Here is a 72089-nt window from a genome sequence, read left to right as displayed (position 1 = left end):
TATATACATACAGATATAATTCCCTTAGTCTATGAGTCATCCCTCTAAAATGTCTGTTTAGTTCATTTAATCCACGACTTTGGGCTCCATCTGTTAGAACAGTCTCTCAGGGCAGGTGAGATGCTGTGTGGTGCTGGCCTGTTGCATGCCGTATTTGGAGCTTGCAGCTGGTGTATCTGGTGTAGTCCATGCCCACGATCCGCAGGTTGAAGATGTCGATCTCAAGGAAGTTGCTGGGTGCCAGCTGCTGAGGTCAGTTCCGATCCCATCACCATTGCACTTTACTCGGTTTTCATCAAAGTCCATCTGTCCTTAATTTGGGTGATTATTACTGTTGTACAATTGATAACAAATATAGTAATGATGACATACAGTGACAGGGCTATTTAGTAATTAACATCATAAAATTTGATTCATTGGCTATTCTCACCCAAAATCAGGTCCCCATGAGGTACACATCGGACCTCCCCATCCTTCCACATCACCCACCAAGTGCACCCAGGTCCTTGGGCAAAAGCAATCCCACGGATGGGTCTGCCTTTGCCTGAGGCAGGACTAACCCAGACTGTCTTCCCTAACATATTCTTCATGTGCACTACGGGGACTTTATCCCCTTCTATAGTACGTGGAAGTTTTGATTGGGCAGGGCCAGCCCGATTGTTAGATCCCCTGGTGTTAACTAGCCAGGTAGCCTTTGCTAAATGTGCATCCCAATGTTTTAAAGTCCCACCACCCATTGCTCTCAGTGTAGTTTTTAACAATCCGTTGTATCGTTCTGTCTTCCCAGAGGCTGGTGCGTGATAGGGGATGTGATACACCCACTCAATGCCATGCTCTTTGGCCCAGGTGTCTATGAGGCTGTTTCGGAAATGAGTCCCGTTGTCCGACTCAATTCTCTCTGGGGTACCATGTCACCACAGGACTTGCTTTTCAAGGCCCAGGATAGTGTTCCGGGCAGTGGCATGGGGCACAGGGTATGTTTCCAGCCATCCAGTGGTTGCTTCCACCATTGTGAGCACATGGCGCTTGCCTTGATGGGTTTGTGGCAGTGTGATATAATCAATCTGCCAGGCCTCCCCATATTTATATTTCAGCCATCGTCCTCTATACCAAAGAGGCTTCAAATGCTTGGCTTGTTTGATTGCAGCATATGGCTCACATTCATGGATGACCTGTGCAATAGTGTCCATGGTCAAGTCCACCCCTCGGTCACGAGCCCATCTATATGTCGCATCTCTCCCTTGATGGCCTGAGGTGTCATGGGCCCACCGAGCTATGAAGAGTTCACCCTTATGTTGCCAGTCCAGATCCACCTGAGCCGCTGCAATCCTAGCAGCCCAATCCACCTGCTGGTTGTTCTGATGTTCCTCAGTGGTCCAACTCTTTGGTACGTGGGCATCTATGTGACTGATTTCACAACCAGATTCTCTATCCGAGCAGCAATATCTTGCCACAGTTCAGCAGCCCAGATGGGTTTGCCCCTGCGCTGCCAGTTGCCCTGCTTCCACTGCTGTAACCACCCCCACAGAGCATTTGCCACCATCCATGAGTCAGTGTAGAGATAAAGTACTGGCCATTTTTCTTGCTCGGCAATGTCCAAAGCCAGCTGAATGGCTTTCACCTCTGCAAACTGGCTCGATTCACCTTGTCCTTCACTGGCTTCTGCAACTTGTCGTGTAGGACTCCACACAGCAGCCTTCCACTTTCGATGCTTTCCCACAATCCGGCAGGACCCATCAGTGAACAGGGCATATTTCTTCTCATTTTCTGGCAGTTTATTGTATGGTGGGGACTCTTCTGCACGTGTCACCTCCTCCTCTGGTGACATTCCAAAATCCTTGCCTTCTGGCCAGTCCATGATCGCTTCCAGAATTCCTGGCCGACTGGGGTTTCCCATTCGAGTTCGCTGTGTGATCAGTGCAATCCACTTACTCCATGTAGCATCGGTTGCATGATGTGTGGTGGGGACCCTTTCTTTGAACATCCAGCCCAGCACCGGCAGTCGAGCTGCCAAGAGGAGCTGTGTTTCCATACCAACCACTTCCGAAGCAGCTCGAACCCCTTCATACACTGCCAATATCTCTTTTTCTGTTGGAGTATAGCAGGCTTCGGATCCCGGACTCCTAGGGGGTCAACATCAAGTCTCCCCTGGAGCTTTCTGCCAGAGGCTCCAGGTAGGGCCGTTCTCCCCGGCTGCAGTGAAGAGCATGTTTTTAACATCTTGTCCTGCCCGGACTGGCCCCAGGGCCACTGCATGGACTATTTCCTGTTTGATTTGTTCAAAAGCTTGTCGTTGCTCAGGACCCCATTTAAAATCATCCTTCTTCTGGGTTACTTGATACAGAGGGCTTACAATTAGACTGTAATCTGGGATATGCATCCTTCAAAACCCCACAATGCCTAAGAAAGCTTGCGTTTCCTTTTTACTAGTTGGTGGAGACATAGCTGCTATTTTGTTGATCACATCCATTGGGATCTGACGGCGTCCATCTTGCCATTTTATTCCTAAAAACTGGATCTCGTGTGCAGGTCCCTTGACCTTACTTCTTTTTATGGCAAAACCAGCTTTCAGAAGGATTTGGACTATTTTACTCCCTTTCTCAAAAAATTCTGCTGTGTTTCCCCATACAATGATGTCATCAATGTATTGCAGGTATTCTGGAGCTTCACCCTGTTCCAGTGCAGTCTGGACCAGTCCATGGCAAATGGTGGGGCTGTGTTTCCACCCCTGGGGCAGTCGATTCCAGGTGTATTGGACGCCCCTCCAAGTGAAAGCAAACTGTGGCCTGCACTCTGCTGCTAAAGGGACTGAGAAAAAGGCATTAGCAATATCAATAACTGCTTTTGACTCCAGTTCGTACTGGAGTTCTGTAGGAATGTATCTGAGAGAAAATGGCCATGTGAGCCAGCCTCCCTACTATGAGAGATTAGATTAAGGGCAAAACAGGTGGTAGAAGATGGAATTAGTACATGGGAAAAACAGGAACTGAGAAGGTAGAAAACATGTTGTGCTAATGACTAAGCAATTTACTATGTGAATTCTTGTAACCAATCTGATCTGTGAATGAACTGCATGGACAGCACGTGGACAGTGTAACTAGCTAATCAGAAATAAGCGAGTCGCGTGTACGGCTACAACACAGGGTATAAAAGATGATGATCTGTGCTTAATAAACGGCTTCTGTTGATTCACATTGGATCGTCTGGAGTCCAGTTATTTCTCCTCAGAGTTCTAGCATGGCCGGCATGGCAGCAGACTTCATTCAGGACACGATAGTCTACAGTTAGCCTCCACCCTCCATTAGATTTTCGCACTGGCCATATGGGACTATTAAAGGGTGAGATCACTCCTTGAACCTCTAGTTGACAAATCAGCTTATGGATGGGAATCAGAGAGTCTCGGTTAGTGCGATATTGCCACTGATGCACCATTGTGGTAGCAATCGTCACCTGTTGTTCTTCGACCTTCAACAACCCCACAACAGAAGAGTCCTCTGAGAGACCAGGCAAGGCAGACAACTGTTTAACTTCCTCCGTCTCCAAGGCAGCTATGCCAAAGGCCCACCAGTACCCTTTTGGGTCCTTAAAATACCCTCTCCTGAGGTAATCTATACCAAGGATGCATGGAGCCCCTGGGCCAGACACAATGGGATGCTTTTGCCACTCATTCCCAGTTAGGCTCACTTCCGCCTCCAGTACAGTCAACTCTTGGGATCCCCCTGTCACCCCAGAAATACAAATGGGTTCTGCCCCTCTATAGCTTGATGGTATTAGAGTGCACTGTGCACCTGGTTGTCCCTTTCCCCCACCTGGCCAGAGGCAGGGCCCCTCTAATCCTGGTCACAGTATCCGGTACTCCTTGCAGAAATGACTTGGAAGTTCCCTCAAGAGGATCAGAAGCAAGATCAGGCCTTCTGCTCTGTCTGGGGAACTGCCTGCTGGAAACTGGGGCAGCACTTTTCCTGGAGGGATCCCCTTTTGTGGTTGTCCTTCCTTGCAACTCCTGTACCCGTGTCCGCAGGATCCAAGTAGGTTGTCCATCCCACTTCCTCATGTCCTCTCCGTGGTCACGCAGGTAGAACCACAGGGTGCCTCGTGGTGTGTGCCCTCTGTACTCTCTTTCTTGAGTGGGAAAATGCCTGCTTCTAATAGCTGAGACGCTGGCCCGTACAGGTGGGGAGTAGGACATATTCTCTTCAAGTTGCTGGACCTTCCAGGACAGTTTTTCCACAGCTGAGATGAGGGTGTTGCGTGAAAGGGGCAAAGTGGTTTTGGCAGAAAATAAACCCCCTTGTGTTCTAACACTCCTCACCGAGGTGGGAGGCTAGGTGTGGCTAGGTTTAAATTCTGAGTGATGCCCAATTCACCACTATCAGTCCAGTCGCGTTTAATATGTATTAAACCATTACGATTTGGATACATTAATAGTGGACTGCACCTTCAGTCTAGTCGTGCTCATGAACTAGCACGGCCACTCTCGAATCTTTGGTCGCGTTCAATGAGGAACCGAAATGACTAGCTACTTAAAGAGTGCAGTTTATTGAAACAACAGATATATAGGTTCTTAGGATTGCCGGTGATGACTACACTGTCTGCAAAGCACGTGCAAATAAAAGTCTTGTTAATTATACAAATCGCATGACAAAGTTATAAACAATACGGTCTGGCTATAAATGTAGGAAAGAGATTCTCTAGAGAGATTTCTAAGTTTATACAATTTTTTACCTTCAAGGTGGAGTTTGAGTAACTCTAGTCATAAATACCTTTATTATGATTGGTGTAAAATTCTCTCGCTTCACATTTAAAGGTATAGTTTACGAAAAATTCAGGAAACAGACTCAAGGAGGAGTGGTCGCACCTTGGAGGCAGATAGCCTTTGGGATGGAGGTGTGTTTTGGTATTATAATGACATTATAATGAGCAGAGTTCGCACAAAGGACAGCATTTCATCAAAATTGGACAGACTGCTGGCTCAGGGTAGTAAGTATGCAGCTTATCAGTTCCATAGTACCATCTCATTCCCATATCTGCTGCATTTATCACAGGGAGAGAGCATGGACTCTCCATTACACTTCGTCCCCCGTGTTGCTTTGCAAGCAATATTGTACAGGGAATCGCAGATGTAGTGAATTCTTTGCATACCAGCTGTGGCTGTATTCTACCCTAGAAGCTTTTTGATTTTATACCTTTCCTTAATGTATGAACAATGCTGTGGTTTTTATCATTTTAGTAATTATTCCACATATTCCATCCCGTGACTACAGTCACTCAAGCTCCACGATACTCAATACTGATAGGGAATATCACATGTGTTCTTGTGGTGAGGGATATCAAGTGCAAATACATCTCATGGAGTGATCAAACGAGTTAAACTTTTCATCATAATCCAAAGTCTAACATACAAAACAATTGTCACAGCAAAGTACAATACAATGAGTATTAGTAAAACAACAACAGGATGGAGCATCTTGTTAAAGATTCCTGTAGCTGTCGGCGACCATCCAAAAAGAGTGTCTCCCCGTTCATGTCCTCCGTCTCTCTTGACTCTTTCTAGCACTTGGTGTATTTCTTCAACATCGTGATGGACAGTAATCAGAGTTCTTTGTCCATTTTCTTGGGCCTCTTTCAACAGTCGCTTCAAGTCATCATGTAGCAGCTTCTTCACCAGTGAGAGATTCATTCCGATAGGGGTAGGCAGCAAATCTCGAATCAATGTATAATTAGATTGTAGCAATCGATAAGACGTAACAGGAGCTGAATAATTGAAATCACATCCAATAATGTTAGTAAAGTTAGAAACAAAAAGATTTGAGTGATTATTTATATCTACCACTATGTCATCTACAAATACAAGACTACAAGGAGACCTCATGCAAACACACCCTTTCCCAATGTATACAAGCACAGTCTCTGGGGTTTCATCGGGATGTATCTCAAAGTGACAAACATTCTGGTTGGTGTCAAGACAAATGTCTTGCGCTTTGAGAGTATCACTCTCACAAATGAATCCTTGTTGATCTCGTGAAACGCATGCGTCAACGTCAACAGTTTGCCATTTATTCTCATTTTGTTGTGCCCACACTCTGTGCTCCATTGGATAGAGTATGGCTCCATGGTGATTCAACCCCAGCGCAATGATTGGGTATATGGTGTATACCAAAGCATTGCGTATTGTTAAGACAAAAGCTGTGGCTTTGCTCTCAATGGGATCATAGGTGAAATTAACCAGACGCCACCAGGACTGAAATTTTTTCTCAAACTCAATTGTGTTATCCCGTATTACTTTTTGAATTTCGGTGGGCAAGGTGCCTTCTTCACCTTCCCTTATGATTGCGGCTGTCATTGATTGCATCCACAATTGGGCTTGGATACAACTAAGAGCCAAGGAAACATTGTTTTGGGTTGTACCAAGTGCATCTGTGATCAGCTGATGGTCTTTTTCACCCATTTCTTCCAACTGAGGCAATATATTTGATAAAAGCCATTGGTGGTTTCCCAATGCTGATAGAGAGGACTGTAGAGGACATTTCAATTTGTCCAGATCAGTAGTGGTTGTGACTAGTTTGTTGGCAAGTACTTCAGCATCTATACTATTTAAGACTCCCAGGCCTGTTCCTAAGATACCAGTCACATCTCTCTTCAATTGTTGTGAGGAGTCCATGTAACCATGCTGACCATCCTGCGTCAGATGTACCTAGGAATGGTGAGCAGGTGGGTTTGATCACAGAGATATTAATCTACATTGATAATTCCACTCATTTGAGGGAATATGTTGGGTTAAACAGTATCTGTTGTTGAGCTGTGTGTTTAATAACATAAGGGCCAATGTTGAAAGTGTAAGGAGTTAGACTAATGGAGGGCTGAGTAGGCACACCTTTAAAAGTTTGTTGGGGTACAGGTTCTCTGTCCTTTTCAAAAGGTTCAGATGTAATTGTGTCAATCATAAATTCAAATAACAATTCTGTGCCCTTGTAGCCCCAAAGACAATACACTACTATAGGTTTGGTAAAAGTAAAATTGTACCAGCAATCTGAATTTGGCTCCATAATGTTGTAACATTCAATGTTATATTTTTCTGGTGTGGTAGAGTCCACATAGATTGTTTTAATTACAGTTGGCCTGTGGTGAGTAGACCCATTGATTACTCGGCAACCAATTTGTATTTCCCTTCCTGGGACGGCTTCGAGTTTAGCCATTTGGAGTGAGTCTTTCCAACTCCATTTATCTCTGGAGTATACTTCACTTCCTTGTATAACCAGAGTAGAGAGATTTAAATCCTTTTTGTTTTCTGGTGTTCCAGTGCTTGCAGTATACCTTGACGATGCATTATTCTAAAGGTCATCATCAAGGGGCAGATTCTTAAGTCCACTTAATAAGGTGTCAGTGTGGTTACTGTCAGGGGTTTCAAATAGTGGGAGTGGAACTAGACTAGGCTGTGTAGTTGGGTCAGGTTCGACTATATCTATTTTGAATTCGAATAACAGCACTATTTCATGCTGTTGCCAATGACAAGTTACAAAAGTGGGTTCCACAAGAGTAAAATTATACCAGCAATCCCACTTGTCGGTAATACAGTGCTTTGTTGTCATTGAGCGTGGATTCTTAGGGAGAAATATTTCTATTCTTGTGGCCTTCTCATGATTTGAACCGTTGATCATTCTACATCCTACCTGAATTTCCTCTCCTGCCTTACCTTGCAGGGTTGGATATCAACTATTCCAGGTCCACTCATGTTTTGAGAACATCTCGTTTTCATGGAGAACTACAGTGGCCAAACTCAATTTTCCCTTTCTTGTACCTGCCATCGCATTGTGTTTAATAAAAGCTTGAGGCCATGGCCACTCTGGGTCTTTTTGACTACAAATAACAGGGAATAAAAAGGTAAAACTGAATAGCATCAATTCCATCTGCCAATTTGTCATTTTAGAACTTGGGCTTCCAAACAGCCATACATTTATTACTGCCAGGATCAGTGTCAGGACTCCCTGGAGGCACTCAAGGTTAGCATAGGCCAATCCGTCTGTCCACGTACAGTTCATCCAAGGTTCCTGTAAGACACAAAAGAAAAGAAAATCTGCTTGGTCTTATTCGACTGACGGGGTTAAAAAGAGGGCGAGATCCACCGGGTACTAATCTTTCCTGAACAATCTTTGGCTTCCCATGCATGGGGATTTTGAGGAGTAACTAGTACCATTGGTACCATTCCAATTTGAGGCATTTTCACCAGCACAGGTAGTCCAGGGTGAAATCTTCCTGAGTATTTTCCCGGTTCATTGGGAACTTTTGGAGAGATGATATTAGCAGATACACAGAAAGCTTTCATTTTAGGACAGCCATCTCCACTCCATCTGTTATTTAATTGATAGATGGCATCGTCCAATTGCAAATGCCAATCAGGTTCATGAGTTTTTGCAAAACGCTTAACCAATCCATTGGTGCGTTCAACAATGCCATTATCCTGGTGATAATAGGGAGTATGAAATACCCACCGAATCCCTTCCTCCTTGGCCCAACCTTGTACCACTGTAGCGGTAAAGTGTGAACCGTCATCACTTTGGATTTCCTCGGGAAGGGGAAGTGTGCTGAACCATCCTTTTAGGCCTTTTACTGCGTTGTCCCCTGTAGCTGATTTGAAGCTAGTGGCCATACTGAGGCCGGAGATAATCTCCACTCCTGCCAGGACAAGATAATCTCCACTCCTACCTGGGTGTCACCCGCGGAACCACCCGGGAGCACCACGACGAGGGTATACTTCCTGGGCTGGAGAAGAGGGCAGCCAAACAGGGTGTGACGCACCAGTCCAATCACAGCAGTCTGCATGGCAGTTCACGCAGGATAGCGCTGAAAGACTGCCAACCCGTCCAGGTAGCGATGGTAACTACTTGCAAGAAGACTGTGGCATCCATGAGCTCCACAACCACCAGGTCTGATGCAGCCTCTCAGACGGAGCTCTTGTGGGAACATGCTACCACACAGACATCAGGCTGTAGGGTGTGCCCTGCTCTCACGCTGGTGTCGGATGGCAGTGATGGGCACGCCTGTGGGAGATGTGCCCAGGTAGAGGATCTCCTCCGATTAGTCATGGAGCTCAGGGAGGAGGTAAGCAGGTTGAGGAGCATCAGGGAATGTGAGAGGGAGATAGATACTTGGAGTAGAATCCTGCATCCCGTGACAGAAACCCAGCAGGCAGACAGAGCCCCTGCAACAGAGAACTCCCTGTCCTCTGTCACCTCAACTGAAGGTGGTGACCTGGAGGACAGGGGGCAATGGCAGGAAGTTCCTGCACGGCGCAACAGGTGCTGCACTCGAGACTGCCTGGTGACTACCCCATCTTCCCGGGTGCTATTATGTAACAGGTACAGTGCTCTGCAGAGGAACCTGGATGATGATGAGCACAATAGTTCTCTTACCTTGGAGGCATCAGCGAGGTCTAGTCAGACCTCCCCCCGCATTAAAACCTCTGCCGTAAAGAAGAAAAGATGGGTCCTTGTCATAGGTGACTTCCTACTGAAGGGAGCGGAAGGCCCAATATGCAGGCCGGACCTGGTACATAGGGAGGTCTGCTGCCTCCCTGGGGCCTGGGTCAAGGACGTGAAGAGGATGCTTCCTTCCCTGGTATGGTCCTCAGACTACTGCCCACTTTTGCTCTTTCAGGTAGGCAGCGATGAGGTAACAAGAAGAAGTCCAAGGGCAATGAAGAAAGATTTCAAGACCCTGGAATGCCTGGTCAAGGGATCAGGAGCACAAGTTGTGTTCTCATCCATCCCCCCAGTTGTGGGGAATGACGAGGGGGTAAATAGGAGGAGCCAGCAGATCAATGCCTGGCTTCGAGCCTGGTGCTGCCAGCAGGACTTTGGGTTCTTTGATCATGGCCTGATCTACAGAACACCAGGCCTGCTGGTAACAGGCGGGAATACCTTGATTTCCAGGGGAAAAAGGGTTCCAGGACAAGAGTTATCCGGGCTCATTGAGAGGGCTTTAAACTAGATTTGAAGGGGGGTGGGGACGGTACTGGGCTTGCTGGTGAGGTGCCAGAGTGTAGTTGCTCAGCGCTCGTGGGCCAGTGTGCCAGTATTTCTGAAAGCCAGAAGGCACACCACATCTCGAGGGTCAAAACTACACACTCAACTCCCTCTCTGAAATGCTTATACACCAACGCACGCAGCATGGGGAATAAGCAGGAAGAGCTGGAGGTCTGTGTGCGGTTGCAGGGCCATGATCTCATTGCAATTACTGAGACGTGGTGGGACAGCTCACATGACTGGAATGCTGTCATGGATGACTATGTCCTTTTCAGGAAAGACAGACCAGCGAGGCAAGGTGGTGGAGTTGCTCTTTATGTGAGAGAGCAACTGGAATGCATCGAGCTCTCCCTGGCGGTGGATGAAGACAGGGTTGAGAGCTTATGGGTAAGGATTAAGGGGCAGGCAAATATGAGGGACACTGTTGTGGGTGTTTATTACAGGCCACCTGATCAGGATGGGGAAGCTGATGAGGCCTTCTACAGACAGCTGAAGGTAGCCTCACAATCACAGGCCTTGCTTCTCATGGGGGACTGCAATCACCCTGATATCTGCTGGGAAGACCACACAGCGGTCCTCCTCCAGTGCATTGATGATAACTTCTTGACACAGGTGGTGCAGGAGCCAACAAGGAGAGGAGCACTCCTGGACCTGGTACTGACAAACACAGAGGGACTGGTGGAGGACATTAAGGTTGGGGGCAGCCTTGGCTGTAGTGATCATGAAATGATAGAGTTCAGGATCACGGGTACTATGCACAAAACAACAAGAAGTAAAATTACAACCTTGGACTTCAGGAGGGCTAACTTTGACGTCTTCAAGAAAGTGCTTGGAGAGATCCCATGGGCTAGGGCTCTGGAAGGCAAAGGGGCTCAAGAAAGCTGGTTGGTATTCAAAGACCACTTTCTCCAAGCTCAGGATCGGTGCATCCCTAAGAGAAAGAGATCGGGCAAGGGACGCAGGAGACCTGCATGGTTGAGCAGGGAGCTTCTGAAAAAGCTCAAGTGGAAGAATTAAGTTTACAGTAAGTGGAAGAAGGGACTGACCCCTTGGGAGGATTACAAGAATGCAGCCAGAGCGTGCAGGGATGAAACAAGGAAAGCCAAGGCCGCCTTGGAATTAAACCTGGCAAGGGATGTCAAGCTCAACAGGAAGGGCTTCTACAAGTATATTGGAGGCAAAAGGAAGACCAGAGAAGTTGTGGGCCCACTGCTGAATGAGACAGGAGCCATGGTGACGGAGGATGTGGAGAAGGCGGAGTTACTAAATGCCTTCTTTTCTTCGGTCTTTACTGCTCGGCCCAGCCCTCAGGAGTCCCAGGAATTGGGGGAAGTAACGGGGAAAGAGGAAGACTTCCCCTGGGTTGAGGAGGATCGAGTGAGGGATCAATTAGGTCAATTAGATATTCACAAGTCCATGGGCCCCAATGGGATGCAACCGAGAGTGCTGAGGGAGCTGGCAGAAGTCATTGCTGGGCCACTCTCCATCATCTTTGAAAGGTCCTGGAGAACAGGCGAGGTGCCTGAGGACTGGAGGAAAGCCAATGTCACTCCAGTCTTTATAAAGGGCAAGAAGGAGGAGCTGGGGAACTACAGGCCAGTCAGCCTCACCTCCATCCCTGGGAAGATGATGGAACAGCTTGTTCTGGGCATCATCTCAAGGCATGTGGAGGGAAAGAAAGCTATCAGAAGTAGTCAACATGGATTCACCAAGGGGAAACCATGTCTGACTAATCTGATAGCCTTCTACGATGGCATGACTGCAGGGATAGATGAGGGCAGGGCAGTGGATGTTGTCTACCTTGACTTCAGCAAGGCATTTGACACGGTCTCCCACAGCATCCTCATAGGGAAGCTTAGGAAGAGTGGGCTTGATGAATGGACAGTAAGGTGGATAGATAACTGGTTGAAAGACAGAGCTCAGAGGGTAGTGATTAGGGGCACAGAGTCTAGTTGGAGGTCAGTGATGAGTGGTGTTCCCCAGGGGTCAGTACTGGGTCCAGTCCTCTTCAATATATTCATCAATGACCTGGATGAGGGGATAGAGTGCACCCTCAGCATGTTTGCTGATGACACAAAGCTGGGAGGGGGTGGCTGACACACCAGAAGGCTGTGCTGCCATACAGAGAGACCTGGACAGGTTGGAGAGTTGGTCGGAGAGAAACCTTATGAAATTCAACAAGGGCAAGTGTAGGGTGCTGCACCTGGAGAGGAATAACCCCATGCACCAGTACAGGTTGGGGGCTGACCTGCTGGAGAGCAGCTCTGTGGAAAGAGACCTGGGAGTCCTGGTGGACAACAGGATGACCATGAGCCAGCAATGTGCCCTTGTGGCCAAGAAGGCCAATGGCATCCTGGGGTGCATCAAGAAGAGTGTGGCCAGCAGGTCGAGGGAGGTCATCCTCCCCCTCTACTCTGCCCTGGTGAGGCCGCACCTGGAGTACTGTGTCCAGTTCTGGGCTCCCCGGTTCAAGAGGGACAGGGAACTGCTGGAGACGGTGCAGCAAAGGGCTACCAAGATGATCAGGGGACTGGAACACCTCTCTTATGAAGAAAGGCTGAGGGATTTGGGTCTCTTCAGTCTGGAAAAAAGACGGCTGAGGGGGGACCTTATCAACACTTATAAATACTTAAAGGGAGGGTGTCAGGAGAATGGGGCCAGGCTCTTTTCGGTGGTGCCCGGGGACAGGACAGGAGGTAATGGGCACAAACTTGAGCATAGGAAGTTCCACCAAAACATGAGGAGGAACTTCTTTACTTTGAGGGTGGCAGAGCACTGGAACTTGAATGGAACTTGAGCACTTGAAATCGGTAGCCCAGCTCAAGTGCGTCTACACGAATGCACGTAGCATGGGCAACAAACAGGATGAGCTGGAAGCCATTATGCAGCAGGACAGCTATGATGTGGTTGCCATCACAGAAATGTGGTGGGATGACTGTCACGACTGGAATGCTGCGATGAATGGCTATAAGCCCTTCAGAAGGGACAGGCAAGGAAGGAGAGGTGGGGGTGTGGCTCTGTACATTAGGGAGTGTTTTGATTGTATGGAGCTAGATTCCAGTGATGATAAAGTCGAGTGTTTATGGGTAAGGATGAAGGGGAGGGCAAATAAGGGAGATCTTGTGCTGGGAGTATGCTATAGACCACGCGACCAGGATGAGGAGACAGATGAAGTATTCTGTAAGCGGCTGGCTGAAGTCTCGCAATCGCCAGCCCTTGTTCTGGTTGGGGACTTCAACCTGCCGGGTATCTGCTGGAAATATAACACAGCAGAGAGCACGCAGGCTAGGAGGTTCCTTGAGTGCATGGAAGATAAATTCCTGACACAACTGGTAGGTGAGCCTACCAGGGGAGGTGCCTCGTTAGACCTACTGCTCACAAACAGAGAAGGACTAGTGGGAGATGTGGTGGATGGAGGTCGTCTTGGGTTTAGTGGTCATGAAATGGTCAAGTTTTCAATTGGTAGTGATGTAAGGAGGGGGGTTAGCAAAACCTCCACCTTGGACTTCCGGAGGGCAGACTTCGGCCTGTTCAGGACACTGGTTGAGAGAGTCCCTTGGGAGACAGTCCTGAAGGGCAAAGGGGTCCAGGAAGGCTGGACGCTCTTCAAGAAGGAAATCTTAAAGGCCCAGGAGCAGGCTGTCCCCAAGTGTTGCAAGTCTAAAGGGCGGGGAAAATGGCCAGCCTGGATGAATAAGGAACTTCGCATGGGACACTTAGGAATAAAAGGAGGGTTTACCACCTTTGGAAGAAGGGACAGGCAACTCGGGAGGAGTACAGAGATCTCGTGAGGTTATACAGAGAGAAAATTAGGGAGGCAAAAGCCCAGCTGGAGCTCAACTTGGCCACTAACATTAAGGACAACAAAAAAAGTTTTTATAAATACATCAACAAAAAGAAAGCCAGGGAGAATCTCTATCCCTTACTGGTGCGGGGGGGAAAGTTGCAACCAAGGACGAGGAGAAGGCTGAGATACTTAATGCCTTCTTTGCCTCCGACTTCAATAGTCAGACCAGCTATCCCCAGGGTGCTCAGCCTCCTGAGCTGGAAGATAAGGGTGGAGAGCAGAACAACCCACCCATAATCCAGGAAGAAGTAGTCAATAATCTGCTTCTGCACCTAGACACACACAAGTCTATGGGGCCGGATGGGATTCACCCAAGAGTACGCGGGGAGCTGGCGGGAGAGCTCACCAAGCCTCTCTCCATCATTGATCAACAATCCTGGTCAACAGGGGAGTGGCTAATGTGACACCCATCTACAAGAAGGGTCGGAAGGGGGATCCGGGGAACTACAGGCCTGTCAGCCTGACCTCGGTACCAGGAAAGATCATGGAGAGGATCATCTTGAGTGAGCTCTCAGGGCAAGTACAGGGCAGCCAAGGGATCAGGGCCAGCCAGCATGGGTTTAGGAAAGGGAGGTCTTGCTTAACCAACCTGATCTCTTTCTATGACCATGTGACCCACCTTCTGGATGCGGGGAAGGCTGTGGACGTTGTCTGTCTGGACTTTGGTAAGGCCTTTGACACCGTCCCCCACAGCATTCTCCTGGAGAAGCTGGCGAATCATGGCATAGACAAGTGTACTCTTTGCTGGGTGAAAAACTGGCTGGATGGCTGTGTCCAGAGAGTTGTGATTAATGGGGTGAAATCCTCTTGGCGGCCAGTCACCAGTGGTGTCCCTCAGGGCTCAGTTTTGGGGACAGTTTTGTTTAATATCTTTATCAATGATCTGGATGAGGGGATTGAGTGCACCCTCAGTAAGTTTGCAGAGGACACCAAGCTAGGTGGGAGTGTTGATCTGCTTGAGGGTAGGAAGGCTCTACAGAGGGACCTGGACAGGCTGGATCAATGGGCCGAGGCCAACTGTATGAGGTTTAATAAGGCCAAGTGCCGGGTCCTGCATTTCGGTCACAACAACCCCAAGCAACACTACAGGCTTGGGGAAGAGTGGCTGGAAAGCTGCCCAGCAGAAAAGGACCTGGGGGTGCTGGTGGACGGCCAGCTTAACATGAGCCAGCAGTGTGCCCAGGTGGCCAAGAAGGCCAACAGCATTCTGGCTTGTATCAGGAATAGCGTGGCCAGCAGGAGTAGGGAAGTGATCGTGCCTCTGTTCTCGGCACTGGTGAGGCCTCACCTCGAGTACTGTGTCCAGTTCTGGGCCCCTCTGTACAAGAGGGACATAGAGGTGCTGGAGCGTGTCCAGAGGAGAGCTACCAGGCTGGTGAGGGGTCTGGAGACCAAGTCTTATGAGGAGAGGCTGAGGGAGCTGGGCATGTTTAGCTTGGAGAAGAGGAGGCTGAGGGGAGACCTCATTGCCCTCTACAACTACCTGAAAGGAGGTTGGAGAGAGGTGGGTGTTGGCCTCTTCTCCCAGGTGAATAATGACAGGACCAGAGGAAATGGTCTGAAGTTGCAGCAGGGGAGGTTTAGGTTAGATATTAGGAGGAATTACTTTACTGAAAGAGTGGTCAGGCACTGGAACAGCCTGCCCAGGGAGGTGGTTGAGTCACCATCCCTAGAGGTATTTAAGAAACGTCTAGATGTGGCACTTCAGGGCATGCTCTGAAGGGCAGAGATTGTAGGTTGTTTGGTTGGACTCAATGATCTTAAGGGTCCTTTCCAACCATGAAGATTCTGTGATTCTGTGAACAGGCTGCCCAGAGAGGTGGTGGAGTCTCTGTCTCTGGAGACATTCAAAACCCGCCTGGACGTGTTCCTGTGTAACCTGCTCTAGGTGACCCTGCTCTGGCAGGGGGGTTGGACTAGATGATCTCCAGACGTCCCTTCCAACCCTATGATTCTATGATACATGGCTTGCAGACAAGCTGCTTTCATAGAATCATAGAATCTTCATGGTTGGAAAGGACCTTTGAGATCATAGAGTCCAACCATACACACACCAAAAAAAAAAACAAAACCAAAAAACCCCAAAAACCCACAAACCACCACAAACAACCTACAATCTCTGCCTTTCCGTACTGCCGCAGACAGATCAGAGTAGCCTGTAGCTCTAATCTCTAACGGCTCCCCCCTCTCTCACGGATCCATACCACCTGCCCAACAGGCTGCTCGAGCAGTTAGGGAATAATTATGATCTCCAGGCATAGTGGTTAAAAATACTCCTGGTCCCCAAGAGTCTCCCGCTTCTTCCTCGCTCAACATAATTCGATCTCCTCCTTCAGAAGAAACTCGCCACACATACTCAACAGCCGACTCTCCTGGTCACCTTGAGTATTTCTCCCTTATTTTCACCAACTCTGTTGGTGTCCACGGAACAGTTCGCACAGCGGTATGGACTTCATCATCATCGACCATGGTTTCAGTTTTAACCAGAGGTTGTAAAGGAAAGACTTGGGATTTCAAAGTAAAAGTAAAAGTCCCTTCTGCCTCATCTTCTACATCATCCTCACTGTTAGACCAAAAATCTCCAGTCTGGGTTCCAGAATTTGGACAACACATTAACTTACGAATTTGTTGGACCTGGGCTGAGGGCTGCATTTTATCTGAGAGCCCAGTCACCCTTTCCAATAACATTTTAAATTGGAGATTTTAACTCCCAAGTCGAGCATTATGGTTTCCTCATTTCTCATTTTCACTGGCAAGTTTATCAACTTGAGTTCTTATTTTTTCCTCCTGTCTCCTTCTGAAAAGCTTCAACACCTCATTTCCTGATTTCAGTGTTGCGTATTCTACAGCAGAAATCAGATTAGGAGCAGGGGCTTATTTAGCTTCTTGGTGTGCACAAGATAAACAGGTGCCTAACACTGCACAAATCACACCCTTGCCTTTTCCCACTCTGAGCTTTAGTGAAGCCCGACACTCTTCAATACGTTCCACCACTTTCTCTTCATCCTTCCAAAGTTTTTGGGCCCACTCCTTCCCAGCCTGGGAAGGGGCACAATCATATTTTTGCAGCAGTTTATCCATTGGCAACCCTGCTCGCTGCACCAGATTTTCTGTTGCATGAAAAGGGCAAAGTGGTTTTGGCAGAAAATAAACCCCCTTGTGTTCTAACACTCCTCACCGAGGTGGGAGGCTAGGTGTGGCTAGGTTTAAATTCTGAGTGATGCCCACCACTATCAGTCCAGTCACATTTAATATATTAAACTGTTACGATTCCAGATACGCTAATAGTGGACTGCACCTTCAGTCTAGTCGTGCTCATGAACTAGCACGGCCACTCTCGAGTCTTTGGTCACGTTCAATGAGGAACCGAAATGACTAGCTACTTAAACAGTGCAGTTTATTTAAACAACAGATATACAGGCTCTTATGGTTGCTGGTGATAAATACACTGTCTGCAAAGCACATGCAAATAAAAGTCTTGTTAATTATACAAAACACACGACAAAGTTATAAACAATACGGTCTGGCTATAAATGTAGGAAAGAGACCCTCTAGAGAGATTTCGAAGTTTCCTGAGGAAGCACTCGGTATATTCTAAGTCTTACCCAAAGGCGTCCCTCTGGGGGATAAGAAAGGCTCAGCCCGTCAACTGGTCCCAGAAGTCAAAGGCAGTCGGTGATGGAGTTCTCCTTGATGGTGTCTTCCCTGATATCCCCCCTTTCTTGGGCTATTTTTATACTACTTTTTACCTTCAAGGTGTGTTGCGTGAAAAGGGGCAAAGCGGTTTTGGCAGAAAATAAACCCCCTTGCGATCTAACACTCCTCACCGAGGTGGGAGGCTAGGTGCGGCTAGGTTTAAATTCTGAGTGATGCCCAATTCAGCACTATCAGTCCAATCGCATTTAATATGTATTAAACTATTACGATTTGGATTCACTAATAGTGGACTGCACCTTCAGTCTAGTCGTGCTCATGAACTAGCACGGCCACTCTCCAGTCTTTGGTCGCATTCAGTCAGAAACCAAAATGACTAGCTACTTTAAAAAAAAGTGCAGTTTATTTAAACAACAGATATATAGGTTCTTAGGATTGCCGGTGATAAATACACTGTCTGCAAAGCACGTGCAAATGAAAGTATTGTTACATATACAAAACGCATGACAAAGTTATAAACAATACAGCCTGTAGAAAAAAAGAGTCTCTAGAGAAATTTCTAAGTTTCCCGAGGAAGCACTCGGTATAATCTAAGTCTTACCCAAAGGCGTCCCTATCGGGGGGGAAGAGAGGCTCAGCCCGTCGACTGATCCCAGAAGTCAGTGATGGAATTCTTTATGATGGTGTCTTCCCTGGGTATCCCCCCTCTCTCGGGCTATTTTTATACTCTTTGTTATCTTCAAGGTGGAGTTTGAGTGACTTTAGTCATACATACTTTTATCATGATTGGTGTAAATTTTTCTCGCTTCACAATTAAAGGTATAGTTTACGAAAAATTTGACAAAATGTTGGCTCTGAGCATCTAGCGGGCAGCTAATTGGCAGCTTGTCTGTTTCATGGTATCATCCCATTCCCGTATCCGCTATACATCATAAAGTAAAGCCACGGAATAATTGCATCCCGTCCCGTACCTCATGTAGCTTATCAGGGAACCACAGGTGTTGTATCCTTCATGCCAGGTGCGGCTATTTTCTACCTCAGAAGCCTCTTGATTTTATACTTTTCCTTAAGGTGTGAACAATGCTGTACTTTTGTATTTTTTAGCTAATTTAGTATTTATTCCACAAAGGTGGAGTTTGAGTGACTCTAGTCATAAATACCTTTATTATGATTGGTGTAAAATTCTCTCGCTTCACATTTAAAGGTATAGTTTACAAAAAATTCAGGAAACAGACTCAAGGAGGAGTGGTCGCACCTTGGAGGCAGATAGCCTTTGGGATGGAGGTGTGTTTTGGTATTATAATGACATTATAATGAGCAGAGTTCGCACAAAGGACAGCATTTCATCAAAATTGGACAGACTGCTGGCTCAGGGTAGTAAGTATGCAGCTTATCAGTTCCATAGTACCATCTCATTCCCATATCTGCTGCATTTATCACAGGGAGAGAGCATGGACTCTCCATTACACTTCGTCCCCGTGTTGCTTTGCAAGCAATATTGTACAGGGAATTCTTTGCATACCAGCTGTGGCTGTATTCTACCCTAGAAGCTTTTTGATTTTATACCTTTCCTTAATGTATGAACAATGCTGTGGTTTTTATCATTTTAGTAATTATTCCATAATGGCATCTCTGAATACCAAATTACATATTGCCATGTAGCCAAAAAGGCCACAATAAAATCAGCAATTCTCTGAAGCAGTATAAGACCTATATTTCAAAATGGATACTAACTCCCTTTCAATGAGTTGTTTCCCCTCCCTTAATCCCAATCAAATGGTACTGAAAGAAGTAAGCAAGCATCCATTCTATTTGTTAAGAGTTACAGGTCTGTCTCCAGTACTAAAGGCTAGTCTTAAAAAAAAAAAAAAAAAAAAAAAAAAAAAAAAAGCACACAAGAGACACCACCACCAAAACAAACACACACAACTTTCTGATGAATTTATTCTTTTAGCCATCTGCATTAATGGATTTGTAAACTTTGTTTTTAATATGAGTAAAACATTTTCCCCATTCTAATTTAGTTCTCCCAGCATCAGTTTAGACCTCTTGCAGAGTTGGAACGGACAAGTTGAATGAAAGAAACTTCTGAATGCAATGCAATTTAAGTACCCAGATTCCATGGTTCTGCAGAAGAGAGCAAGAAAGCATCTTTAGTAGTAGCAAACTCAGGCTGAGCAGATAATGGAATGAGCCTCTAGTAACATTTTAGTAAGGGAACTGGAGGTTTTATTTTGCTTTGGGGCAGCTCATGTTGAGCAGACCTGATGCAAGAAGCTACCAAAAGACTTAAGACCATGCCATCAGACAGCTATGGTAAGAACCCATGAGACAGAAAGTTTTCAGCAGGCTCCGAACTCCTAGTGTCAACTAGACCATAAGATTGAGTTATGGAGAACAGAATCAACAGCCACACTGCTGTTTGTTAGCTTGCTATGAAGAGTCGCTTCTTTTTAGTGTCATTAGGTAACATCACTTGAGATACTAGTTTTATATAACAGTGTAACATACATAAGTTTCTACATTTCCAGTTTGAGACAAATACTGAAATTCATAGTTTTTTTGGTATTACAGAAAGTGCAAGATAAGTTTATATACAAGACTAATTGCATTACTGGCTGAATTTCATACTAAGGCTGTTTCCAAGTTGACTTTCTTATCTCTCCAGTTCAGCAACTGCTTAGGCATTTGATTTAACAATACTATTTCAAGTTTATACTTAGCATTAACAGAAAAACCTCTGACACATCAGCCATCACCACTGGCCAAGAAAGTAGCTGTTACAGTCAGTTATAACCAACTGATTTAGAGATGTGTTAGTAAAGAAGTTCTTTAGAAGAGGCACTGTTTTCAAGAGATTGAGGACTACCTCACATTAATGGCACAGAGGTGGTACATCTGTTCACAAGGAATCTAGGCATGGAGTAAAGCCATGATTGTCTTTCTGCTGTCTAACATACTGGAAACATGCCGCATTACACCACGTGACAACTCAAACTGAGCAACATCAGGGACATTCACTGATATATACATGCAAGAGGCCTATCTACTTGTTCCATTTGTCTGCCAAGCCACCTTAATAAAAAAGCAATCCCTCCCTGAAAAATGCCAGATTAGCACTAAGACAACAGTTAGTGTCCATGACTACCTCAATGTTCTGCAAGAAGCGTTTCAGCTTATCTGACCCTACAGTATAGGTCTCTAGTACTCAGGACCCCAGCAGTTCTGTTACAAACCCCACAGTTAGTCCCTTTATTACACATTTATGACAGTGCTACTTTTACCATTTGTTAAATGGACAAGTATTGGATTTTTCCTCCCCCCACCATACAGTTTACATCTTTGTGGCTCAGAGACCAAGTCATGTGTCCAGTCACCAATTAGGAGTGTCCACTTTACAACTGGCTGCTGTTGTGATAACATGCAACTGCATGATTAGAGCATGGAGTTTCAGCTACTAATTCAATTCCCTTATGAGAAGGCAGCATTTCTTCCCCAGATACTGTCCTAAAATATAGTAACTGAATAAGTGCCAAAGAAAGAGGAATTGTGGTGACCATATTTTCAAGACACATGACTGCTGCTAAGCTCTTCTGTGGAAGATTGTAGAGAAATAAAGTAAAATTAATATCCATCAATTTGAATTTGGGTCTTCAGCATGAGTCCAGCTTTCCATTTGCTTTGCCCTGAATTACCATCTTCACAGTATGTTCTTTGAGGGTTCATATTTCAATCCACCTGGACATATTTTAGATTAGACATCATGGAACAGCAGCAAGAGTGGCAGACAGCAAAATGAAACAAGTAGAAAAGTCATGTTGAGAAGAGGTCCAGTTATTCCATTTGTCCTTTTCTGGTTGTGCCTAGCATGATGAAAAGGACTTAAGGTTAGGATAGCTTTAAGTTATAGTTTTATTGCTTAGAGCCACTAAGAGAACAAAACCTAAAGCAATAAACAGCAACACTTGTCTTCTGTTCAAAGCTAGACAGTATTTCAGGGGAAGACTTAGAGATGTGGCAAAAGAATAGATTTGCTAGTTTGACAGTTCATGTTGTCTAGTCAATGGTAAAAAGTTTGAGTTACATTAGTTTCTAGCAACAAAAGCTCTAATAGCGCTTATCCTGTTTTTACTGTAATTCACCTAGAGTACAAACCACAATATCTAGGGGATTAAACTTCAGAAAGCTATATAGGGCACTTTGTGCTAACGCCCTCCTAAAGAGATATCTGGAAGATTTTAGTCAGCCCCTGAGTTTTTCAGCACATTTACTCATTAACTTTCCTCAAGGAAGGGAAATCTAGATCTATTGCGGCCTTGAGATTTAAGTCTACAGAAGAATAAAAATCTTTATTTCTAAGAAAGTGAAGCCAGCTAAGGCTTAGCCAGAACACAGCTATATACAAGTCTGAATAGAGGTACTCTAGCAGAAGCGTTCTTTTAAGGGATTGCTTGCCATACTTCAGAGGAGCATTAAAGTTAAGCCAGTGTAGGTTTTTTAGACAGCTCTTTGCCAAAGGTTTTCCAAATCAATTTCAGAGAATAAAGTAGGTTGCCTTATTAGTGGAAAGCTTACCTGATCTATGCAAATGGGTTGCCAAAAGGATCGTGAAGAGGACCAGAAGGTGGTTTCTGAGATTCCTTCTAAGAAAGGGAGATCATAGGCTGTTAGTGGATTTCCAGGTTTATTCTGCATATTTGTATCGGATAGTTCCCATTCCAAACACGTTCTGGAAAGAGAATACTGCAGAGTGCCTGCTAAATACACGTTAACTGTACTGCTTTAACAAGAGAAAAGGTTTCCTAAATCCATGTTAGCAGTTATCCTAGTCTGAGGCAAGGTATCTTTCAGAAAAGCCATGTGTGCTTAATGAACACTCATTTGGAGCTGAGCCAGTATAGTCACCACGAGGCCTGTTTTAGCCAAGTGCTAGATGTCTTAAGTCAGTGTTCTGGAATTGAGCCAGAGTTTCCACCAAGGGCTTCAAAAGCTGTGTCCTAAATGGAGTGATGCGGTAAAGCCACTTTCTCCCTCAGGGGTACTGAACATGTGAGCCTCCCATTTGTTCAGCTAGAGAGATGCACAGTCAATGCTCCATCTACTCTGCAGAGGTAAGCATAGCCAAAGTGGAAGACTTCTGCAACTACATTATTTTTGTTGTTTTACAGTCTTTTGTAGAAGATCCCAATACAGGGCTGAAGAACTTCCTGGTAGGACTTGTAGCTTGGGGAACTGATTACGGGGGGGGGAGAGTGATGGTGTTTGGTTTTTTAATACTTACAGATGAGGCACTGAAAAGGTCTGGTTTAGCTTGACTTTCAAACAGGCCATCAGCTGGCAGCCCAGTTTGTCGGGGAACAGGCTTTGGTGGTTCTAGGGAAGAGACATACTGCTATATCACTAAACAGCTTTAAAAAGTTCTTGTCTCTGTATAGCAACATCAAAGCTCATCTAATTAGGTGCATAAAAACCCACACAGAAGTTGCTTTGAGCAGCATCACAATTTTATCTCCTGCTTGTCCCTCAGTACACTTAAGCTAGATGGGACTTCTAACACTGTACAGACCTAGTTTACCTCAGTCTAGTAAAGTAGTTTAGGCACTAGGTGTCAGTGTTTGGCCACTGACATTGGTCAATTCTTTATCATTATTAGGGGAGATAGTACTAAAAAATTGATTTAATGGTTACTGAAACAGGGTTGAAGGACTACCAGAAAAGAATAATGATCAGCCTGAGCAGCTATCCAAGCAGAAAAAAAGATTTTTCAGTCATTTTGGCAGACAACTTGCTAGCTTCTATGTCATCCTGATCTGTACTATCTTGAGGAATGCCTACTTTACTACTAAAATAATTGCTGAAAGATCCAGAAGCACCTGAAAGGCTTTGCTGCTCTCCCCTCCTTGCTGGCACTGCAGGTGGCTTTGTCAGCTGGAAGTCTTTGAACATTTCCTTGACGTCCTTCATCTCTCTATCACCAAGTGGATCCAGAGCAATAAAAGCATCGCGCTCTCTTTTGGATAGCTCCTTCTGGAGTGCAGTTCTAGGTGGTGGCTGAGGTGGGCTAGTTGTTGTTGACATGGAGGGTAGTACAGATGAGGTTTGAGCAGGTAGTGTTGAAGATGGGAACATGCTACTCTGGAAGGGATTTACAGCACCAGATGGCTGTGCCCATGAAGTAGATGGAACTTGTGCTGGCTGTGCCCAGAGACCAGAGGTCTGAGAGGCTCCTGGACCAAGATATGCAGGCTGGCTCCAGCTTGGCACTGCTTGAGTACCAAAGGCAAGTGGTTGAGTAAATCCTGTAGGCTGAACAGGCACAGACAAAGGAAAGACGGATGCAGCCTGAGTGAAAGCAGATGTCTGTGCACTCCATGGTGATGAAGTTACTGGCAAGCCACCTGGGGAGATTGTTGTTACACAGCGCTTCAGTGACCTGAAAACCTCAAGTAGGAGTGTATCAATTCCACTAAGGGTACTGGCAAAACATGTGCTGTTTGCAAAAGACTGTTGATTTACACTTAAAATTAAGTCATTGGAAGGGGGAGAAGGGAGTTAACTTTTTTTTTTTTAACTTGGCTCCATTTTGGTCATGGAAGAACAAAATTGAGGTTGACAGAACAGAATTAGGAACATATGTCTATAATTTCTGTGCTGGGACTAAGTATTTACCACATAGTTACTTCTGTGTAAATGATTACTAAGCTGCAACAGTGCTACCCTGGCCTCCCAAGTTGTGCTTGGCACACTTAAACCTTGTGTACCTGAAGTAGCAAGCTGCTGTCAAAGTTTAAGCAAAACACCCTGTTCCAGTTAAGGATGCAAAGTTTAGGGCTCTATTCACAGAATTTAATAGTTTAGGACAGACAACACATAGGTTAAAGGGCAGGGCACTGCACATGAAATAAAGGACAACTAGAACCCCATGTTGGTGTTAACAGATATATGTTAGACTGGAGCAAGAGCTTCACTTTGTGAACTAACCTAGACCAGCCAATGGAGGTGCTGTAGTAGGACTTGTTTTGAAGAGGTCCAGTGGATTAGTTGGCACAGGTCCTGTCTGTGCCACTGAGGTCAAGCTGAGACTCTCTGTAGTTGACACAAACAAGTCTGAGCTAAATAAGTCATTTGACGCAGTCTAGAAAGAAAAAAAAAGCTGTCGTGAGATAGCATGGCAGAACACATGCTAGCTTGATCAAGACCCATCAGAGCTACAAGTTTTTATTTCAGCTACAGCAGAGCAGGGAACTTTGATACATCCTGTAGAGACCAAGTATAAGAGTTTCAAACCTCACCATTTTGTTCACACCTACTGAGATACATGGCATTAAGTAGGTATAATATACAGTAGTTACAAGTCACAAGTCAACAGCAGAAGAATAAGACTTAAAGTGACTGAATTATTTCTAGCATAACAAGCTCCCCCCCATTCCTGCTCAGTCTGCAGTGACCCCTGCAGTTGCGGCAAGGTCAGCAACTGTGTTTTGTTTCATTTCAGTAAGACAAATGCAGCTGACCCAGAGCCACCCTGTGTCTAATCAGGCAAGCAATTGAGATTGCCCTCAGTAGGCAGGTACTGCAAAACTACATAGGTTTCTGTAAGCTAGTACCTCATTGTTATGAAACCACAGGCCAATGGGCATACAGCCCTCATAACGGATTTTGACATTATATCAAGTGATAATATACATAGCAGTATACTTACCAGACCTTTACAGAAGTATGGCAGCATTAAGGAAGAAAGTATAATTTAGTGATCGTAGCTACTATGAAGCATTCATGAATATTAGAGTGTACCATGGCTACAGAGAGGTTAGACTAAGTATGGCAGGTGAAAGAATAGATGTGCTGTGAAGCTGTTTAGCCAGTTACATAGTATGAAGAAAGAAAAGCTTCCTTCACCCAGCTTCTGTAAGTAACAGCATACATATCACCATTAATTACTTGAACATTGTTCACCTTGACAGACCTCCTTCCTCTTCCTGGCTTGGTACTTTGTGGTGGTGGGCTAATTGTTATAGACTCATGTGACATGAGCTGGATATTGCTTTCAGAATCCAGCTTTACTCCATTCTGCAGAGATACTCCTTTGGAAGGATCTTCCACAAACAGGTTTAATGGGGCTTTAAAAAAGCCATTCTGTTCTCTCTCTGGTACCCCATTTGGAGTTCTTGCTGCAGGCAACTTACTCTCAAACAGCCACTGATTTGTTAGTGCTTCTTGTTTGCCAGTTCTATTAGAAATCTGGTCAAACTGTTTACCAAAGCAGTCAACATCACTATCTGAAGCACCATTACCCACCAGTGTCAAGGTACTCAGACTTTCCTTCTTCTGATCAGCAGATTTTAGAGAATCAAATAAAGGCAATGCAGGTTGGTCTGGCTGTGCAAAAGGATCATCACTGAAAGGGTCTGGATTAGGTGTGGGAAAGAAGCTGAGATTGGTAGAGAAAGAACTCTCAGGCAAGAGGGGTGGCTGTGGCTTTGGTTGTGGAAGAGAAGTTGTGATGCCATTCAAGAAGAGATCCTCTTTTACAAAAGTCTGTTTGGTCTCAATTTCAGAGTTTAGATCCACTAACAGAATCTCTTTAATTTCCTATTTGTTCAGAAAGAAAAAAATAAAGTTAGCTTTATGTATCACTTGCTTCATAGTACACAAGCTCAAGGAAAATAGCTGCAAAAGGAGAGATCCTGGTATCCAACACATCATACTAATATTCAACGTCACAGTGAAGTTACACTAAAGCTTCATCTTAAGCCATTAAGGCAAGCACCACAAGCTGTGGTCAAGTCACAGATACTTACTGTCAGAAGCTCAATGTTAAAAGCACCTGTTTCAAGATCCCTTAGTTAAGTATCAGATGCTTGTTCTACAGCCTAAAGACTGTAGAGTCATTAAGCACTAGTTGTACCTAGGCTTTCACTTGAGTCAAGAAGCCCTGGTTGACTTTAGTCCTTTGTTTTGACAAGTTGTGAAGTCATGCTGCTTTAGTACAACTTCAAGTTGCAGCCTCAGCTTTGGAGTAAGATTAGAGAGATATTTGCAGGTGGAAGAGGTGAACATGCCATCTCTCTACCAAGCTGGCAGTAGAAGGGTAAGACTTAGTCACTAGCTGGACTAACACCTATTGCAGCACCAATTGGATCACAGCTGATGGTGGCTTATAGTGCTAGAATAAGCCAGTAGGATTTTTGGGGTCACACTGAGCTATGACAAGCTAAATGCATACTTTTGTACAGTTAGGCCACATCTTGAGCTAGGGCCACCCACCTAGAACAGCCAGGAGTCCACTCTGAGCAACTTAAATAAGTATTTGCTTGTCCATAAAATGAGCTTCAGCTTCAAGGGTCTTTAGTTGAGTTTCTGTAATAGCTTTCATAATAGCAGAGGCATGTACTGCTAGTACATATTTCTAAAGGCAGATGACTAACAATACAGGATTATCTCTCACACAGTCTCAAGTTCTCAAGTGAACACTGCTGGATAAGAATGACATTAGCTACTCTAGTTAGTAAGTAGATACTATTATAGCCCTAAGACATTTGTCTAGATGATAGCTGAACAGATGTCTCAGTGAAACAAGAACAAAGTAAAAAAAAAAAAACCACCAAAAAACCCCCCTACAACAACAAAACCAAAACAGGAAAACTTTGCTCTCAAAGCAAGAACCAAGACAACTAAGCTACTTACTGTTCTACTTACTGTGGGACTGCTCACATCAGGAGGCGTTGACATATCCCCAAACGAGTCCATCTGGTCAACTCCCTTGAAGCCAGAAATATTGAAAGAATCATTATCTGTTACAGTTCTTGCAAGAGCAAGAATCAAGCATTATGTAGATCTACTGCAAACACATCTGTAAATACTGTATTTCCCACACAATGTAGAGACAGTCAGTTATGAACACCTTAATGGCATCAGCATAAAGCTCTAAAATTTAACCTACCAGTTTCAGTTTGTCAGCTTGATCAGCAGGTAGTGCTTCACTACCATTCTGTAATAGATGGACAACAGTGTCAATGATAATTGGAATATCAAAACTTGCTTAAGCAAGCAACTTGCAGGCTTGAAAAAGCAAGTAATGGAAAGAGGAAGTATGAGGGAGATCACTACTTAATATTAGTTATGGAGACCCCTTTTACTCCCATTTCCAATGCAACTGGGCATCCGATGTTGCCTCCACAATGCTAGCAGAAAGTCAAAGCTAGTTTTATCACAGCAGCGTACCTAATCAAGTGAGGCCGAGTTGAAGTGACTTACTGCAGTCTTACTTGCTTCTTCACTCTAGAGAAGGCTTTTAGTACATAGATATCACAGAGAATATCCAAAGCCTCTTGCTTTGGAGAGCTTAACAGATCTAGGAAGTAATCAAACTGCTGGTACAACTACCAACCAATAGCCTCAATGATCCTGGCTCTAGACAGACCTCAGTGTCAAGTCTCACAAGAGCCCAAAAACCAAGCCAAAGCTGAAACAAGATTTATTTCTATGCAGACTAATTCAGTTTCTATAGCTTTACTTTCCTTTTTCTTGTCTTCCTCTTCCTTCTTCTTCATATTATATATTAGCTGGAAGAGGTCCTTAAGATCAACAACTAGAGGTTCAGCCTGAAAAAGAACGTAGATTTTAGGCCATGTACTACTTCACAGCTTGCTTCAATAGAAGTCCAGGGAGCAGCAAGCCAAACTTTCCTAAATGGTGCAACATCAAGGTTGAGATAACAGGAAAAGCAGAGTTTAAATGACTGTCTAGTCTCTGCATAAGAAAGCTTATAAAGAATTAAAGGGTAATGGGGCACATCCAGCTTAGAACTGTTGTTAACTCCTCAGGGAAAGTGACTGTACTTGTGCTAAGCCTGCCTTTTTTTTTTTTTCCTAAAAGCATGTAGCACAACATTTCATAAGTACATAGCAAGTCTGAATCATATTTCCTCAAAAGTGCAAAGAGTACCCAAACCCTCTGGTAGTCTCATGAGAAAAGCAATTTGTATCCCTCTGTTTTCTACCAACTCCAACGCTGAACCTGGAGAAAGCATCTATAGCTAGTACTACGTTTATTTTAAACACTATGCAAATGGTAAATCAGTGATGCAAGCATAAGGTAAGAATATCATCAAGTGTGTGGAGCAGACACCAGCTTTAAGTGATATCTGTATCAGAATAGACACTTAGTGTGAATTAGAAAGGCGCTGCATTCCCCGCACACATGGGAACATTTTGAGTAGTTGCCGAGATAGTGGCAGGTTCAGCTACACTGATTTGGGTCTTTTGCTTGAGGCACATAGCAGCTGTGTTGGTGTGCAAGAGTAGGACAAGTCCTCCTCTTCAGGCACTAGCTTTAGCTCAAGCAGAGAATCTATTGAACAGATCTCACTGTTTACATGCGAGCATCATCCTCTCCTAATCAAGGGGTTTAGACATGCAACTGCAGGAAGAACCATTTCAAGAGTTATCACTTTTGACAAACAGTGCAGCTGCAGCAGTCTAGAGCTGCAGAAGTCCTTATCAGCTAGACAAGTTTGTGTTAAAAACAACTAGCAGCAAGTCAAAAGCTTTCTATGATTTGGCTAAGCTTATAGGCTGGCAAGCAGCACCCCATGGTGAAAAGCTCAGAGAACAGACCCCACTCCAGAGCACACACAGAAGGCTTTTGTACTTGATCTACAATTCCAGTGAAGCCAGTACAACACAAGACTTTGGTAAACTAATAAGACAGGCTTAGGAGAGGGTGTTACAGCTATTACTAGAGTAATAACATGCTCCAACAAGGAACCCTTAAGTCTCACCTATAGCAGGTCTGAAGCTGCCAACAGGACAGGCAGAGATATGCATGAGGAAATTACTAGCTTTGAATCCTTGGCTCTTCAAGTCATTTTAATGACTATTATAAAGACATCATAATGACAAGCTAATGATAAATATTCAACTTAAGTTCATGTCATTTAGGAAGTTGCATAATACTCAGCAGTAATTCCAAGTACTCGTTTCTAGTACTGCTTATGCATAGCTTCTCTTCATAGAGACAAACCCTGCATATGGGTTTCCCCCATGCAGAAATCCTGTAACAAAGATCAGAATCCCTCCCAGAAGTAACTCTAGGAGAACCAGACCTGCCATTCATTAGCCCCAGAAACTGTTACACAAGACAAAGCATCATGAGAACTAGACTAGTGCAGTTCTAGCATCTTTCCTGATAATTCTGAACAAAGCTCTGAATAGCTGACTCCAGAATTAGCATTCTCACTGACAGCAACAGGCCACTGTACAGAAAAGCCCATGATAACGGCTCCATCTCACTAATGACTTCCATGATGCATAGACATTAATGATTAATAAGATTAATGATAGTAAACAAGGCTACTCAGGGCTACTAACAAAACACTACACCCTTATCAGATATTAAGTGTTTATGCAATAGCATCACTCACAGCAAGGGAAAGAGGACTTCTGATCCATACCTGTTGTGCTGTTTTTATTGCAAAAAATTGGTGCTGGCCTTCTCCTCCGCAAATATAGCCAAAGGCACGATTGTCTGTTACATCCCAAGCAATAAAGGAGACTTTGTTTACTGGATGCTCATGTTCTATGACCTAGAATGGGGGGGGGGGGGAATATTAGTTTAATTGCAGGAGACATAGCTGCTCTTCTCTATAGTTAGAATTAAGATTGTTAGAAAGCTCCAGTTCAAGACTCAGATTTATCAGGCTTTGACTAACCACAATAGAACATATTTATCTTTCTGTCAGGAGGCTTCAGCTTTACAACCTATTCCACAAGCCAGTTCTTATATGCAGATGGGGGGCACGATGCTGTTAATCTAGTTCACATTGGCTTAACTTCCAAGTGCCTTGCTTTAAGAATCCCTTTAAGGGAATGAGTCATATCTTACCCCAGTTTTTTCATCTATTATCTTGATACCAGAGAGGGAAACATTCACCCAGATCTTCTGTTTGTGTTGACCTTGGGAGCGGGCTGCCACTGCCATTCCCTGAAGAGGATGAATACCAGAGTATTGATGAGACTTCTGTTAGATTGAGCTTTAACTTGTTTATTTACATTCCTCATGAGCCCATGACTGTGACTACTAGTGCTAATCTAGTTATTCCTATGCAACTGTACCATTAGAGCAGCATTCTTCTTGCAACATATGCCTGACTAGGTTAGAAGTGATACCTTAGGACTAGATTGTGTTTCCTCTGTAAATGTTTAGAAACTTTAAAGCTTCCTATCTTAGTTCACAAAACTGCTGCAGTAGCAGCATCCTTACCAGTTTTCATGGCCTGTTTGAAGCTATGCAAGGGTTCTACACTCCAGAAGTAATCATCTTTGTTACTGCAGGGTCTCATTTATTCTTTGGCTATATCTCTTGGTGTCACCATTGCCATAGGATGCCAACTTGTACTTTGAGTTCTTATGTTAAATTGCACAAGTTTCCCCCCCTCCCCACCCAAAACCCAAGCTCACTAGTTGTGATCAAGTTCATGCTAATAGCATCTATATTGAATGCCAACAAGAGACCCAAAGTAGTATTCTAAAGCCATTAGAGAAACACTGTCCTTTGATCAAAGGGGTTACAGCTTTAGAAGGAATGTCCATCTAGGATGGTGCTGTTATTTCTATGTTGCTATTAAGCTGTGTTTTAAGTTATGCCAAAGTGACCATTTGATCAGCTTTCCGAAGGCTATCCAGAAGATGTTCCTTATATGCTGGCTCAGGCTTTTACCTTCAGCTTCATCATTGAATCCTGGCTCATTTTGTCACCTCTTGCCTCTGGGACATCATCAATGCCAATGAGTTTAGCTTTGTATCTTACACCATCACCTTTGAATCTGGCCAAGAGAGATTCATCTGTCTTTTCTGGCCCTGGAGACAGAGAAAGGTTTACGGTTCGTGGGTTTTTTTTTGGTTGGGTTTTTTTTGTTTTAAGACAGAAATGTCTATGTTGTGGCTTTAAGAGGGTTTATATATATATAAAAAAATACATCATATTACTACATATTAAAACTGTCCCTTCACTATAACTGAATAACCACCTCAGTCCTTCTAGTAGTGCATGCACTGCAAGATAGTTACTCCTTTAAAGTTAGAGTGTTCTTACAGAACCTGGCCTCAGTTCAAAGAGTGGAGCCTAATGCTTAATATTTGGGGACTTCAAGAACAATCATTTGCCACATAAAAGACTAAAATATTTATAGGCAACAGCCAAGTAGATATAAGTGCTAAGCAACAACACCAAGCAAAGTAGCACTTCCCATGGCCATACAGGATGTTCAGTAAGTCTTTCAGATGTTAACCTCTAGTTCTGGCATAGTTAGATCTCTTCTTGGCATGTAAGAACCACCTAGTCCCTGTGCTAGAATTTTCTATCAGCACCATCATTTCTACAAGTCCTGGTACCCCCATCCCTGTAATCACTTGGTATTTTAGCTATATTTGCTACTTCCGCTGTTACCACTACTTCTCAGAACTGCTTGGTTTTCTTTTCTGCATGCTCAACGTACTCAGAGTGTGTGCCTAAGTATGTACCTCTGTTTGAGGTAGTTACATTTATATGAACTAATCTATTAAAAATAATAATTTATTGTCTAATCTACAATAATTCTCATTAAATTAGTTTTCTAGCTTCTCTGGACTAGAATCTGTATCCAGCATGTCACTCCTTCTCTAGACTGAGGGGAGGAAGTAAGTTCAGGTTCAGACTGACAGCTATCAGAATGGTCCTGGGTCTGGTCACCTCCTCAGTAGGCTTTCATTTCTCCAGGCTTTTGGTGACTTAGCAGGCTCAGCAAACGAGTCATTTAACAAGTGGAAGTGAGAGCTTCAGAACTTAAAGCTAGAAAAAAAAACACCTTTCAAGCTAGAAGCCTACCATCTGGTTAGATTTCTTTTACTAGCTTATTTATTCACTCTTCCAGTCAGCTTGAAACCTCATAATTCTTTCAACTATGGTGAGAGAGTGATCTTAGTTTTAGGCACGTGCAAAAGACTATGGAGACTGACTAGAGGAAGCATTCAAGAGGTAAGTATTCCTTACCTTTCTTTTTTTCCTTCTTTGGAGGTTGTGCTTTCAGTGGAGCCTGTTGCTCAGGCTGGCTGTTGATAGTAGCAGTTTCAGCTTCAGTAGACATGATGAGATGGTGGTCAGCTATGCTTACTGCAGTTTTCAAAAATCCAAACAACAATCAGTAGGAATGCATAATATTTTATGTTGAAGAATAAATATTCTCATTAGACCTGTTAGTTCATTATTTTTTTTTCTGCTGAACACTGAAGCCCACTAATACCTGAAGACATACTCTCTAAGAGCTGAGCTTTAGGACATTCTGCCTAGCTCCATGCTGGAAAGAAGAAACAGCAACCTCAAGGCATTGAGTTCTGCCTGTCAGTGATCCTGCTTCCCCAGTTTAGTTGGCAGAGCTACACCCAGCTTGTGTTATACAGCTATTGTAAGTATCTGACTCTGAAGTAAAGTTAAGGGGCAATAACAAACAAATAACCTAGAAAGGAGCAAATATACACAAGACAGATCTCACTTTGGCAATTGTAAAGTGTTAGAACTCCAGATGGACAGTTGTCATCTTAACACTCTAGCCATCCCTCCATTATTGCCATCTGCCTCCATCCCATGGAGGTCAGACTGCTTATTTGCATAGACCCAGAGAGCCACAAAACCCCAAGGTGGGGGAAGATGGTGTGGTGCTTGACCTTGGCTGGATGCCAGGTGCCCACCAAGCTGCTCCATCATTCCCCCTCATCAACTGGGCAGGGAAGAAAAAAAATATAATAAAAGGCTCATGTTTTGAGATAAGGACAGGGAGACCACTCACCAATTACCGTCATGGGGAAAACAGACTATACTTGGGGAAATTAATTTAATTTATTACCAATCCAATCAGAATAGGGTAATGAGAAATAAAACCAAGTATTAAGAACACCTTCCGCCCACCCCTCCCTTCTTCCCAGGCTCAACTTCACTCCCGATTTCTCTACCTCCTCTCCCCAAGCAGTGCAGGGGGGCAGGGAATAGGATACTGTGGAGAAGCTCAGACTTATGTGTAAGACAGGGGTATTTGCAAGGATTCAGCCATTCTCAGTATTAACAATTCAGTTTGAGAAAGTTAATAACAGTTTTCTGGCTAGTTTACAGGACAAACTCTCCTATCTGAGGTCTAGCACAGCTCATCTCACCTGGTAATAGCTCATAGTACATGACAGTTATTCTTTGGGAAAACTCAGTATCTTTGAGATTCCTATATCTGGAGCAAGAGAATTAGCTGCTAAACTAAGAATGCAAGGATAGATAAAGGCTGCCTTAACACAAGTTTGTATTTTAAATAACTACTTCTTGACATCTTAGTTAAGCCACTAGACTAGCACAAAATCCCCTCAGGCTTTACTTTAAAAAATTTCACTAGGTCAGGGAACAACACATAGCTTGAGCTAGCAGTAATCTAGTCTGCTTGGGATACTAGAGAGTCTCAGCCACAACTAAATTTGGATTCTATGCTTTAGACCCAAGTTAAAGCTGTACTACAGTGCAAGGTATTTGTCAAACTTAAGTTTAGCTTTTCTTAATGGAAAGTGCAGTTCTTGCTCTTTCTTGGAGGCTTCCTTAGTCTTCCCTTAATCAGACTGCAGGAGTAAAGCAACAAGAAACTAGAACTGTTCTATTACACTTGAATTCTGAGTTTGTCTGAAAAGAGACAGACGGCAGTGTGGCAGGGTTAGAGATGCATGTGCTTTCATGCAGGGACAGTCATGCCTTCAGTTATACTGGCATAGTGAAGAGCAAGAACATTCCCACAGCAACTATGTCAGCAGACTGTTAAGTGATGTCTTTTGAATCTTCTCCATGTAGATAAGTCCATTGCTATCACCACAGCTTAATTACTTGCTATGCAATTTTATGGCCCATTTTAACTACTAAGCTAAATGCACTATTTCAAAAGTCTTAGACTACAGATTTCTGGATGTTGCTACCCTGGGAGAAGTGCCCTAAACTCTTGCCTATATCAGTAGATACAAACCACATTATGCTCACCCACTTTTAAGTTTACTCCAGAAAGGGCTTGTTAAGAGGCCACTAGTAGCATCTCCCTCCTTTCCTATAGGGACTATCCTGTGAAGAGTGAGTACTAATCACTCCTTAGGGGAAGACAATTTCAGGCCCTCAACACATCAGCCTTGAAGTATGATCTGTTACCTACTATCTCAAGTCAGGCAACTCTCCATTCAAGCACTGTACTTAATTTCCACACATCTACCCTGGGAAAGTCAGTCTTAAGACTTTGGGCATACTACCCTCTTAGTGTCTTCTCTAAACTCCCTACAAGGAGAGCTGCTGGAAGTGACAAGACATCCTTGAAATAACTGTTTCTTAGCAAGAACTGAAGCACATGCCAAGCAATTCTGCTGAGCAACATTTAGTTTCCCTTAAGAGATGCTTTCACGATTATCCCTTATTTGAGCAAGGGGTGTCAACACAGTAGCTACCCTTAATGATTAGATTATTTTTTTTTTGTCCTGTGCACAGGGGATTGAGAATCTTCATTATGGCTGTAGTCTGCCACAGGATTTAAAGACTGGACAATAATTGTCACCCAACAGACAGGGTTTTTTCCCCTTAGCAGACAAGGATAATTGCTTTAATGTTGATGAAAGGCTGCCTGAGAAGACAATAGACTGAAAAAAGTTTAGTTTATCTGTCTTGCCTCTGACATCTGCTCAGCACTCTAATACTTTGTCCTTTTCACAGCCCATGCTCCTCCTTTGTCCCTTGACACTACAAGTACATGATTCAGATTAAAGAGTTATTGGATGTAAATATTAACATCAAATTAGAATCTGAGAGGGCAGGAGAAGACAAGAGAAGCTTTTACTGCCAAGTGCAATATAGCCTGTTAGGATGAAGCAGTAACCAGAAGCACGGCAATAGTTCAAGTGCTGAACATGCTTCCAAGGCAGGTGGTCGTCATCCATGTCTGTCCCACCCCACCCCACAGCCCCCCCCCTTCTTGAAGAAGTAGTCAGGTTCTTCTGGTTATATCAGGACCTGCACAATATATTCTCTAGCCATCAAGTTCTTGTCTATCAACTTTCTGAAAACAGCTCTTCTGTCCAGATGTCCACCTGAGTGAACTCAACACTTCATTTTTTTTCAGGTTGAAGAAACAGACTAAAAGCTAACAGCAATACATAAAATGACTAGCAAGAGTCAAAGCTGTAAAGCCAGATACATTTACCAATAATGGAAAACCTTGACTAGCAGGATTCCACCCACATTAGAAGTACAATAGTGCATTTGTGTGAGCCCCTCACATTAGAAGTACAATAGTGCATTTGTGTGAGCCCCTGTATGACTGACTGACATTTGCATCTAACAAATCCCCATGTGCATAACTGGCTAACACATTTCTGCCTAGTTCCTGCTGCAATGATAGTGCCCCAAAGAGCCTTGAGAAGCACTAGGCATGCATTAATGAATCAAAAACATAAACATGCTATTTAGACCTTTACTTTTTAAACAGGGTCATTCATACTGAGGAGTCGAATAAGATAGCATAAGTGTTGTTTCATTACTAGAATCTGACAGCCTCCGAGTTCAAGTTAAATAAACCTTCTATAACATGACACAAGATTACTATGATTTCAATAGAAAATTCCAGCTGCTTGCTCTGATGCAAGCACTACCAATAATTTGTCTCCTCTATGATTAATAGACTCATAGAACAGTTTGGGTTGGAAGGGTCCTTTAAAGGTGACCTAGTCCAACCTCCCCTGCAATGAGCAGGGACATCTTCAACTAGATCAGGTTGCTCAGAGCCCTGTCCAATCTGACCTTGAATGTTTCCAGGGATGGGGCATCTACCACCTCCCTGGGCAACCTCTTCCAATGTTTCACCACCCTCATTGTTTACAATTTCTTCCTTATGTCTAGTCTGAATCTACCCTCTAAGTTTAAAACCATTATCCCTTGTCCTATCACTACAGGCTCTGCTAAAAACTCTGTCCCCATCTTTCTTATAAGCACCCTTTAGTACTGAAATGCTGCAATAAGGTCTCCCCGGAGCCTTCTCTTCTCCAGGCTAAACAACCCCAACTCTCTCAGCTTGTCCTCATAGGAGAGGTGTTCCATCCCTCTGATCATTTTTGGGGCCCTCCTCTGGACTTGTTCCAACAGGTCCATATCTTTCCTGTGCTGAGGGCTCCAGAGCTGGACACAGTACTCCAGGTCAGGTCTCATGAGAGTGGAGTAGAGGGGCAGAATTACCTCCCTCGACCTGCTGGCCATGCTTCTTTTTTCATGCATCCCAGGATACGGTTGACCTTCTGGGCTGTAAGTGCACATTGGTGGCTCATGTCCAGCTTTTCCTCCACCAGTACCCTCAAGTCCTTCTTGGCAGAGCTGCTCTCAATCCCTTCATCCCACAGCCTGTATTGATACTAGGGGGTTTCCCCAACCCAGGTGCAGGACACTGCGCTTGGCCTTGTTGAACCTCATGAGGTTCAAATGGGCCTACTACTTGATCTTGTCCAGGTCCTTCTGGATGGCATCCCATCCCTCAGGCATGTCAACCACAGCACTCAGCCTGGTGTCATCTGCAAATTTGCTGAGGGTGCGCTCGATCCCAGCTGTCTATGTCATTGATGAAGATGTTAAACAGTACTAGTCCCAATACAGACCCCTGTGGGACACCAATCATCACCAATCTCCATCTGGACATCAAGCCACTGACCACTACCCTCTGGATGCAACCATTCAACCAATTCCTCATCCACTGAACAGTCCACCCATAAAATCCATATCTCTCCAGTTTAGAGAAAAGGGTGTTGTGGGGGACCATGTCAAAGGCCTTGCAGAAGTCCAGATAGACAATATCCATAGCTCTTCCCTTGTCCACTGATGCAGTCACTCCATCACAGAAGGCCACTAGGTTGGTCAGGCAGGACTTGCCCCTGGTGAAGCCATGCTGGCTGTCTCTAATCTCCTCCCTGTCCTCCATGTGCCTTAGCATAGCTTCTAGGAGGATCTGTTCCAGGATCTTCCCAGGCACAGAGGCAAGGCTGACAGGGCAGTAGTTCCCAGGGTCCTCCTTTCTACCCTTTTTAAAAATGGGTGCGATGTTTCCCTTTTTCTAGTCATCAGGGACTTTTCAAATATCATGGAGAGTGGCTTGGCAACTACGTCAGCCAATTCCCTCAGGACCCTGGGATGCATCTCGTCAGGTCCCATAGACTTCTGTATTTTCAGGTTCCTCAGGTGGTCTCAAACCTGATCTTCTTACAGTGGGAGGGACTTTGCTCCCCCAGTCCCTGCCTTGCAGTCCATGCACTCGAGAGGTGCGGGGAGAGAGGTTGCCAGTGAAGACTGAGGAAAAAAAAAAACCAAAAACAAACCAACCAAACAAAAAAAACTGTTGAGAACCTCAGCCTTCTCCTCGTCTGTTGTTACCAGTTTGCCAGTCTTGGTCATCGGAGGGTACGCTTTCTTTGACCTTCCTTTTCTGATTGACATACCTGTAGAAGCCCTTCTTATTCTTTGGGTCCCTTGCCAAGTTCAGCTCAAGATGTGCCTTGGCCTTCCTGACCCCATTCCTACACAACCAGGCAGCATCCCTATACTCTTCCCAGGATACCTGTCCCTGCTTCCACCGCCTGTGCATTTCCTTCTTGCCCTTTAGTTTGACCAGCAGGTCTTGACTTATCCATGCCAGTCTCTTGCCTTCCTTTCCTGATTTCTTACACCTGGGGATCGAGAGCTCTTGCACTCTATGGAAAGCATCCCTAAAGATCTGCCAGCTCTGTTCTGCTCCCTTGTCCCTGAAGGCAGTTTCCCAGCGGGTCCTATTAAGTAACTCCTTGAAGAGTTGGAAGCTCGCTTTCCTAAAATTCAGGGTCCTGACTTTGCCTGACCCATATCCCTCAGGACTGCGAACTCCACCAGTGCATGATCACTGCAGCCCAAGCTGCCTCCAATCTTGACATCACCAATTAGTTCACTTGCGTTGGGGACCATCAGGCCCAGTAACACATCCCCTCTGGTAGGGCTGTCTATTACCTGTCTTAAGAAGTTATTCTCAGTGCATTACAGGGGTCTCCTGGATTGCCTGCAGCTCACTATGCTACTTTTCCAGCAGATATCAGGGTCATTGAAGTCCCCCAGCAGGACAAGAGACTGTGAGCACTATGCCTCCTGTAGCTGGAGTAAGGAGACTTCATCAATAGGCTCCCCTTGATCAAGCGACCTGTAGTAGACACCAACCACAAGGTTCCCTTTGTTGCCTTAGTCTCTAATTCTTACCCATAAGCTTTCAACCTGCTCGTGACTATTCTTCAGAGACAGCTCTTCACACTCTATCTATTTCTTGATGTAGAGGGCAACCCCTCCACCTCTCCTTCCTCACCTGTCCCTTCTGAACAGCTTGTAGCCATCAATAGCCACAATCCAGTCTTGTCCAGTTGTCCCACTAAGTTTCAGTAATGGCAACTAGGTTGTAGCTTTCTAGCAGCACAGTGGCTTCCAGCTCCTCCTGTTTGTTGCCCATGCTGCATGCATTGGTGTAGAGGCACTTCATCTGGGCTGTCAGCCACATCACCTTCTTAGAGGAACTCCTTAAATCCTTTGGGGTATTTCACTGGTGTATCCCTCTTGGCTCCTATTACCTCAGGAGCCCCTGGTTCATCTCTGTAAGACTTCAAGTGTGCTCCAGTGTACTCAGCACATCTCAGAGCAACAGGCTGAAGGCCCTCACTTAGGACCCCATCCCTTTAACCATTGCCTGTCATCCCACAGCTTGTCACAGGCAAGCCTGATATTGCCCCCCCTCAAGCCTAGTTTAAAGCTCTGTCAATGAGCCCTGCTGGCTCGTGAGCAAATATCCTCTTCCCCCTTTGAGAAAGGTGAACCCCATGTGACACTAGCAAGCCTGGTGCCATGTAGGCCATCCCATTATTGAAAAACCCAAAACTGTGGCAGTGACACCAGCCACAGAGCCATGTATTAATAAACTGAGCTTGTCTGTTTCTTCTAGTGTTGCTGCCCACAACTGGAAGGAGAGAAGAACAACCTGTGCTCCAGATTCCCTTACCAAACATCCCAAGGCCCTGAAGTCTCTTTTGATCCCCCTTGGACTATACATTGTGGCTTCATCGCCACCCACATGGAAGAGCAGCAATGGGTAATAGTCCAAGGGCTGTAGCAGGCTAGGAAGTTTCCTGGTGATGTCCTTATCCTGGGCCCCAGGGAGACAGCGGACTTCCCTAATGAGGAGGGTCTGCCCAGCATATTGGACCCTCTGTTTCCCCTCAGAATGATGTACTTTAAGAAGGTAGAATGTACTTTTAAAAAGATAAAATATATTTTAGAAGGTAGAATCTCTCACTAAGTAAGAACAAAGAGCTGTAAAAAGGTCACAAGGCCCTGTGAAACCAGACACTTGGTATAAACAATAAATGCCTTGCTAATGAATATACCCTTGAAGCAGAACAGAAGGCTGATAACAAGGGAACATCCCTCTACAGGAAGCACCAAAACCAGCTGAAAAACATACAGCTGCTGGATAAGGCATAAAGTCAACAAAGATTTGCAGTAACTGGGGGAAAGGTAAAGGTGGCAGTGGGAGATCATGACCACCAACTCAATTAGAGACTGAATTGGACTACCCTCCCCACAGTGCTGGAGCACTCACACATCAATTAAAGGACCTTGTAACTTTAAATGAAAGCGAGAGACTGTACTAACCAATAGAAATTGTTAAGATAAGGTACAAGCGATAATTATAATTAAGGGTGTGTATTTCTGTGTTTTGAGCCATATAAATATTCCTAAGAGTTTTTAGGCTGATGTGCTAGCTTTGTGGATTACCACCTAGCATCCATCTCTGCAGAAATTAAATAAATAGATAATACCTCTACTCTGTGTGTATATTGGCATCTGCACACCGGGTAAACAACCCCACTTTGGGACAACAAGGAGGGAGTTGCCTACAACTACAACCTGTCTTTTCTTCCTCGTGGTGGTGGTCATGATACGTGGGGTAGGCCTTTCTGACCTTGGCAACACCTCTGGTGAAGATGGACTATCATTCACATTATCATCCATTGACTGGCCTTCCACATCTAGAGCCTCATACCTATTGTACAGAGGCACCTGGAAAGGCAAGGAGAGGGTTTGCCTGCTGCCCCAAGAGTGGACCTGCCTCCGTTCACTCTTCTTTAAGCTACTGCCTTCAGCCTGGCAGGGGAAAGGATACAGAATCCCCTTGGTCTTGTTTTTATCTGGTGGTTGTTCCCATTTCTCCCTCAGAGAGGGCAGAGCATGGTTTCACCAGTCTATCTCTTTCTCAGACTCCTTGATGCTCCTTAACCTTTCTACTTCCTCTCATAGCTCTGCCACCAGGCTGAGCAGATCATCCACCTGGTCACACCTCACACAGCTGTTCTCACTACTGCCATCTGTTACCAGTGAGAAGCTCTGGTACTCCCTGCAGCCCAGATCTGGATGACTGCATGTTTTCATGGGAGCTCTGTCTGGGTTGCCACATCCTTTCTGCCAAGTGCAGAGGATATGGCTTTCTGCCAGGTGGATACCATAGCTGTGCTCCTTCTGAGATGGTGATGACCACCAATCAAACTCACCTCTTGAGGTGGTAGGATGACTACACCCTTCCTCCATGCTCTGCCATGCAAACTGCCATGCCACACCCTGTTTGTCTGCTCTGTTCACCAGTGCTCCTGGTCACTAGTGCTCCCCAGGTTGCTTTTTATAAGCAGGAGGTGGGTCACAATTGCTCTGGCAACACCCAAGCCTCATCAGCATCCCCCACGAGATCTGCTGACTCCTGTTAGGTCTCTCCACTGCCCCAGCATTTCCCTACCTCAGGAAAAAACCCTGTACACCAAGATCTGCCACTCCGATGCAGGTCAGACTGGCCCCAGAGCAGCTCCCCCCAGAAACTCAAATTAGTCTGTTAAGAACTAGCATAGTCAGTGACTAATACACATGAAAGATATTAGCCTTACCTACAGGTAGGGTTATATCTGATATATATTGTTCACACTAATACCTAAACAAGTATCTGCTTGAAGACAAGTGGTGGAAGAATTCATAGATAGCTTGGGAACTGTTCCCCTACAGTTTATGCCATGCCTGGAATGCAAGAACAACATCACTTGCCAGAAAGTTGATTAAATACAGGCTCTTATTCTGCCATGTCTAACCCAAGCCCCTGTGTTTAGTCTTGTAAGAGACAACTGAAAAGGATGTTGACCTACCTTACCTGACAAGTGAAGCTATCTATCATTCCCTCAATCAGTAAGGTCTAGATTAACAATGCCCCCACCACTCAGTTTCTCCTGTGATTTCCTGATAGCGGGGAAACCAAGATCAGTGTTTTTAACTTAAGTTAAAAAAAACTATTCAGGTCATAGGTAGTTAGAAACACAATTTGTTGTTAACAGATCATTTGCTTGGTATCATAGCCTTGGTTAAGTCAGACACTTGGCCTGCTGGCCAGAGTATTTCCAGATTAACAGTATTTTACTTTAGGGAGCTGCCCCTACTTCTTTCATGCAACTTCCTTTAAGCCCTGTTTGATGTCCTCTCACCTAGAAGAGTATGGATCGATACTTTGCAGAGGTATTAAGGCAGCCTTATGCCAAGGGCTTCCTCTACCAACAGGAATACTCTTTTGGAATAAGCTACAGCTGTACTTACATATTGGAGAATAGAGCATGTAGTCCAGCTGTCTTGATCATATACAGCCAGTAATGAGAAACAGGGAAGGGTGACATTCATCTACTTAGCAGGATAGAAGTGTGATAACAGACACCTCAGGTAATACCTCCTTCATGCTGCTCCCTTTCCCCCAGTACCTACTGTGAAGTATATAGAGATTTTATTACTCTAGTCAGTCACGTCAGCTACAGTTGTTGGCATGTACCATTGCTGGTACAGGATCATGCCTGTGAACCACTACCCAGACATCTTACCATTTCAGTCTATTTGCCAACTGTTATTTCATCAGTTGAACAGAACAGTTATCATCAGTGCATCCATCTCCTGACCTGTTTGGGTTTTAGCAAGAACATAAAAATTTAAACTAAGTTCCTAGAAGTGCTTTCTGCACGCTTGAATCACAGCCAAGCTAACATCACTAAGTTAACAGCTGAAACTGAACAGATTTCTCAGTTCAAGTGGTGCAATTGAACCAGTACTTTTTACCATTGTACTATGCTTTTGAGCACATCATTACTGATGATATTATTAGTTACTTCTCAACCCAGCTACCACAGTAGCTCTGTTTTGGATTCCCCACACACACACTTGTCATGGGAATCAATAGAGCTGTTGCAGGACTATTAGAACAGAGGTCTCGGGAGAAGTCCTGACTAGTTTTAAACAAGCTGGTATGATATAAATATCTTGGTATGAGATAAATTAGCAACTGTTGCCCTCTGCTTACTTTTAAGGAAGAAAGGGAAATGCTCTTCATGTGCTATTGCTATCTGGTTCCCTGAAGACTTCATCTCAAGCTGATGGGAACTAGCACTGCCATAGTACGTTTGATAGACAAGAGTTATTCTTCAACCAGGCACTTCAGTGTCCAAAAGTAGCGTCCAGACACCTAGCTAGTCTATCTCAACTTATGAATTGTTCCAGGAATAACTCAGCATCTTGCAGCAAGTCTTGGTAGCAGTCTTTCCAACCTTTGTGTTCAGCATTTAGCATACCAACCTATTAGTTCATTTCTCAGATTAAGAAACCCATTCACTCATAGCACCAGCAATACCAGCATCTTAACTCCAGATTCTTCTTTTACAAAGATTAATAGATACTCTAGTATGCTCTTTCTTGTTAGAGAGCTATTCAGTTAGTAACACAGGTTTATGCTTAGATTATATAGTTAGATTATCCACTAGAAGTTTCTTCATATCAGTCTTCCAGAAAGACAGCATGCTTTGCACCTTGCTAAGGGGCCACTCCTCTATATCACTTACTCCAGTCTCCAGTGCTGAAGCCCTATAAGTCAGTGGCTCCGGAGACAGAGTTCAGTTGTCTGTTGTAGCTATTGCTCAGGAAAGTACCACCTGCCTACTCACAGGATGAGGCATCTCAGGCCATGTGCCTGCAGTGCCTACCACTCAGTCTTCTGTCAGTACTACTTGTTGAGACTCACTGGATATACAAAACAACCTGGAGGCAAAGTAGTTGTTAATCAATGCACCTAGTGTTTACTCAGATACAAACTAGAGTTTGAACTAGACAACAGCTCAAACACTTCACTTCCAACTGTACTCCTAACTCCCTCCCCACCTAGAAGGGCTGTTTCTGATCTTACTAGTTAGTACAGCAAAGGACTCCTGCCAATAGCCATGCTTTTCACACACACCCCAACCCCCTCCCTCAGAGCAGGAGCTTGACACATATTGAAGCTGTTATCATAGGTTATTTCAGCTGCATGCTGTTAACTGTCCAGTGCTGGCAGAGTTATCTCTCTTTGCAGTTTGGGTGTGTGCAAGCTGTACTAAGAGAGACTGCATATGTTCTGCAAAGCCTATGCAGAACTAAGTTTTCTCTAACTGTTCACAAGTGTATCTGCATGAGAAACAGGCTTTTGCTATATTATTCTTTGAGTTCACCCAACTTAAAACCATGTAGTCATTACCATAGTATCAAGGTACTGCAGTTTGCGTACCCAGAAGGTGCTTACCCAGCCTGATGATACCATGAGCAGTCAGAAACGTGCCCTTAAACATTTGTTTCAGCAGTATTCGAAGAACCCTCTACCTAGCCCCCAGCTACTTGCTACCCTCTGGTTATATAAGCTGTTATAGCAGCCATTGATCACAAGAGTCACTCCTTTCTCTTAACAGATGCAAGTTACATTCCCAATGTGTTAATAGAAGGCTGACGATTCTGTTTGCACCTTATGAAGGCAGGTTCTTCTACAGCAGTTTCAATCCTCAGGTAGTATCGAGCATACTGCTTAACACAAGGGTTACTCTTGCCTTCAAGATCAGTCATTACCAAGGGCCCCAGCTCTCCCCTGTACGTGGAGCAAGAAAGGCTATGAATAACTAAACAAGAGGCAAATCTAGAAATGCAGTGCAGAAATATCTATACCAGAGGTAAAAAAGAATCTAACCATGATTTTCAGAGCTCCACTGCAGCTTCTTCAGTAGCTGTCCTGCTGAACAACTAGTCAAGTTTCACAGATTACTCTTCTGCAGTAAGTTTCCCTATTGTAGTTACATTTGACATACATTAGAGAAAGTTTACATTATTGCTCCTAAATCCAGACTCTGAAATAATCTTGACCAGGCTCCTTCTAGCTTTCCATCTCTGATGGTCTTGATATCAGATTATGTGGATGTCCCCATCCATCAGAAGCATACAAGGACAAGTGTCGGCCTTCCATTCTGCTCTAGAGTTTACCTTCCATCAGCCAGGCTAGCAGCTGTTTGCAGCTAGATCTGCTATTCAAGCTACTAGAAAACTACTTCTTACTCATATAGTGACCTGTGTGCCCTCCTTTAAAGCACAAATAACCCTGTTTTGAGGGAGCACAGAAGAGAGTCTGTAAGGTAGAAATGCAGGTTGCAATATTAACACTACATCCTTAGTTTTCCCAACTTGTCCTGTCCCTTCCTAAGGAAGAAAGTCTCATCCCCAAGTGTTTTAGTCATAGGGCCTTAGTTCTCATAGGAGGAGACTTACAGTTGTGACACATCAGCATTAAGAGTTCAGTATACTCTGCTAGAGGAGCCAGTTCCTAGCTGACATCATCATGAAGCCTCCTGAATGCCAAGGTAAAGGTCTATTATCCTGTCTCAGGCCTACATGTTTTCTTCAAGAGATAATCCTCATTAAGCATTTCACTTATTGCTTAAAGATGCAACACAAAATGACAGAGCAGCAGAAAATTCAGCTCCAAAGCCAATAGTCTGTCCTTAACTAGCCCTGTAATGTCTGAGCTTTGAACTTTAAGGTAACATGCACCAGCTATGAAGCTTTATTAGAAGCTTTTAAAAACCCACAAGATAGTTGGGAGTAAAGGACTGCAGGGCTTTTCAGCTGAAACACTTAATCCTTAAGCACTTCATAGCATTTGCAAGGCACATCCTTTCAGCAGGGGGGGAACTGGAATGGTCTATGTCCCTATCAGCCAGGGCTTACATGAGTTAGATGGAAGAAGATACTCTGTTCAGCACTCATCTGCCTAGCTTATATAAACAAGCTAATCCTGTTGAAACTGGTACCTCTTGTTTATTGACTGGGCCTGCCACTATGCTTCAGCCAGCTTAATAACCCTGAGACCCCTGAACCCAGATACAGCCTCAAAACCAGGTTCGTTTTTGTCAGTTACAGTACTTAGACACCTTATTCTATTTGATCCTTCTAACATAACCCCAAGTTGTATTTCTGTGTAGTCCATACTGAGGCAGGGGAGTAGTGGCTTATTCTTGGTTGTGTTTCACTGCAGAAGCTCATTAAGACCTCTTCAGATTCCTACTCCAAGATTTCCCAGGGATGGGTGTGTGTGTCTTTATTCTACTAGTAATCCCTTAGTCTACATGCAAGAACTAGGGTTTTCCTCCAACATCCTTGCAGATTACAAGGTACCGTCATGCTATTTCTTCATCATTTCTTTTGACAGAATCTAGCCATCAAGCAGGATTTATACCTTCAGTACTGTTTCCAGAGGAAGCTGGCTTTCTCTGGATATGAAATTTATTGCTTCATTGTCCAAGCAACTTCTTGTTTCTGAAGTGCTCACATATTGCTAGCCTTGCTGAATAAAGTCCACAAGCATTCCCCAAGAACTAGGTTAACCCAGCAAGCCACACAAACATCCTACCAGTGTAAAGGTCACCAGGAGAAAAGAGCATCAAAAGGAGGAAAAAAAACACCTGTAGGTTTGGCAACAATACTCAGCGACTACAGCATATTATGTGCTTTTATTTACTTCATATCTCAAGCTGTCATTTTTATCCTAAACATCCTGTCCAGACACCAGCCCTTGACTCCCCCTTCCTTGACACTAAGTACATTTATTTGCTTTTGCATGAAGACAAAAATTTAAGAGCTCTTTTTACCACCCTTTGCATCTATCATATTCATCTGTTTCAAGTGCTTCTTTCCATATCTGCTCATGAAGTAAAGGCCTTAAGCAAGAAGTATATCCATAGCTGCTACTGGTCTCTAGTGTCTAATAATAGGGTTATGCAGGCACTTTGACAAGTAATACTCTTCTCAATGAGAAAGTGGGTTGTGTACTGCAGATGTATAGAGATGCTTAGAAACACAGCAGAAAACACATTAGAATGGATAACCATCTCTACCTTCACAAGAGGAAGCTGATGCCAGATTTTTGGCATTTGACCCATCCTTCCAGCTGATAGTGCTGAGCACAACTGCTGGTACTCAGCCAATAGCTTTGTTTGAAGTAAAAGCACAATAGATGAGAAGTATCATAAGACACAGGACTATCAGAGTAGCGCTCATGATTCTCTCAGTCTCCCATCTGCAGTGACAAGCACAAAAGACCCTGTTAGATTCCCCCTCAGCAGAACCATCTCTTTATTTAAGACTTGGAGCACCTGGCATTCACTCCACTTTACCCTGAACCTTCCTAAACTAGCAGACTTCATGACTTTGAGTAAAGCCTCTGTTTTGATGATTCACCTGACATTCATTTAGTCCTCACATACTCTTTACTATTTCTATCACTGAGTTCTCCTCCTCCAAATGCAAACTCTAGTGAGTTACTATCAGTAGAAATTTACGCTTTAGGCTTGACCATGTCCTTGGACCATTCAGGGAATTTTGGAAGCCCAATTATGCCTCAAGAGTAGTTCTGGCGGATGTGACTGCAGTGATTCTTTAAACATACATGGTGGATTACTCCCTTAGACAATCCCCTTCTCAGTTTAAAAGATTTCCTTCGGTATCTGATTCACCCCTCTGGTTAACTACCTACTGCTTCACCCACCTCCTGGAAGGTCCTATAATCACCTAATGGAAACTGATCTGAAGGCCTACTAGCATTATAACTGCCAACAGGTCACTATCAGACACTAGGACACACTTTCAATTTATTAGTGGCTGATAAGTCTTCACAGACAGCTAGAATACATAGCTTCATAATTACTTTTCTCTAATTGAATCTGCATCTCTATTTTGCCTATCTACACAGGAGTTCCCATTCCTAAGCATACCTGTGCTCATTCCTTAGCATGGAATGGGCAAATCTAAGCCTATACACTGTCAAGATTTGGTACATTTTGGACAGTCTTGTTTATGGAAGTTACAGAAGACTTCCAAGGCAAAAATATAGTCTTTTAAGGCAAACTAGCTTCATTAAGATAGAAACAATTCCTTCCCCCTCCCCCCAAAGTTAATCCTACCTTACCAGTGGATTTACATGCTCAATTAGCTAGCCTCATCTTATCCAAGGGGTAGAAGCTCTACAACTGAGAAGTTTATCTATATTAGCAACACCTGCATTTATCTTACTGCTCAGAGCACAGGTACTACCCCATCATAAGTGTTACCATATGATAATCATTAGACTTGAAGTCTCACCAAATGAGAAGTTAGTTTTTCTGACAAAATAGAAGACTCATTTCTATTAATCCTGGACATCTTTAACTAATTTACTACAGACACAAGTAGCATCCTGAGATTCACCAGCAGATAGAGGGGTGCCCAGCAAGGATGCTCTATCCAAAATAAACACCCACCCCTGCTTCACAGCATCCTAACCCTTTCCTCCTCTCTGCTACTTGAGAGAGTCTTTCATCTCAGTTATTTATGTGAAATTTTGTGCTTATATACATATTTATTCATGTCTTAATCCCCTCCTCTCCACACACACAAGAACAAAACCGCATATTTAACATGCTTTGCGCTCAAGCTTCCTCAGGGCGCCAGCCCTGCTAGAGTCCAGAGCAGGATGTAGGCAGCTTCTACCCCATCTCAGTCAGGACGCGCTCCCCCCGCAGCCCGTCTCGGGCAACGCCGAGCTCTCCCTGCACGCCGCGGCCGAACTCAAGTGCTCCTGGCACTCTACCCCCACCCCTCCGCGCTGCCAGCACCGCAATCTCTCCGGCTTTCGGTAGAAAAGCGCAGCCCCACCGGCACCTTTTGCCCGAAGTTGCAGTAAGATGCGAGTAGACGAGACAGGCTGAGACCCGGCCCGGCCGCAGTTGAAGCCATCCCCGGCGCCGCCTCTTTGTTAGCGCCTACCACCCGCGGCCCGGCCGCTCCAGGGGCCCGGGCAGCCCTGTCACAAGCACCGACTATCACATCCTTGGGGGGGAAAAAAGCTCTCTCTTTTTCCTCCATGACAGCCCCAGTGTGCTTTGCAGGAGCCGAGCCCAGCTCGCAAAGCTACTTACAGGCTAGATCCGTGCCACTCCGTGCATGATCCAATGACTGCAGCCAGTAGCCTGGCTAAGACCGGGGGCCCGGTTAAATATTCAGTTGTACTCTCGCCTTCAGATTAGTTAGCCACTTACAGAGAGAGATATGGTTTTAATCAGATGCTGGCAGTTGAGGACTACGCAGGAATGTGCTATGTTTTTGCTGCTTGGTCTCGGCTACTCCCCCTCAACGTGTCGGTGCTCACAAGCTTAACCCCTTGTGAGCCGCCGCTACGGCCCCTGCTGCGGGTGGGAGGGATCTGGGGCCCGGGACAGCACCCTCCCAGGAAGGGGTCGGAGCCCCCCCGGAGGACACGCCGGGAGGGCAGTAGGGTGCGAGACCGGGGGACACTGCGGGGGACACGGAAACGTGTGGTGCCCACAGTTTGCAGGGCACAGGTATTTATGCTTCTTAGGGAGCAATGGGCCTGAAACACTCTTCTAGAAAATTGGTCCCCTCGTGTGTTTGTATAAATGTGGGTGCGGTGATGGTGTTAAAAAGTCCAAGTCTAAACCAACAAGTTTGGTTTTTTTTTTCTCAAAAACACCAAAACCAAAATACCACCCTTTCCCCTCAAAATTTGTGGCTAGCTGAACCAAAATATTGGGTCAGTGTAATTCAGTTTCTGGGTCACATCCACACCTTACCTTTTTTGTGCTTCCCACTCATCTTTATTCAAATATCTATCATGTTTTGTTTCCCAGTGCAGTACAGCTGTTTTCCAACTTGTATGAAAGAGCCTCTGATAAAAAAATCACATTTTGGTCCTTGTAGAAGAGCTTTTTTTTTTTTTTTAAGGCTGTAAACTTAGCCTAACATTTATTTTAGTAACAGCTCCCCCGATGTCCCACATTGTTGAGCTAAATGCTAAAATTCAGAACTGTTACATTAAACATATGTAATAGGATTGCCTTCTGAACGTGGGAGGAATCCAGGCAGAAAGCCCCACAGGAATTCAGTTATTTCATCTATACTGCACTGCAGGACTTAATGGTCATGCTTTACACTTTATGAAAAGTAAAAGGATGTTTATTTTGCTACAGTAAAAACAAAATCAAATGGACAATGGCTGTTATGACTTTAAGCCTGACTATTAAAAGATTATAGCAGAGTGCGCTATGTGTTTCCAGGATGATGACTTTTTCTCATATTTGTTGTGTCTGATCTTACTATTGCTGGCATAGGTTCAGTGCCCTACCCAAGGTTTTTTTAAGTTAACCGCTTATTATACAGAACAGTATCAGTCTCAACACTTCCCAACCACAAGCCATTTTTCATCAGGTCTAAAATTATCTTGAAATTGCAGCTGGAAACCTTCACCTCAGTAAGTTTTTCTACTGCTTTTCTGTACATTAACTCTGCTCAAACCACAATATGTCATTAGGATCACTGGGATTCCAGTCTGGATGGAAACTGGGGTAGCAGTGTGAAATAAAAACATCAAAGTGAAGAGACCTTTGGAAGACATCAACTTTAACTTTAGAAACATGAGTGCTTTGAAAGTGGTATCAATAACAGTTTGTGAAAAATATGCTTGCAGCAAAGCAATGTGGTAGCTAATCCTGCAATGGCTTGCTCAGGAATGCATGGTTTATTATTAAAGTAATCTTTTAAGATTTTATTGGAATGTGCTTCCTTAGCGGTGTTGCTGCCTTTGTGGGCTTTACTATGTGTGTGTCATCTTGTCCATAATTAAACTTTTCACTGACAGACCTGGTATTTTTTTTTGTGTTAAACCTCACACTTTGAATGCTGGAATTTCATTTGAACTTTAAATACTGCCTTGAAATTTGCCATAAGGTAAACTGTCTGCTCCTGGAAGCTTTCCTGCACTGCTGTAGACACACAATAAGGGACTTGCAAACTTGTGTCTTAGTGTTAAAAAAAGGCCAACAGGAATGAAGTAGTTGTTCAGATGCTCAGGTTGTCCCTAGAGAATTCTCACTTTGGAATATATGGGAATGAAAATTAATGGAAAACTGACCTAGAAAGTACATTTTCAGTGAAGCTTCACCACTGTAAAAAAAAATATGTCAAAGGAAACACGAAGGAAGAATTTGTACTTCAGCCTTTGGACTTCTTGGCCAAATTTCTCACATGAATTTATAAAAATTCAGTTAAAGTCCACTGAATATCTGAAGAAAAAAGCATCCTTGCTATTTTAAAAATCTTAAATTACAATCTATAGTTCATTTTAGTATAGCTCTAGGCATATCTCTGGGAAATGCAGTCCACAGGTAACAGCCTTGGTATCCAAACGTTAGATCATCAACAGACCTCAAACCTGTCTTGAAAACAGTTTCTCCTAGAATCAAGAATAGACTTGAATAACAAGGCATGTTTGTTGAGGCCCAAGTTTGGGCATTTCAGGCTTAGACTGCCATAGGGATTTAAATTCGTAATATGTTCAGCCATTTAGAAGTGATTAAGAGAAGTGTAAGAGCTATTGCCCCTCAGCCAAGGTACAACAGCTCTCAGTCTGTGCCTTAACCAGCTGCAATGCAAGGTAAAACCAATTATATTAAATTGTCTTCAGTGGTATTTTCTAATAATTTAAGCTAACCTCTTTCTCGGCTGATGACTGCTAATATTTGGCTGAGAAAGGATGACTTTCCATAATACTTTACCTTCTGTCATGCTTCAGGCAGGGATATTTCAGGAGGAGATGATGAATTTTAGGACTGGAAGCCCATGCGTTGCTATTATAGCTCTGTGGCTCTCCAGCCCTGAGGTTCTACCCGTCCAATGTGGTCACCAGCACAATGCAGGCTTCCAAAAACAAGAAAGACATTGTGAGGCTGTTCAGCATTTTTTCATATCTCGTCTCGTCTGCAGCCATAGTTTGCCTCAGGCCTGTCTGTGGATGTGTGCCAGCATGGAGGGTAGGCATGCTTTTACATCATATAACATGGTCACGGTGTGCAGCTTGCACAGTGCCTCTGTTCTTGTGCTTGGCTCAATGGACAGTTGAAGCAGCAGTGACATTCCTGTCACTGAAACCCAATGCTTGGTCACTAGTATGGTCAATCAGGACCACAAATTCATCTGAGCAAAAAATATGCTGGTAGGCATATTGGTAGCTAGAAAAATGTTGATAACACACCAGTGTTTTGGCTAATGCTGAGCAGTGCTGGCACAGCATCAAGGCTGTCTCTCCAACATTACCCCCCCTCACCCCCAAAGGCCAGTAGGCTGGGCGTGGGCAAGATCTTGGGAGGGGACATAGCCAGGATAGCTGACCCAAACTGACCAAAGGGATATTCCATACCATATGACATCTGCTCAGCAATAAAAGCTAAGAGAAAGGAGGAGGAAGGGGAGCATTTGTTATTACGATATTCGTCTTTTGGAGCAACTGGTATGCATACTGAAGCCCTACTTCCCGGGAAGTGGATGGACATTGCCTGCTGATGGGAAGTAAAGAATAAATCTTTTGTTTTACCTTTCCTTTTGTGCACACCTTTGCTTTTGCTTTATTAAACTACCTTAATCTTGACCTATGAGTTCTTTCCCATCTTCTTTTCTCCCCCCCGTCCTGCTGAGGAGGGGAGTGATAGAGCAGCTTGGTGGGCGCCTGGTGGCCAGCCAAGGTCAACCCACCACAACATTATATGTTCTGGCTCTGTTTTTTGAGTCCACAGCTGGCACCTGACTTTTGAGCTTCATAACATTTAGCATCCAAAAATATGAGCCTCTTCTGGGGTCTGGCCCATCATTCCTAACCTGTACAGATTGTTAACTGGAGTTTGACAGTTGACCTGCTTAGCTGTGTTTGCAAATTCTGCTAAAAATGCCTTGATGTTTTAGGTATCTAAATAGCTTTATAAACCTAGTCTTACTCCTTTCAGTTAATTGAAACCTGTCTTCAGCATGCTGTACAATTCTCTGCCTATATGTATCAACATAAAATCTTGTCCTTAACCCTTGTGATCTGTAAAGTGAAGCTTGCATAAATTCCACATTGTAGATGATTTAGATCTAAGCAAATCCAGAAGAATGTATTAAAACACACAGAATCTTATTTGATGTAACATAATCAGGTGTAGACATCCTTGCTAATATGGTTTCTATTGCATTTTCAAAGATTGACTGTAGTTATAAAGTAGATTGAGCAAAAGGGAATCTGAGATAATATAACTTTATGTGCAATTCTAAGAATTAAACCTCACCTTTGAATTTGGCTAAGTAAATGAGTATGCAAATGAGGAGCCAAAAAAGTATAAACTAATGCTTGAAAGGTGTCAGGTGCATCTACTTGAGATTGTGACATTAGCTTTGAGTTTTGCTTAGAAATAGTCAGAGCCAGGAAACAACAATGTTGGGATCAGTCATCCAGGAGAAGAAACACACATGGTTCTTTCTTCTGCTGTCTGTAGAGAAGCTGCTTTGGTTACAGCCTTTCTGTGTTCATGTACTTTCAGAAATCTTCCTCAAATGGCATTTACTATGTAGATTAAGTTATCCTGATTCAGTTAGTGCATCCTAGAGCAATATATCACTCTGAAGGGCCAACCCTGACATATTTATGTAACAAGACTCAAAAGGAAGTATAAGGACTTTCCAAAAACATTTTTGGATGAAAATATGCAATGTAGTCCTGTAGGGAGTTTTGATTTAAACAGTTTGTTTATCTGCTCATCTTCTTTCTCTTATCCCAAGTACCTTGTACTTCTAAGTTAGAAACACATACTATAACATAGTGGAATAAATTTTGGTTATTTTCTGTGGAGCTCCAATTCCATACGAACATAGAACATAACATTTGTATTTTTTATTCACAGAACCCTTCATAGGTAAATTACTTTTATTGCCTGAACTTTAGATAGAGTAGGATTCAGAGATGTAGTTTATGCTACAGAGTAACTTCACATTCAAAGTGCAGACACATCTCACATTAATGACGAGTGCATATTTGGAGACCATCTGCACTGACCCATCTCTTCCCTTGTATGCGTCATTTCATTTATTCTAAAATTTACAAGACTTTGTTAATAATATTTTGTTCAAGTTGACCCATCTTTACTGCCACCTAGAAATTTTTATATTTCACCCTGAGTTAGTATTTTTCGTTTTATTTTTAGTTTACAGAAAAGGACATAGAGGATCATTATGCAAACTCCTATTACATGTTCCTGACCTACACCAGAAAACTGAGGCTCAGCTTTGTCATGCTTTGCCTATGAGGGAAAAACAGCGATCCCTGTTGTTCTTTTAATTGATATTAATTTTACAGGACCCCATCTGTGCCCTGAAGATCCATGCTCAACAATACTGAGTACAGAAGACAAGAAACAGAAATAATTCAATACGATCATTGTCAAATATGCAGGCTCCATAGCCTCATTTCACTAGGTCACCTCATTCTCCCCATTTTGTAGGTTGGAAGTCTGAAAAGAACAGGCCTTTTATGACTTGTCTTCAGGGCGCTGAGCTTTAACAGCCTACAATGATTCCTGTTTCATTTGAGATGTTTTCATCTTAGAAATCTGAAGTCTTGGAGTTTTGACATTCACTTTGTGGCTTTGACCATGTCAGTTTGCGTTTATTTTACTCAGACTGGTAGGAAAGTTGGGGCAAAGCCATTTTCTGAGTTCAAACTAAATAAAGTTTCTAGAGTACTTGTAAAATCAGCATCAGGATATGACTCTTACTTCTCAGACTTTGCTCATTCCTCTAGACTTCCTGTTTGCTGAAGTTTTTTTTCATAAAAAGCTTCCCCTTGCTGCTTTTCAGAGTTTCATATTTTTACAAGTCAAATTAGATTTTGTGCTTCCCTTTGACATAACTGATGTAAAACACTGGTAAAAGACATTTGCAATGTCATAAAATGATTATGATTTGACAAATCTGAGAATACTCAAATTTGATTGTCTCTCCCCAGCTGTAGCATTCCAGCAGCCTGGTAGATAAGAACACACCGTTGTTATTAGGAGACAAATGGTTTCTAAAATCGATTCAGGATTTTCCTAGTAAATGTAAGTTACTAGACTATGGCTTTATGAAATAAATTTGCATTTCTGATAAACAGTGTAAAATATTAGAGAAACATGGAACAAATTCATCTACATTAATCTGACTATAAAAACGTATGAGGCTTAACACAATTTGATTGTGCTTGGGAAAATGATTACTGCATATACCATAGCTCATGCTGAGGAAGTGACGCTATAGACTATAAGCTACTATATCAATGATCTCTCTACAGTGCATGGCGCTAAATACTCAGAAGACAGCTTTGTTTTGTATAACTTGGTCTAGAGGTAAATACAAAGATCACGGTAGACTTATTTTCTGTACTAATAGCCACAGAATTCCTTCCAAAAAAGTTTGCTGGCAAGAAGCCTCACTTTCCTTAACCCCCTTCACATACTTGCTTCAATTTGAGCTGACAGAAGTTATATTTTTTTTAAGAGGGGGCATCTACCCAAGTTCTGTCACATCCCATCATGCAGCAGTATATAAAACTGATTTGCTAGTATGAGGTGCCCTCTTTTTCTTTAGGGCACTTTTGTTTAAAATATAAATTACTGAAATAGCCCAGGAATAATTCCTGCGTTATAAGTGTTTGATAAAAATGTGCCTTCTTTTTATTTTAGTTTTTTGTTAGGAATGTGCCTTTAAGCATTACTATAGCAATACAAGTTGCTATTGAGACTGTAAACATTAATGATGATTTGGAAGTTGACAGCCTGCAAAAAAATTTCAGTCATTCTAAGTAAGACTTCCAACAGCACTGCCATAATGTGCAACTCCTACTGAAAACAATATGATTCAGAGTTTTTAAAGAAAATAGTCTATATACTAGAAAGCAAAACTGCAATGAAGGGAAAATAATATACTCTAATTTTGCAATGAACCAAAATTCTTATTTCAGCATATTCTGATGCTATATTCATTATATTTTGGGAGGTCTGTCAGGCAACATTTAAAGCAACATTTGCCTGCCAAGTCCAAATTGTCTTTACATCTCTCTGGAATCAAACTTTTCTTGCTGTTATTGTTGCCTTTCTTTTGAAAATGCAATAAAAATATGTGCTAGGTTACACGTGACCATAGATATAATTTATCATATAGGAAGCACAGAAACAAACCAACCACCAACCCAACCAGATGCTCATAGGATAGTTTCAGAGGGAAAAATCCAATTTGGGCTTCACTCCAAATTTGGGAGCTTTAAAATGGAAAAGGAAAATCATAGAATCATAGAATGATTACAGTTGGAAGGGAACTTAAAGATCGTCTTGTGGGCCCACTGCTGAATGAGGTAGGTGCCCTGGTGATGGAGGATGCAGAGAAGGTGGAGTTACTGAATGCCTTCTTTGCTTCAGTCTTTACTCTTAAGGAAGGAACACCAGACCCTGGAGGTAGGAGAGAGAGCCTGGAGTAAGGAAGACTCTCCCTCGATCAAAGAGGATCAGGTTAGAGATCATTTAGGCAAACTTGACACCCACAAATCCATGGGCCCTGATGGGATGCACCCACAAGTGCTGAGGGAACTGGCAGATGTTATTGCGAAGCCGTTCTCCATCATCTTTGAAAAGTCATGGAGAACAGGAGAGGTGCTAGAGGACTGGAGGAAAGCTAATGTCACTCCAGCCTTCAAAAAGGGCAAAAAGGAGGACCCAGGAAATTACAGGCCGGTCAGCCCCACCTCCATCCCTGGAAATGTGATGGAACAGTTCATCCTGGATGTCATCTCTAAGCATGTAGAAGAAAAGAAGGTTATCAGGAGTGGTCAGCATGGATTCACCAAGGGGAAATCATGCTTGACCAATCTGATAGCCTTCTGTGATGGCATGACTGGCTGGGTGCATGAGGGGAGAGCAGTGGGCATTGTCTACCTCAACTTCAGCAAGGCTTTTGACACTGTTTCCCATAACATCCTCATAGGGAAGCTTAGGAAGTGTGGGTTAGATGAGTAGCCAGTGAGGTGGATTGAAAACTGGCTGAATGGCAAAGCTCAGAGGGTTGTGACCAGCAGCATAGAGTCCAGTTGGAGGCCTGTAGCTAGCGGTGTTCCCCAGGGGTGAGTACTGGGTCCAGTCTTGTTCATCATGTTCATTAACAACCTGGATGAGGGGACAGAGTGTACCCTCAGCAAGTTTGCTGATGACACAAAGCTGGGGGGTGTGGCTGACTCACCAGAAGGCTGTGCTGCCATTCAGCGAGACCTAGACAGGCTTGAAAGTTGGGTGGTGAGGAGCCTAATAAAATTCAACCAGGGCAAGTGTAAGGTGCTGCAGCTGGGGAGGAATAACCCCATGCACCAGTACAGGTTGGGGGCTGACCTGCTGGAGAGCAGCTCTGTGGAAAGAGACCTGGGAGTCCTGGTGGACAACAGGATGGCCATGAGCCAGCAATGTGCCCTTGTGGCCAAGAAGGCCAATGGCATCCTGGGGTGCATCAAGAAGAGTGTGGCCAGCAGGTCGAGGGAGGTCATCCTCCCCCCTCTACTCTGCCTTGGTGAGGCCGCACCTGGAGTACTGTGTCCAGTTCTGGGCTCCTCAGTTCAAGAGGGACAGGGAACTGCTGGAGAGGGTGCAGCAAAGGGCTACGAAGATGATTAGGGGACTGGAACACCTCTCTTATGAGGAAAGGCTGAGAGACCTAGGTCTGTTTAGCCTGGAGAAGACTGAGGGGGGATCTTATCAATGCTTATAAATATCTAAAGGGCGGGTGTGAAGGGGATGGGGCCAGGCTCTTTTCAGTGGTGCCTGGGGACAGGACAAGGGGCAACGGGCACAAGCTGGAACACAGGAAGTTCCATCTGAACATGAGGAAAAGCTTCTTTACTTTGAGGGTGGCAGAGCACTGGAACAGGCTGCCCAGAGAGGCTGTGGAGTCTCCTTCTCTGGAGATATTAAAAACCCACCTGGATGCATTCCTGTCCAACCTGCTCTAGGTGAACTTGCTTTGGCAGGGGGGTTGGACTAGGTGATCTCCAAAGGTCTCTTCCAACCCCTACCATTCTGTGATTCTGTGATCTAGTTCCAACACCCCTGCCATGGCCAGGGACACTTTCCACTAGACCAGGCTGCTCAAAGCCCCATCCAACCTGGCTTTGAACACCTCCAGGGATGGGGCATCCATAACTTCCCTGGGCAACCTGTTCCAGTGTCTCACCACCCTCAGAGTAAAGAACTGCTTCCTAATATCTAATCTAAATCTCCCCTCTTTCAGTTTAAAACCATTACCCTTTGTCCTATCAACACACTCCCTGATAAAAAGTCCCTCTCAACCTACAGAAAATGTAGGCCCCCTTTAGGTGCTGGAAGGCTGCTATAAGGTCTCCCTGGAGCCTTCTCTTCTCCAGGCTGAACAACCCCAACTCTCTCAGCCTGTCTTCACAGGAGAGGTGCTCCAGCCCTCTGATCATCTTTGTGGCCCTCCTCTGGACTTGCTCCAACAGGTCTACATCCTTCTTATGTTGGGGGCCCCAGAGCTGGATACAGTACTCCAGGTGGGGGTCTCACCAGAGCAGAGTAGAGGGGCAGAATCACCTCCCTCGACCTGCTGCCCATGCTTCTTTTGATGCAGCCCAGGATGCAGTTGGCTTTCTGGGCTGCAAGCACACATTGCTGGCTCATGTTGAGCTCCTCATCCACCAATACCCTCAAGTTGTTTTCCTCAGGGCTGCTTTCAATCCATTCTCCGCCCAGCCTGTATTTGTGCCTGGGATTGCTCTGACCCAGGTGCAGGACCTTGCACTTGGCCTGGTTGAACTTCATGAGGTTTCCGCAGGCCCACCTCTCAAGCCTGTCCAGGTCCCTCTGGATGACATCCCTTCCCTCCAGCATGTCGACCACACCACACAGCTTGGTGTCATCGGCAAACTTGCTGAGGGCGCACTCAATCCCCCTGTCCATGTCACTGACAAAGATGTTAACCAGCACTGGTCCCAGTACTGACCCCTGAGGAATGCTACTCATCACTGGTTGCCACTTGGACATCAAGCCATTGACCACAACCCTTTGAGTGCAGCCATCTAGCCGGTTCCTTATCCACCAAGGATAAGGAACCATCCTTATCTCTTCCATGTTTCTTCCTCCTCTTTCCAACCTTCTCTAAATATGTCCTTAAATGTTTGACAATACATTCAAACAATCTGGATACAGGACAGCACTAGCTCTTAGAAATTATCTAGCTACTTACCACTTAAATCATTAGAAACTATACTGACCACACGGTCTGTTTTGAGCTTAGAAAACACCTTCCATGTCTTAGCTTCCATGCTCCCCTCATAAGTGTCCCAGGCTTCGTGTATTATCCCTAACAAAAAGAACCAGTAGAAAAAGAAGTTTTGAAGCACAATTTTTTTATTATTGCTATGCTTCTTAATTTTTGATGCTGGTTGAGAGCTCTTCTCTTGTTGTTGACTGGAAAATTATTTTAACTTCTACAGGAAAAAAGTGGCCAGATAATAGTAAACTAGTAATATAAATTATGGGGAATGTGTGCATCTATTTCCTTCTAGGAACAGAGTATTCTCCGAAAGACACCTTCCAAAAGCTAGCAGGTCTCTCTAGCACAGTTGTGCATTGATATGTTTGACACTTTTCTGTAGATTTTTCAGTATATTGAGGATAATGTTTGGAATTCAGTGGGGACGTTGCACGAAAATACCCTCTGTACCTATTCACATTTCTACCTAACTATTTACCAGTGATAGGTGCTGTGCTGGTGATATTGCAATTCCAAACTTTTGTGACATCGAACAAATGCAAAACTATTGCAGCCTGGCTGGACCCCAGGGTCTAGTCCTGTGTTCCTGTTGGTATCACCCTGCATAGCCCAGGTCAGCTGCAGAGTGTGGGGACCAATAATGAAAAAGAGAAAGCCCTCAGCGATAGCTGCCAGAAACCTGCCAGGGTGCTGAATGCACCAATCAGCACTGTAAATTCTTCCTCCCATCCTAGGAAGTTTTGTTCAAGATGAGCTTTGATATGGCACAGACACATAACCTTGGATCAAGCTGCTGTGAAAACAGTTGATTGTCAGAAGTCTCGTCTAGGGGGCCCCTCAGCTCGGGAGCTGTATTCAGGATCAGGTCCTTGCTCTTGGTCCTCTCCTGAGCTATGCTGCAGGTGTGCTGGGCCTGACTTTGTGCTCTCCTGATTCTCACCTTGCCTCACCAGTTTGACTTTTTGGCTTGACCTCAGACCTGCCTTACCCCTACAGACATGTCCAGCAGTCAGTGGGCTGCCACTGGACCTGCTCTGCTCATCTTGTTTGGGCACCATGTGAATTAGCCCCTGCCGTGAAACCACGCTCCTGCCTGCCTTGCCATCCCCTTGGCTCCCAGCTTGCCCTGCCATGCAGAGCAGCCCCACTATTGTATCTCCCTGACAAAACAGTAGGGATGTTTAAAAGTGTTATGATATTTGGATTCGCATATGTGGATCATGATTTTGGTTTTGGCATTAGTTTCACTAACAACTCAAAATATGGCTCCCATCACAACTCCCTAGCTACCTACTTACTGTTTTAATTTGGTAGGGACTAGACAGTTGAGCAAAGATTGAGAACTCTTGTTGTAGGTAGGATAAAATGCTTCAAAACACCCCGTCGTCTACTGCCATCCATCATCACCAAAGTACCTCAGTATCCTGACAACAGGTCCTTAACAGTATAGATAAGGGTGAGTAAATCCAAGAGTAGGATTCCGACATAGCAAGGAAAACCTGCTATAATCTGATGTAACATGATGGAAAACAACACAGAAGTTGCATAAATGGAACTCATAAAAATGAATCAGCATATGCTATGGCACCTAAGGAAAAAACCCTACAGATTAAAAGTTAATGGGGTTTGGACAGACGTGGCTATACATTTGTGACTAACTATGGTAGCTATGGTAGTTGTCATGGCAAAAAAAAAAAATCTCCCCTTCTTTGCCAGCATGCTGGTGAGCCTCGATGTGTAAGCATAAGTTATACTTACAGATGAGTCCTGCGCCAAAGCTTCTGTTGTTCAGACATAGTTTAACTGTCTCCCTACAAAATCTTTGCAATTAAAGATTGAAGAAAAATTGGTACACATGTTGGTAAGGGAAGGGTTAAAGCTATCCACAGCCTGGGAAGAAGAGGAGGTCTTATTGCATTTTGTGGCAGGCTTGACTCTGCTGGAGGGTGTTACTAAATGAGCTGTATTCCCTAGAGTAAGGGTGGACCGGTTTATCCATCATGAGTGCAGTAAAGCAGCATTACCACGTTACCTACTTACCTGTGGCTAGTTCTGGGCTCTGTGTGCCTGTGGGAGTTGCTGGAACCTTCTGCACAGCTTGTGGATCTTTGGAATAGATGTTGCTATGATAGGAAGGCTGAAAATCTTTGAGTTTTTTTGGAAAGTTTGAGATCTTTTGGAGATTTCCTCTTTTCTCTCTGTATAGGATGATAAATCCATCTGCTTAGACTAGATATTGCAGCAAATACACCTGCTTTTGCAGAGGGAGCTCTGTGGATACAATATAATGGGCCTCTGTCTTGGGCAGCAGAGCTGTAGGGATATTGCTGCTTCATGGGCTTCAGTTCGCAAAATTTAGTCTTAATCTCCCTGTAGCAGGGAACTCTGTGGCTGGTCTGCGGTTATGTGTCAGTGCCCACGCAGCACCCCTCTGTAGGAAAATGTTCTATGTAACAGCAGCACAGTGGGTACCTGCAGCTGCACCCTGTCCTACATGTCTCTGTTGATGTCAGGCCTATGTTGAAAAAGACAGTAATTAATATTTTTAAGACTGTCATTATCTCTGCTGTATAAGGAGGCAGGTATCACATGGCACAGACAGCGTTCTCATAGTGGACATCTCTGAAGTACTTTTAAAGAATTATCTGCAAGTACCATGCAGCCAGGGTGGTGCTAGTCATCAGCTGAGTGGCATTCAAAAGTAGGTGACAGAAAATCTTTGTGAGATAAGTGTAGAAATAAATCCTGATGAATGCAACTGGGTGGATCAGATAATACTTGGGATTATTCCAAAGCTTTCAGCTATGTATCTCTACAGCTAGATAAAATGTGTCATCTGGAGTGTAGTGTACAATTTGAACAGATAATTCTATGCTTGCCATGAATCTGGGTTAATTAGACCACTATATGCAGTTACTTAGGATACTAAAAGACAATATAATAAGACCCAGTTTTGCAACTCAGTATTTACTTTTGCTGAAAAGCTTTTTGCCTGAGGAGGTGTTGGCAAGCGTAGCTGAAGGAGTAGCGTAAAATACAGTTTGTTCCCTGGAGGCAGAAAGAGCCCTTCTATATTTGGGTGTAACTCTCCTTGACTTCAACCAGAACACTCTCCACTTGTACAGGGCACAAATTTTGTCCTCAGTCCCAAGTTATTTGTGAGGCTGTAAAGATGTAATTGTTTGGGTATTGGTTTTCTATACTGCATCAAATTAATCTGCCTGTGCATATGAGAAACTGCTCATTGTGAATTTGTGTGGTTTGTGAGAGATACCATACTCTGTCATCCTGGAAATTGTTGGCAGTTTTGTTTCCCTTTAATCCCTAAACTCTTCATTGAAAATGAAGTTAATTCACACTGAAAGCACAGAACAGAGCTTCTATTTGCTTGCTAGAAAACTGTAGGTATATTTATTATTCAGTAAGACTTTAGAAGCACACACAGATACTTATAGACCAACTCTAAGTATGTGCATTGCTTCAAGGAAGTTGAATAAAACATGGTGGAGTCAGAGGGCAAAAGTGATGAACTTCCACAGGTAGCTGAGGTGCATTTACATTGATGGATAAACTCAATTTCCAGACATGTAGACTACTCAGTATTTAGAAGCCTGCATATGTTGTTGTCATAAAAATATGGGAGTGTTTTAGTAATCCAGCATTCTTTGGTGTAGAAAAGAGATGGCCAAGAGATACACTAGTGGTCTACAAAATCATGAAAGGTATGGAAAGGTTGGAAAGGACTCACTCTTTCTTTCAGTAAAAGAACCAGAGTATTTCAAGTGAGGTTGGTAGGAAGTAGGCTCAGACAAAAGAAGGTGGTTCCTTACACTACAGAGCTCCTTGCCAAAGGATGGTATGGTAGGTAGGAGCTCGCCTGGGCTCAAGTGATGACTGGAGAAGTTCAGGGTGGAAAAATCCAGTGAGAGTTACTAAGTATGTGGAAACAACATCCATCTCAGGAAGATCTTGAGGTGAAAAGTATTGGAAGCTAGGAGAGTATTAATGGGAAATACTATACACTTGCCTTTCTTTTATACTCTTCCTTAGTCATCCACTACTGTTGGAGATGATACGCTACTGAGAACTTTAAGCTCATTCAGAACTGCCATTCTTCTTGAGATGATGACAATGTGGGTAAGTGGTTTATGGAGTGGCCAATATAGTGGTAAAAAGAATCCCAGGAGTCTGATAACTCATTTAGAGCATTGTACAATAGAAATAAAAATATAATGAATCATCATTTTTCCTCTACTTGTAAAATGTAGATGAACGTAAAACAGTTTGTGATTTTTGAAACCATTGGAAGGAAAGAAGAAGGGGTTTCTATTTTGGGGGTTTTGTTTTGTTTTTTGAGGAGGTAGTTGGAGAGTGCATATTTGCATGATTTATGAGGATGGTCTGAAACTTTAGGGTATTTTGTTTTGAAAGTTATTTCATTGTTACGCAGGAAAAATGCAGTGGTGTCTCTAGAAGTGGCTGATAGCAGACTACAGAACTGATGCAGCTCTGTTGTCTCCTAAGTCAAACAAGTGAAAGAGGAAGGAATTTTAGTGAGACTGTTCAAAAAACCTTTCCAAAAAGAGAGAGTTGGAAGAAAATTTAGGAGAACCAACTGAAGACAAGATTTCTCATTTCAAGTATTTAAAAAAATAAGCAAGAAATAAGGAGAGCAAACTAAGAAATGCAGACATTCCTGGGCCATCACTGTGAACAGTAAAATAGCACAAACTCTGCAAGCCAGGCTTCTTAAACTCATCTCAAATTATCCCAATTTGTCATTTGAAAACTGAATTGACAGGTTATGAAAGGTCTGGACTTGACTAAAGACAGAGTCATCTGTTGATTTCGAGTGCACTTGTGTGTTTCCTAGAAAACATCAAGTGTTAAATTGCTGTCGTTCAAAGAGAAAGAATAAAAGGCAGCCAGGACTTAACTAAGAAGATTATTCAAAGCTATGTCACGGTGCAAAAACAATAGTCAGAGCTGAAGGTGAACAGAATGAGATCCCAGCAACTATCTCCAGGATGATCTCCAGGATATATCTCCAGGATATTGCATGGAGAAACACAAAGCTGTGCAGCAAAAGTCATCTCTGTCTATGGGAGATGGAAGCTGGATTGTATGTGCTTGTCTTTTACAAATCCCTGTGCTGATACATTTTTGGGGGGGATATTGCAATAAAAAGTAACAGGGAAATGAGAGCACTATAGGATAATCTGAAATGGAAGAATTACTACTTGGGCGGGCACAATTGAGCCTGGTAAAGCCTGCAGACTATCACCTGTTCCTACTATTCCAAGTAGGGTCGAATGTTGATGCAATGAGGCGACTCAGAAATATCAAAAGAGACTTTATGTCCCTTGGAACAATGTGAAAGGGGTTGGGAGTTGGGTGGTGTTCTCCTCTATCCTCCCAGTCAGAGAAGGGGGTTTGAGAAAATGGAGACGAATTGAACAGGTGAATGACTGGCTGCGTAGCTGGTGCCATGCTCAAGGTCTCAGCTTCTACGATCTTGGGCATACCTTTGAGAAAATGGGCCTGTTGACAGCTGATGGGGCTCAACTGACCAAATTGGGCAAGAGTGTCCTGGGCAACAAGCTGGCTGGACTTATAAACAGAGCTTTAAACTAAATTTAGCAGGGGAAGGGGGTGGAGTTCTAAGCACTACAGAAGAGCCAGAGGCTGCTGAGGCATTAGGAAGCATCAGGGAAAAACCTGTGAATTGCCTCAAGGGAATTAGGGTGAGCTCCTCTAAAAAGGTGATGTGGCCAATAGCCCAGCTGAAGTGCCTCTGTACCAATGCACGCAGCATGGGAAACAAACAGGAGGAGCTGGTGTCGTTGCACTGACAGAAAACTATGACCTGCTTGCTATCGCAGAAACTTTGTGGGATGAATCGCCCAATTGGAGTGCTGTGATTGACAGCTATAAACTATTCAGAAGGGACAGGCAAGGAAGGAGAGGTGGAGGAGTTGCCCTCTATGCCCAAACCAGGATTGATTGCACGGAGCTATTTTTGAAGAACAGCAATGTGCAGGTTGAGAGCTTATGGGTGAAAATTAGAGACCAAACCAACAAAGGAAACTTTGTGGTCGGTGTCTAATACAGGCCACCTGATCAAGGAGAGTAGGTGGATGAAGAGTACTTTCTTCAACTGCAGGAAGCATCATGCTTGCAGGCCCTGATGCTGATAGGGGACTTCAACTACCCAGACATCTGCTAGAAAAGCGACAGAGCGAACTGCAAGCAGTACAGGAAACTAATGGAGTGCGTTGAGGACAACTTCCTAGTACAGGTGATGGAGAGCCCGACCAGAGGAGAGGCACTGCTGGACCTGTCACTCACTAATGTGGAAGAACTTATCAGAGAGGTCAAGACTGGAGGTAGCCTGGGCTGCAGTGATCATGCCCTGGTGGAATTCTCAATCTTGAGGGGTACAGGAAGGGTAAAAAGTAGAGTCAGGACCCTAAACCTCAGAAGGGCAAACTTTCAGCTGTTTAGGGCTCTAGCGCATGGGATCCCTTGGGAAACTGCCCTCAGAGGCAAAGGAGCAAACGAGAGCTGGGAGATATTTAAAGACATTTTTTCTTAGGGCACAAGAGCTCTCAATCCCGATGTGCAAGAAGTCGGGCAGGGAAGGCAGGAGGCCAGCTTGGCTAAGTCAAGACCTCTTAGCCAAACTAAAACACAAAACAAAAATGCATAGGCAGTGGAGGCAGGGATACACATCCTGGGGAGATTATAGGGATATGGCCCAGGAGTGCAGGGAGGGAATCGGGAAAGCCAAGGCACAGCTGGAGCTAAACTTGGCTAGGGATGTAAAAACTAACAAGAAGAGTTTCTTCAGGTACATAGGACAGCAAAGGAAGATGAAAGAAACTGTACTCCCCTTGATGAGAAAAACAGGAAACCTGGCTACGACTGACATGGAGAAGGCCGAAGTACTCAACAACTTTTTTGCCTCTGTCTTCACCAGCAAGTGCTCTAGCCATGCCACCCAACTCGCAGAATCCAAAGGCAGAGACTGGGAGAATGAAGTACTACCCACCGTAAGAGAAGATCAGGTTCAAGACCATCTAAGGAACTTGAATTTGCACAAGTCCATGGGACCTGATGAGATGCATCTGGGGGTCCTGAGGGAACTGGTGGATGAAGTTGCTAAGCCCCTCTCCATCGTATTTGAAAAGCCGTGGCAGACTGATGAAGTTCCCACTGACTGGAAAAGGGGAAACATAACTCCCATTTTTAAAAAGGGAAAAAAGAAGACCCAGGGAACTACAGGCCAGTCAGTCTCACCTCTGTGCCTGGCAAGATCATGGAGCAGATCCTCCTGGAAACTATGCTAAGGCACATGGAAAACAGAGAGGTGATCAGTGACAGCCAACATGGCTTCACTAAGGGCAAATCATGCCTGACAAATTTGATGGCCTTCTATGACAACGTTACAACATTGGTGGATAAGGGTAAGAGCAACTGACATCATCTACCTGGGCTTGTGCAAAGCATTTGATACTGTTCCACATGACATCCTTGTCTCTAAATTGGAGAGACATGGATTTGATGGATGGACCACTCGGTGGATGAGGAATTGGCTGGATGGTCGCACTCAAAGAGTTGCGGTCAATGTCCAAGTGGAGACCAGTGATGAGTGGGGTCCCTCAGGGGTCCATATTGGGACCAGTATTATTTAATGTCTTTGTCAGCAACATGGACAGTGGGTTTGAGTGCGCCCTCAGCAAATTTGCAGATGACGCCAAGTTGAGTGGTGCAGTTGATAATCTAGAGGGAAGGGATGCCATCCAGAGGGACCTGGATAGGCTAGAGAAGTGGGCCCATGTGAACCTCATGAAGTTCAACAAGGCCAAGTGCAAGGTCCTGCATCTGGGTTGGGGCAATCCCAAATATGGATACAGGCTGGGGGATGAAGTGATAGAGAGCAGCCCTGCGGAAAAGTACTTGGGGATGTTGGTGGATGAAAAACTGAATATGAGCCAGCAATGTGCGCTCACAGCCCAAAAAGCCAACCCTATCCTGGGCTGCATCAGAAGAAGCGTGGCCAGCAGGTCAAGGGAGGTGATTCTGCCCCTCTACTCCGCTCTCGTGAGACCCCACCTGGAGTACTGCATCCAGCTCTGGGGCCCCCAACATAAGAAGGACAGGGAGCTGTTGGAGCAAGTCCAGAGGAGGGCCACAAAAATGATCGGAGAGATGGAGCACCTCTCCAATGAGGACAGGGTGAGAGAGTTGGGGTTGTTCAGCCTGGAGAAGAGAAGGCTCTGGGGAGACCTTATAGCAGCCTTCCAATACCTGAAGGAGGCCTACAGGAAAGATGGGGAGGGACTCTTTATGAGGGAGTGTAGCAATAGGACGAGGGGTAATGGTTTTAAACTGAAAGAGGGTAGATTTAGATTAGATATCAGGAAGAAATTCTTTACTGTGAGGGTGGTGAGACACTGGGACAGGTTGCCCTGAGAGGTGGTAGATGCCCCCTCTCTGTTCAAGGCAAGGTTGAATGGGGCTTTGAGCATGGCAGGGGGTTTGGAACTAGATGATCTTTAAGGTCCCTTCCAACCCATACCATTCTATGATACTATGAACTTGGAGCAGTTACCAAACAAGATGTATTGCACAGATTCTGTGAGACACTGATAAATTCTTCCTGTGAAAAATGTATTTAACTGAATTTCTGCTGTTTTGTGTCATCCTAATCACTGCATCAGAGAAATCTTCTCAAAGTGCATTGACTAGCTCAACAAATCACACAGTAGTTTTGAGAAGACTCCAGCTCTTTCCCTTCCTTTGCTGAAGATGTCTTTGCATAAGATATATCTGTTTACTCTTTTCCTCCTTACTGTGTATCATCTGCAGCATTTCTTTCAGACAGAAACATTTGGAAAAGTGGATTGAATTTAAGAAGGATTAAAATTACATTTAATTGCATTCTGAGCCCTCTCTGTATCTCACACTCTCAACGGTGACATTATAGTGATGAAAAGTTGTCTTTTCTATAAGTGCAAATAAATACTAACATGCTGCCACTTGTTGAGTCCAAGAATAATAACTAATCCAAGAATAGCTTGCCCAATATCAGAGGAAGATGATAACATGAGACAATTTTCTCACATTTCCTTATTTCCTATTGTGCAAAAATAACTAAGTGTGATATTGCCTTTGTACTGACCTCACAGAGAAATTCCTTGAAAAAATTTTCCATTCACTCTCCATTCCACATAGTGCTTGGGAAATAGATATTGTTTGGATCTGACGTCTCTGGGCTGTGTTCAAAATGTCTTAGGCTTTTACTTAATTAATATTGTTGTTTTCCAAGGAAGTGAGGTCCTGTGTGGGTAATTAGGCCATGGTATAGTTATGTGAAAGGTAAAAGCATTCTATTGAAAGTCAAATTTAGATCCACAATGTAAATTTTACAAAGCAAACAAGTTTATCTGAGGGTAACATTTCTTTATATATCCATGGGCCAAATTCTTTCCTGGATCATAGTGCAATATACCATACATTGAAAATCAAAGCAAATTACAAGCTAGAATTAAAATCTCTGTGGATACTAAATCTCAGATTTCACTCAGACTGTGGTATTATATGACAAGGAGTCTACTCAAGCTTATTTCTACCTTTGTAAAGTAGGCATGACCTGATGCAGATACAGATTCAGTGTTCAATGGACTGTCCAATACTCAGCACTTCCAGTAGTGCTTCTCTTTTGTTTTGTAAGGATTTTAATCCATTTTCTGTAAATTCCTTTAATTCTTCAGTAGTTTATTTTTGGTGTCATGGGGTTTAAAGGAGATAGCTTTAATGGGCAGCTGCAAACAATTACTAAACTTTTTAATGGAACTCTACAATGTTATGAATCTGCTCTGATTCTTCAAAAATTCTGATTTTTTTATTCTTTGGAAATAATCTCTTCACTCTTCTTATAAGTAAATCCTGTGTTCCCAATACAGCTCAGGACCAAACTCACATTGTTTCTTTCTGCAAGGCTAGGGTTTTCAGAAGCCACCGTTACATTCAGATTTTGTCTTAGAGGCAAAGAAAGAAGGAAAGTAAGAAACTGTTTCCCCATGTGTTTTCATTTCTGCTCTACAAAACACATTTCCTATTTTTACCCATTTGCTTCAGTGTTCAGAATTTCAAAGCAGTGGAAACTGGCTGCTGGAGTGGGAAAGAGGATGATTTGTGTACTTTCAGTAGGAAAATTTCTATTGGTACAACCAACATGGTCCTTTCCACCTGAAAGGAAATGATTGAGAAACACTGTCTCTATGAGGAGGAATCGATGGGCTGAGGCCAATGGTATGAGGTTCAACAAGGCCAAGTGCCGGGTCCTGCACTTGGGTCACAACAACCCCATGCAGCGCTACAGGCTTGGGGAAGCGTGGCTGGAGAGCTGCCTGGCTGAAAAGGACCTGGGGGTGTTGGTCAACAGCCAGCTGAATATGAGCCAGCAGTGTGCCCAGGTGGCCAAGGCGGCCAACAGCATCCTGGCCTGTATCAGGAACAGTGTGGTGAGTAGGACTAGGGAAGTGATTGTCCCCCTGTACTCAGCACTGGTGAGGCCCCACCTCCAATACTGTGTCCAGTTCTGGGCCCCTCACTACAGGAAAGACATTGAGGTGCTGGATCATGTCCAGAGAAGGGCAACAAAGCTGGTGAAGGGTTTAGAGCACAAGTCTTATGAGGAGGGGCTGAGGGAACTAGGATTGTTCAGCCTGGAGAAAAGGAGGCTGAGGGGAGACCTTATCGCTCTCTACAGCTACCTGAAAGGAGGTTGTAGCCAGGTGGAGGTCTGTCTCTTCTCCCAAGTAACAAGCGATAGGACAAGGGGAAATGGCCTCAAGTTGCACCAGGGGAGGTTTGGGATGGATATTAGGAAAAATGTCTTCACCGAAAGGGTTGTCAAGCATTGGAACAGGCTGCCCAGGGAAGTGGTGGAATTGTCATCCCTGGAGGTATTTAAAAGACAGGTAGACGTGGAGCTTAGCAATATGGTTTAATGATGTTTTTTGTCAGTGTTAGGTTGATGGTTGGACTTGATGATCTGAAAGGTTCCTTCCAACCTAGACAATTCTATGATTCTATGATTCTGATCCATGGTTAGGACTGAGTTCACAGAATGATTTGCTGAAAACATTTAACCTCTTAGAAAAGTTTGTAAAACCCAGGATTTGGGAAATGGATCAGGTAACAACAAATCAAAACAAAATAGAAAGGCCAGCATAAAATGTCGAGAGATAAAAGTGTTTTGGGGGAACATGAACAGCAGTAGTCTGATTCCAGTCTGAGCCATTAATGACTTTGTGAAAGAAAAGAGAGGAATTCGCTGCATTCCAGACACGTCTGTAAATATTACACTAGTCTTATTATTACTCAGTGGCCTGAAGTCACGTTATATAGACTTTTAAAGGTCAGCACTTATAAAGACTCCTAGTCACTTGTTAACTATTTGCTTTTCTTTTCATTGCTATAGTAAAAGAGTAACTTAGACTACTGATTAAGCCATGATAGACCAGAAATGACCGCTCCACTAGGCACAGCAGATTGCAAAATGCAGACAGAGGAAGGAATGGGAAATAGAAGAAATACGACAGCCTCTTAGTGATTCCTCTTTTTCCTCCCCAACCTCCTCCTACAGCTGAGCTAGAAAACTTCCCAACTTCTTCTAGGAGCAGATCTCTCGTAGACTTTTTCTTTCCTAGCTCTCCCATAGACATTTTTCAAAACTTCTGGGTTTTATTTCAGTGCAGAAACAAAAGCCTTCAAACATATATCAAAACCTCATCTTTTTCATGAAGCATAGACCTTTGCATTACAGCTAGTCACACAACACAAAACTATTGGCCAGTATATCACACGAATACTGAAGTATGGAACTAAAAGCCACCAAACACGTGAACACATAAAGCACCAGCACTCCTTAGATAGTGAGGATTTTGTGCTTCAGCTGATGTGGGTTCACCGTTAAATGGTGATCGACAATGAAGGCCTCTGTATCCTCTTACAAAAATTAATGTAATGGTAAGCAAAAATACCTGAGGAAGGTAAGACAGTAAAGGGGCGGGTTTCATCACATGCTCATTTGTGACAAAACAGGTCATACACACAACACATATGAGTATTTTCATAGAAAATCAATTTCCTACATCTGCCTTATGTCACAGTCCCTTCGTTTTCAGCTGGTGGAAAATAATGACCATCGGAGTTGCTTGAAACACCGAAAAGCTCCTCTCTAATGAAGATCAAGGAAGATATAGGTATCTCTCCAGCAGTTTGTGCCATCACGTCATTAGCTAATTGTCCATTTGCACAGGTAAATGACCAGCTTGTGGTAACTATATATGCAGTGTTAACTATTGTCCTGAGTTACTATTGTTCTGAAAAATGTATGCCACTGCTTCTAGATCCAGTATCCAATTAGAGTTCAAGAGTGTGCTCATAGAAGAGACTATAACTTAATTATGAAAGCTAAAAAGCTCACTTAAGATAATTGTTTATTTATAGACATCATTGTCCCTGATTGGTTGTGGCACAGCAGTTTCCTTTCAGACAGAATACATGGTATAAATCTATCTGTCTGGATATGCTTGTGGTCTCTTTGATGTGCAATCACTCTCAGAAATCTCTGGGATGAATCAGGCACGTCCATACTGCAACAATGCAAAACTGTGTCTTAAAGGCACAATCTGCCTCCTAGAACTTGGTGTTACACCCTTACTCACTGGGCTAGTCTGTATTTGGACAAATCTTTCTATTATATCTAATAGAACTGCTCATGTGTACAAGACTGACTTATAAAGGGCTTTAGGGATGTGGAAATAATAAGTTCTTATTCTACAGGACCAACTTTGATAAGATAAAATTCTAAAGAGCTATATCACATGTATAATATAACAAATAACATAACGTATAGAAAAGGAAAAGCATCTCCAGCTTTATAAATT

The 72089-nt window shown here is 43.9% G+C and overlaps 1 protein-coding gene across 5 annotated transcripts; it reads right to left on the bottom strand.

Moving 5' to 3' along the window:
- Positions 1–19449: 19449 nt before the first annotated feature.
- LOC128902123 (disabled homolog 2-like) lies at positions 19450–48986 on the bottom strand. Of its 5 annotated transcripts, XM_054184535.1 has the most exons (14): positions 48921–48986; positions 32554–32673; positions 31243–31382; positions 30409–30507; positions 29978–30109; positions 28017–28127; positions 27467–27514; positions 27223–27285; positions 25480–26115; positions 24505–24658; positions 23397–23921; positions 22805–22896; positions 22099–22166; positions 19450–21386 (listed from the first exon to the last, which is right to left on the bottom strand). In XM_054184535.1, exons 2-13 carry the CDS (start codon positions 32645–32647, stop codon positions 22104–22106), a joined length of 2157 nt encoding a protein of 718 aa, XP_054040510.1. In that variant the 5' UTR covers positions 32648–32673; positions 48921–48986; the 3' UTR covers positions 19450–21386; positions 22099–22103. The 5 variants fall into 5 exon arrangements, 4 of the variants coding, with proteins under 4 accessions (XP_054040510.1, XP_054040507.1, XP_054040508.1 ...); XR_008463639.1 differs by lacking the exons at positions 27467–27514; positions 28017–28127 and having other exon boundaries at positions 19635–19650; positions 21219–21386; positions 27211–27285; XM_054184532.1 differs by lacking the exons at positions 27467–27514; positions 28017–28127 and having other exon boundaries at positions 27211–27285.
- Between the last annotated feature and the right edge of the window lie 23103 nt (positions 48987–72089).

Source organism: Rissa tridactyla, chromosome W (genome assembly GCF_028500815.1).
Source record: "Rissa tridactyla isolate bRisTri1 chromosome W, bRisTri1.patW.cur.20221130, whole genome shotgun sequence".
In the NCBI taxonomy this organism is placed as follows: Eukaryota; Metazoa; Chordata; class Aves; order Charadriiformes; family Laridae; genus Rissa; species Rissa tridactyla.
The sequence above is the reverse complement of the archived record's forward strand: the minus strand, read 5'-3'. Positions and strand labels throughout refer to the sequence as shown.

Coding starts and splice junctions, on each gene's coding strand:
- LOC128902123 (XM_054184535.1), bottom strand. CDS start 32,647: ATGTCTACTGAAGCTGAAACTGCTACTATCAACAGCCAGCCTGAGCAA. Junction 28,128..29,977: donor CAATAAAAACAGCACAACAG/GTATGGATCAGA, acceptor GTTCTTTTTCAG/GCTGAACCTCTAGTTGTTGA. Junction 27,286..27,466: donor AAGCTGACAAACTGAAACTG/GTAGGTTAAATT, acceptor TCTGGCTTCAAG/GGAGTTGACCAGATGGACTC.